General features: G+C 41.8%; 1 protein-coding gene across 1 annotated transcript; it reads left to right on the top strand.

Annotated features, from left to right (window-relative positions):
• Positions 1–22,466: 22,466 nt before the first annotated feature.
• TNFSF11 (TNF superfamily member 11) lies at positions 22,467–43,297 on the top strand (the record flags this gene model as incomplete). Its single annotated transcript, XM_084226673.1, has 5 exons — positions 22,467–22,685; positions 30,870–31,037; positions 37,535–37,580; positions 37,663–37,761; positions 42,876–43,297. The coding sequence occupies 5 exons, from the start codon at positions 22,467–22,469 to the stop codon at positions 43,295–43,297; spliced, it is 954 nt and encodes a 317-aa protein (XP_084082799.1).
• Between the last annotated feature and the right edge of the window lie 28,792 nt (positions 43,298–72,089).

Genomic DNA, 72,089 nt, shown 5'->3' on the forward strand with positions numbered 1-72,089 from the left:
TGCCCTCAGCTCCATCCTTGCAGGGTGCAAATGCTCCCTCTGACTGTAGCAGCCTCTTCGCAGTGCCAGAACAGAGTTTGGTCAGATGTTGAGCCAGCATCCTAGCAGAGATTTCTCAAATTATTTAACTTCTGTGCTACCTGGCTTTGCAGTAAATCCCAGCTCTTCACAGGTGCAGGAAGAGGCCAGAAATGTGCTGTTCCCCTTTGCTGCACAATGGTTTGGAACCAGGAGTAGACAGATACCCTGAGAGCTGCATTGAGATCCAAAACCTTGCATCTTTGAGTGATTAATTCTTTTTTATGCTGGAGCAGACAAATGGTGCATCTGAAATAACATGAAAATATTTGTTTGTCCTTTCTATTTTTGCTGTGCTAAAAACAATGGTTAAAATAGCTCCTGAAACAAAAATATATTGTTTAAAACTCCTACCAGACCTTCAACTCTTTTGTTAAGTTCTATTAAATACATTTTTCTCACAGCATATTTATTGTTTATTTAGATTTATTCAAAATTATCATGCTATTTCAATTTGCCAAAAAGAATTACTAAAAAAAGGGGAATTGAGTCACCTGGCATACCTACATTGGCAAAGTAGTAACAGATTCTAAAAGAGAAAAGACAACTGTTCCAAAGTCAGCACCTGCTGCTGTGAGTTTGGTATTATTGTTTTTGCTGATACTTCTATTTATCATGGTTTGTCGAAGCAGATGTTGCCATTTGGGAAGGTCTCTAGTTAACAAGACCACTCTTAATCAATCACAGCATTTTTCCACCAGATTTATTCCTTATGGCAAGGTGTGCAGTTGCACAGAATGTTCACTATATGCAGGATGAGAGCTGAATGAATATAACAGTTCCCCAGCCCTCCAAGCAATAATACCAAATGACACCGTTAATGCGGCTCCTCATTAAGAAAATGCAATGACTGATTAACTCTTCACTCCTCCACATCTGAGATCACCCACATTCCCACAGGACATCTGAGCATTTCCTTTTATCCTTGTCAGAACTGTACAGTGGGAAGGGAATGAGGCTGTCTCCCACAGGCTGCTCAGGGATGTTGGCAGTGTTTTAACACGAGAGGCCGTGCCACGGTGGCTCATGCTGCAGTACTGCTCTGCTCAGATGGTGGGATTAGGAGGCTCATTTTTGCATGGACAAATGAACCTGAGGACCACTCACTGCTTAGAAACGACACAGCAAATCACTGCTGGGATAAATGGAAGCTGAACGTGAGGGAGCACACAGTGTCAATCTCTGTTGTGGGGTTTTAGTACTGCTTCATTGGGCTGCACAGAAAGGTGCTGAGCTTGTCTGGAAAATCCATGACCACACAGAGGACATGAAACCTAGAGAGTAATTTGTGGTTCTTACCATTGTAGGTGAGTGTGGCATGAAATGAATTGTTTAAAAATCGCACCTTGCCCTAAGAGTGGTTATTCAGGTATGACATTCATCACTAGATTCACGGCCAGATGATGTACTTGGAGATGGTGGTTCAGGCACGTGCCTTGCTATAAGCCTTCTCCCACAGACACAGCTCTTACACTGTGCTTGTGTAATAGCTGGAGCTCATGTGAGGTGAAGATGATGTGGTTCAGCTCCCCTTCCTCTGCCCTTGACTGACCTTTCCCACATATTTCCAGTGCTGGTACCACTGAGCGGGAACAGTGGCAAGTCAATGCAGGAAGCTGATATAACCAAAATCTGACCTGACACTGCTGTGTGGAAACTTCTGCTGGTGAGAAACCCTCTATAAGTCACTATTTTATGGCTTGTTTCTCTTAAGCAGCAGCACAAGCCACAAACATGGCTTTGCAAGACTTGCCCCTCCTCTGTCCCTTCTGCACCAGTCCTTCTTTGCCTTGGGCTGGCTGAACGTCATGACACCGGCCAGATCCTAGGTTTAGCCTTACTGTCAGCTTCCAATCCCCAAACTCATTTTCTCCCTACTCAGCTGAAATACCTAAGCTGATATTGAAGACAATCTGTGGAAATCCTAAAAGGAGCATAAAAAGAAGAAAATGAAGATCTTAATGAATGCAGGGAAATGTGACTCAGTAGTAAGTTACTTGTCTAGAGATGTGCTAACATTTTATATCAAATTAGTTTCTTTTTACTGAACCAATCCTTTTCAAATTACTGTTCTCTGTATGGTGGCAGGAAATCTCCACTCCTCTCATTGATCTTCACTATTCACAACCACACTTCTATTCTTTCCCTTCTTAAGAAGTTTTTTATTCAAGGCAACACTGCTCCTCCTAAACCTAAATGTTCAGAGCATCATCACCCAGTTTGCTACTTTTGGCCACGCTTCAGCAGAAATCAGTATGGCCAAATTGTGGGGCCAGGAATAACTCTTCACTGAGGAGGTGGTCAGTCTCTGGAATAGGCTCTCCAGGGAAGTGGTCACAACACTGAGCCTGTCTGAGTTCAGGGAGTGTCTGGATGATGCTCTGAGTTGTATGGTTTAGTTTTAGGTTGTCCTAACTACCAGCAGAGAGCTGGGCTTGATGATCCTTAGGGGTGCCTTCTAACTCAAGATATTCTATGAACTCTGGTTCAGGCTTTTGTGGACAAACCAACCTGGAAAGCATAAAATACCAGCATAAAAACCTAGTTTTAAATAACTAAAGAATAGCCTGATATTATACTGATGGGAAAAAATAGTCTCCATGGCTGGAGACAGACCAAGAAACAATACTCTGTCAAACTGCATTGACAGGACTTCTGGGCTGGATCAACTCTTTGGTATTGAAATGATGCATTCACCCCCTCTCCTCTTATTTTGTTGCCGAATAACTTTGCAGCTCCAGGCCTGGATAAAAGAAGTCAGACTTTATGCTTTTGTAGCTTATGTATTTCCATCAAGACTGAAGATTGCATGCCTGGGACTTGGCAATAACAGTACAGAGCAAGAGGAGAAGCAATAAACTTATTATGTGTGTCAATAAAGTTAGCAAGTAAGTTTGGAACACACACATGGAGGGAAACTGCTGAGTAAGGAAGAGAGACTTTCCCAATTATAACACCACATTAACACCCATGTCAGAGGTTGAAATATTAAAAAGCAGTTAACAGGTCTCTTGAGAAGCCCTGGTAATGCACAGCAGCTCTGCATACTTGCAGACAATGTAAAAAGCCACAACATTTTCACTTAATACCGCACACTTAATGTGCAGAGCTCAATTAGTGAAAGCTGTTCAGGAACTGAAATGTTAGTTCTGCTGGGAGATGCCCTGCCTGCAAACAGAAGTAACAGCACCGTGCACCCCAGGACCCAAATGTGCACTGCCAGGCTGGGACACTGCTGAGGGGTGTCTGAAAGCCAGCAGCTGGAGAAAAAATAATGGTGCTGCTGCCTTTTTACACAGACAAATGTCCTTTCTCATGACTGGTTTTGGGTTGTCTATTGCCACCCACCTCACTTGATGTGGCAACACTTTGGTTCTAACAATCTTGAATGCAGTTTCAAGCATGCCACACACCTCCAACTAGAACTAGATTTTTTTTTTTTAATAGAAAGGTCTACCCCAGTTAGTTATTAAAACTCTGTATCTCTTATGGCTCTTATGCAATTCATTACTGTCAACCTACAGACTTTTACTGAGAATCATTGGGAAACCTGGCACGTGTCCTTTCCAACCTCTAGCTGAAATGTTCCTATCAAATATATTTTCCAGCGTGGATGGCTTAGTGTAAGGGGTGCTAGAGCTGTCAAAAGTACCCTAGGCTCCATGCACACTCCCCTGAGTCCCACCTATCTCAGAGTCCCATGCTACTGTGAGCACATTGTCTGCTTCTCTGCCCTACAGTGTTCTATGATCTTCACATCTGGCCTATGGGACGCACATTGATGGACTAAGGTCAGTATGGAAGTCCATGATTGTTTCCAGCTTATCTGCTGAATTTGAATCACTGTTGTACTGCATCCATGCAGGGCCTGCCATCGGGCACACATGTAAAGTGACTGTGCTCCTAGCTATTCACTGGTTTAGGGGAGAAACTAACTCCTTGTAAACAATATTTGCTTGCTTAGTATTGTACTATAATTGCATCTAAGTCACTGGAGAAGAGGCTTTAGTTTGTCTGAAAACTCCATGGCTTTTGTGGTTTTGTTGCAATGATTTCATACCCTGAATTTAAATAAATTGGGAAATAAGAGACTGTTGTAGAGCCCACCCAAAAGATTGGTGGTCTTCCCAGTGCACTGATCAGGCAATAAGAAGGGAATGTAAAACCTACATCTGACCAAAACAATATGAAACCAAAGTTTCTGCGTGCACCACGCCAAACAAACAAATGCTGAAACTTGCGATTTTTGCAGTCAATATGCTCCATCATCTACAAGATAACTTAGGAGATGCAGTCAGATCAAAGGTTTCCTTTCAGTCCCAAAGCAGAGGATGTTTGACAGTGAAATCAGGACAGTTGCTTCTGCTACGCAAAGCAGCGCCTGGCTCTGCCTGAGATAAAGCTCTGCCTGTTGGGAGGAAAATCTCAGTCACTGTGGCAATGTCATCCTCACTCTGGGTGGAAGCTGCTTTTATGGGTAACAGCTGTTATTTTCATTGAAATCTGAAAGACCTGTCTACATGTGTTGGTGTTGGTTTTTTCCCCTCAGTATAGGATGTGAGGGAGGGAAAAATAACTAAATTGACCTTTCCATTGACAGAGATGCAGTGTAAAAAGAACTCCAAGAAATGAATATCCTTACAATTATGCATAGTAAGGCATTCTTACTCAGTTTTTCTCATGTAAAGAAAACCAAGAAAAACAGAGCTATTATGACTTTACCCACCTACAGACAAAGATCTTCTGAGAAGATCCTATTTCTCAGACCTTTCTCAAATTTTCAGTCTATCTAGTGGGAATTCTTTTTCCTCCCTTAAAAGATAAATATGTTAAGTATTCTCAAAGGACAACAGCTTTTCATCTGAGAAAACAAATGTCATCACTGTTTCTCATTCTCAACCTTGTCTTCCTTTCCCTGCTCCATCTTTTATCCCTATCCCTCTAGCCACAGAGATACATATTCTCTTTTGCCATTAAACCCTTTTCCTGAGATCTTAAAACATTTGGGGATGATATACACTGAGACAAAAGTTTCACTTTAGGAAAATAGCCTTTCTATTTAGTTTTAAGTTAAAAGTAGTAGAAAAACATTAAAAGAATGAGAGTCTGGTGGCAAGAGGAGGCAAGACGAGACAAGGAAAAGGAAAGGGAAAAGACCTCTAGGAGTCATAGCTAGGAGATATTCAGAGGTCTCCCCTCTCACTCTGAAATAGGCTGTGTGCACAGTTGAGGCCTAGAGGACTGAAAAAAATTGTGGAGGTATATTTCTGCCCACTTCCTTGGGGTCACACAACACATTTTAAATGGGGGAGCTGGTCTGGAATTGCTTGGGACTCTAGAGAGAGAGTTTGGCCAGTTCTGTACAACACTCCGTCTTTTGATGCCTTGCCCAAAATATTTATATCTCCAAATAAGGCTTGCCAGAAAATAATAACTAAATACTCTAGCGATGAAATTTGTGTATGATTCTGATATATACAAACATACTATAGTGTATATATGTTTCCTAACTTGTTTCCTAACTTCCTTTGCTTTCTTTTTTTTGTTCTTAACAGATCTCCCTCCTAGATCTTTAAAGACAGAAAATGAAAGGATAGGAGTCCTCAGCAGCATTGTGCAATGTGCATTTGAAGGACTGGAACATTTCAATCTAGTACATGGGCTTCTGCCATTTGAACTAAGGAAAACACTGTGTTTGTGGGTAGTCTAACATAATTGCAGGGAAAAACCTTTTAAAGCCAGATACTGAAACATCTGTAGTGCAAAATGACTTATTGTCTGCCAGCTGATATCTCACTAACCACGTCCAAAATAAATGGTTTTGACTTTGTTTTTTTTTTTTAAAACTTACTCTTGTCATATCCAGCATCAACAATTTCAACCTGGACAATGAAAGATCTACTGACTGATAAAAAGTTAAATTAGATCTGAATGTTATAACAGAGCATTGAGTGAGACTAGACATAGACAACTTTGGCACCTTTGGCATCTACCTGGATGAGGAAACAAGCCCAAATGCACTTCTAAATTTGGTGTAAAGTCACAAGGATGCTGTTTTGTGCAAGAATCTCAATGATCCTGTTTACTTATTCTCTCTTGACCTCTCTCACTTCTGTTCTCTTGAATTCTTTGATAATCATTGCAACATATCTAAAACCGGATTACAAAGGTGGTGTTGGCGAGTCTGGCTCACATTCAGATTTCTTGGTATAGCTGCCTTATTTTGGTGTAGCAGTGACCAGAGTTTATGAGCTCAAGAGGTACAACTTAGGCTGTTACCTAAGATGGCCAAACTATGACTTCAGTCAAGAAACAGAAAGGTGTCAATGATGGACGGACACCGACTGCAGGTACCTGACTTGGCATTCTGGCTCTCACACTGAGAGCCAGAAAATTGCAGCCTAGACTTCAAATATTTGTATCTTTGTGGTGCTGCAGACAAAGCTGATTTCTTCCTGCAGCTTTTTGAACCAGCAAGCTCAGGGTGACACCTAGAAAGACAGGTATGGCCCTTTTAGGCTATCAGCTGTCTTCCCACCGCCCCTTCCTTTCCTTCTGGCTTGTGCTTGGAGAATGGGAACTTTCCTCCACGCAATTCCTCCCGGCTGTCAGCTGTCTTTGAGCTGACTGCTGCAGCTGTGCTGAGAGACGTGCTGGGCTGCAGGCTCATCGATACTATGCAAATTCACCCCGCAAGTGGATTACCTGCTACTGTGGGAACCGGCTAACCTGCATCTGCCAATTCGCTTTCGCTTTTACTGGACAAGGTTAATGATGGAAATAAGCTCAATCTTGTAAGAGGTTAAGCAATTTATTGCAGAACAGGAAACTGAGTTACAAAGAACTACAAGAATAAAGCAGCGGTGCTGCTGTCTTTACTTGGTTCCTTCTGGGTTTCTTTTCAGCATTTTGAATTTGGTTACTACTTGGGAAAGAAATATTTCCTCATTTTGGCAGATGGATATTCTTCATATTGCCAGGGAGATATTCTATGCTAGTAAAAACCAGATCTAGTTAATTTCTTTGATAATTGCTGCTAGTTTGAAATGTATCAGGGAAAATTAATTGCCCACTCCATCTTGTTTGTTGGTTTTCTGGATTGGTTTTTTTTTCCCAGTGTGTTGACTGTACTTTGCAGAACAACTTTCAGGTTAATTTTAAGCTTAATCCACCTGTCATCCCCCCACATTCAACCAATACCGACTCCCATACAGACCGTATCATTCATATAAAATGAATTTTTTATAATTGTTTATAATTCATATAAAAACCGAACCTGAAACTTAAATTTTAACACATTTTTAGAGTGAACAACTCTCAGCCTTTGGGAAACTCTTACTAGAATGGAGACATATGCTTGTTTTGTGATAACTAACTCCCCAGGTATTGAGGTCTAATACTGAAAATGGTGTATTGCGAGCAAATGAAAAGAGCAAATGGAAACTGCACAAGCCAATTTGCACTTTTCACTTATGCTTCAGAGCTCTGAATGTCATCTTGGGTTGAAAATGTCTTAGCAGTTTTCTCTAGCCATCTGAAACCATTCTAATATATTGAAAAATGGCAGTGACATTTCCCCAAGATACTTTTATGTGCGGTACTTGGTCAATCCTAAGTGAGAAGTGTTATAAACAACAGAAACAGTGTCCACAGTAGAACAGCTTTCATCCCCCCACAATATATAGATGTTGTTTCAGTTTTTTTTCTAGAAGAATAATTTTAAAATATTAAAAAAACTGTACTAAAAGTATTGTATTTTTAATTCAGAAACATAATTGAAGTAATAAACACCCTCCTCTCCTCTATTCTTTTTTTTTTCTCTCCTTTATGTAGACAAAACAATTGCAGTTACACTTCATTCACTTGCTATTCTCTGGTCAGACTGAACAGAGCCTCTGAGTGCAACCTCCTCAATATCAGTAAAGGCATTTGGACTGGCATACAAAAGGCCTAATTAAATGGATATTTCCTTTCTCCCCACATGATGGGGACTGAGCTTCAAACAAGCCAGTGAACTTCAGGTGAACTATAAACTTTAGGTGCATATAGAAAAGGGAAATAGATCCAAACCAGCTCTGGAGTAGTCATTTACACATATGCCAGGTTTTACAGTGTCTTGAGGTGCTGCCTTGTGTAGAAGAATGCTTTTCCCAGCACCAGTCTGACTAGGGAAAGGTCATTTTCATGCTTTAGTTTCTCTTGGAGTACCTGGAATAATGCTGGGTGTATGAAGATTTGCTGTTCACGTTGTCATAGCTGAGCAGGCAACAGGTAATGTTGTACAGTATTTACAGCAACATAGGGTGCTAGAAATATATTTTTAGCCACAAAGATCCACACACATCCCCTAGAATCAAGATGGATTTAGAGCAAAACATGCCCTGGAAAAGCTGAATGCTTACATGCTCCTTTTCTGGTAGAGCAAGATAACTCCACAGTCCCATAAGCATCTGGTGCCAACTCTGCTATCTTTGAAGGTAGAAATGATTTAAGATGAGACCATGACCTGCTCTCTCTACCTCTGAGGTGATGTAGGCTAAAATATTCCTTGCTGAATTAAGCTACATTCCTTATGCTTGCTTTTGTGAATATATAATAAGAAAATAAAGGAGTAATTTCTGCTGTCAAAAAGAGTGGTAAATTAATATATTCCAAGTGATGTTTTATTTTGGAATGAGACCAAATAGGAGTTTTATTTCTGTATTTCTCCCATAAAATCAGAGATAGGTTTCCATGTCTAACGAACAAGAGGGAAGATATTACACAGAGAGGGAAGTCTATGACCCAGGACCAGAGGTACTGTTCATGGATGCATGATTTTTCACATATGTGTATGAGCTTCACTCTGTAAAGAGCAGAAAAGCAGCTGCAAGAGGAGAGGGAAGAGGACAAAGCTTCTGTATATCACTTCAGAGGGTGAAGCTGAGAAATGGGCACCAGCATCTTCAGTGCTGTTGCAACCTTGTATACAAAATATCCTTCATGTCAGCAGTGTAAACAGCCCATGGATACAAAGTAAGGTTGGCAGGTAGGAGAATGCATCCACACCTGTAAAAAAACAACCAGGTAAAGCACAAAAGTGTCTCAATGGAAGTGATGTGCAGCCTTGTCTGAAGGTAGCAGTGAGAGCTGGAAGGCCAAATAGCTCACTTTGAAACTCTCAGATGAGAGGTTGTCCCTTATTTGTTGTTTGGGTTTGGTTTTTGGTTTTGTTTTGATTTTGGTTGGGTTGGCTGGTTTTTTTTGCCTTTTTTTTCTTTTCTCTTCAAGGATGTACACAATTGGCATTCATTTAGATACTCAGCTTCACAGACAAGATTGGGAGCATAAGCTGGATTTTCATCCTGGCTACAATATTATTTGAGAGAATCTCTAAAGTGATTGTAAGAAGGCACTGGAAACACAATTCCTGGAAGTAATACCCAGCTGTCATGTTGAATTATGAGAGACTTAGAGCTGCTAAGTTTTCTATGTCTCTGTTTAATCCCCTGTAAAGTGAGCAAAGTAAAACATATCTCGGAAGGATGTAGTAAGCTACCAAAATGATGTTGTGAAAGATTTCCTGTCTCTTTGGAAGAGGTGAGCTGTCTAGTGTGAGGTATAAGTGTTCATCTGTGATGAAGCAATCTCTCTCCTAGATAAAACAAGGCAAAATCCTGTAATTTGGTGCTTCACTACTGATGACTGACAGCTCACTTTCAATTCATAATTATAGTCAAAACCCACATCCATTTCTTCATAATAAGTGTTTGGATTTGTGAAATTGTGATGTAAGAAGAAAATGTTTAGACCACTTCTTTAATTTCTGTAAAGAGGAATAAGGGAATAGCATGAGATAATGCACCAGTTTCAAAGAAAAACCATCAAAAACATGCGTTCATTTTGCTTTCCTATATTCTACACATTTTCCAGGTTATGTTAGAAACACATATTCACTTCATATGTAACGTATTTGCTATTTTCTGGTCTTCTTCCAAGACATTTTGCCATTATCCTGCCAGGACTGTATGTTGTCTGACCACTTCCCCATTGCAATTAAGGATTGAAACCACTTGCTTACGCACAACGGAGACCATCATACCTAACCCCAAAGGAGGCCAGAAACTCCTAGCACACTGCATTTCCCAGACCAACCAGGAGGCCCAGGGCACAGAAGGACAGCATGCTATTTGCAACAAGGGCTGGCACACTGACAATCCACATGAGTGCAGCTATTCAAAATAAATTTAAAAAACCCCAAAACTTGTGTATGTGGGGATTTAACACATCTCATAAAGAGATACTGCCTGAACTTTCATAATAAAAGGAGATAAACTGCTTCAAATCAGTTGTAAAGAAGGCACTATCAAAGAACCAGCCTCAAAGAATGATGTTTAACCAGAGGTTTTTCTTCAAATCATGCAGTATATGTTTAGTAGACAATGTGCAGGATTGCAGGCTTGATTTGAACAGGCATCAGAACATGAAGCTTGCACAAGAAACACAGCCATTAGGAATTTCACGTTGTCCCCCTACCCCTTTTCCTCCTTTCTTTCTCCAGTGCCAAAGCCAAAAAGGAGAGATGATGCCTTGGGGTGCTGGAGGTGGGAGGTAAAAGAGAAGGAGGCAGTCTCTGACTGTGAATGGAAATATTTCATTGACTTCAGTGTGAAGATGAAAGCGATTGCTGAGTCCAGACTGCAGTTTTCACATGTGCCTGTGTGTGTTTGTGTGTGTGTGCATGTGTTTGGTGCTGGGGATGGTGCTAATAAATCATGTTTATCAACCCACTGGATGATCTTTAGTTTTCATAAGGCAAAGCTTGTCATATTACAGAGCAACAGTGAAGTGTGTGTGAATCTGGCAATCTGTGCTTAAAATAATCTTTGCAGGATCTCTGCTTCAAGCCTAATATTTAAGGGCTTAAAGTGAAAATTGAGAAGGAAAAAATTGTGTTTGATATCTAAGTCCACGTGGCAACATTTCTGAAATGCTCTTGCACAGCTAAAACGTGAGGACATGGTGTTTTCTTAGGATTAGGAAACATTGGGAAAGGAAGAACCCTCTCAAATGACATACTGGCACAGACATGCACACATACAGACAGAGACCTTAGGTGGGGGCAGTGCTCTGTCTGTGTGCACAGTTTGAAAGTGGTTCTGTAAGAAAGCTCAAATTCAACAGTTAAGAGGAAAGATCTTTTTTACCCTTTAAAATTTCCTATTAGTTTGGAGCAAGCCACAGATAGAAAATAAGAAGCTGTTTGGATTTAGTGTGTTCTGGAGCCATTAATTACAGTGAGTCCTGTTTCTGTTTATTTGTCTTAGTTCTTCTTGGTGTTGAAACACTGACCCTCATGGACATAAAAAAGATTATCTAGCTTCATCTGTCTCACCATCCTCTGCGGCTCAAGTCCTTGTGGTAGAGCACTTCCCCAGACTACATGACACAGCCAGATGTAGCAACCAGATACCAGGCTATGAAACAGCACTAATTTCAAATGTCAGCCTTCACACTCCATAAAACAGGGAGCATATTACAGTGCACATTAAATTCCAGAGCAAATAATACTTAACATCTATGAGGATGCATTGTAGATTTGAATAATCTGGCAGACTGTATTTGGAAATATTCTCTAAATTTCCTCTGTCCCTGCCCTGAGACTGTGGTAAGTAGCACAGAGACCAGCTGTCCAGCCTTGTTTTTCTAAGCCATTGACTAAACAGTGAGTTCATGTTCAAGATAACTGTGGGGAACCAGTTCATGAACTTCTTGAACTCTGCTGTCCATAAGTGTGGTGATGGGATAGAAAAGCTGCCATTTAATTAATCATGAGTTTTGTAGGTAGAAATGAACCTTGGGGCAAGTATTGTGGGGTTTTCTGTTTGTTGTTTGTTTTTTGGTTGGTTTTTTTTTTTGGTTTGTTTGTTTGTTTGTTTGTTTGTTTTTAAATTACAAGATATCTAGAGAGCAAAAATAAGTAAAATCCATTGACTTGTTGCCAGGGAAAGGCATTGCTCCATAAACCAGGAAGGTAAAACCATCACCTGCATAAACAGTTCAAGGACTTGCAGTGCATGTTGGCTGCAATGCTAGAGCATTAACATGGAGCAGAATATGTGCTCCTTTTCAGATTCACTTCCCAATTTGCAAAATTGTTATCATGGAGGTCTTTCTACCAGTGACATCTATTCTATTGCAAGAGTTTGAAACTTTCCCTATCCTTTATGGGATTCAGTTTTCTGCTCATTACAGGCACAATAGGTATTGGTCTCCAAGAGGAGAAAGCTGCACTTAAAACTGAATCTTGCATTGCAGTTTCATTCTCTAAACCACTCTGTTCATGTTGATAACAATATCCAGATATTAAGCCTTTATCCCATAAAACTATTCACTAATATAATTTTAAAACTGCATGAGAAACAGCCTTATTTTATAAATCTAAGGTAGAAACCACTAAATTCCTCTGTGCTTCAAGGTACATGCACCTTGCACAAGCATAGGATCATCTTCTGCTTTGTATTCAAAAGCTCTTGATATCCAGAAGGAGAAGTCACCACAGGAGGAGGATTGGAAAAGACTTTTCAAGATAAATACCTGCTATTGCAAGACTTATAAAACACTTTACTCCTTTCACAGATAAAGTCTATCCAGTGAAGTTCCTGGAGAAACTCCTTGCTCCATTTACTCTAACTGATAGGCTACTCCATTACTCCTTAAATGGGTAAAAAAGGAGATTTGAAGCTGGTGAAAGATCTGGAGCACGTGTCTTATGAGGAGCAGCTGAGGGAGCTGGGGTTTACCCTGGAGAAGAGGGGTCTCAGGGGGACCTTATGACTCTCTACAATTGCCTGAAAGGAGAGTGTAGTGAGGTGGGGGACAGGCTCTTCTCTCAAGCAACTAGCAACAGGACAAGAGGAAACGGCCTCAAATGAAGAGGAGAGGTTTAGATTAGGTATTAGGAAAAATTTCTTCAGCAAAAGGATTGTCAAGGGTTGGAACAGGCTGCCCAGGAAAGTGCTGCAGTCATCACTCCTGTAGGTAATACAAGACAACTGCACGTAGTGCTTCGGGATAAGGCTTAGAGGTGGAATTGGCAGTGCTAGGTTAATGGTTGGACCCAATGATCTCAGTGGTCTTTTCAAACCTGAAGTGTTCTATGATTCTTTGAAAGCCTTCCTCTGATTTCCTGCTTAAATAATCATTGACAATTTATATTGATTTGTTTGTCTGTAAACCTTTAGTTTAAATAAGATCATTTTCCACTTTCATATACCTAATTTATTTGTGACAAGTAATGATACCGCTTTAGCCTTGGCTGAAAGCTTTTCACTCCTCTGATATTCTGATAGCACTTCTTTTTTCTGCTTCCTGTTGCTTCCTGTTTGAAATTTTTCTTCAGTGTGGGTACCAGATTGAGACAGATTGTGAGCTTTCACCAGGGCTTTAACCCTATCCCTGTGTGTAAATAGATCTGGAACAAGAGCACTGTATTTGGAGTCTCACCTAAATTCACCAGCTTGCTGGTAATTGCCTTTGAGGAGATAAAGCAAATGCAAACATTTCAAACTATAATTAGTAGGAAGTTCTCAACAAGCAAAGTATTATTTTCACACTTTGCTTTTATATGAGGCATCAAAGTATTTTATGATATGTAATTAGAACAGAGATCTTCAAAAATGTGGCAGAATAAACAGCATTGTTCCTGTTTCAGTTCATTCTTTCATTGTGCTTTTGTATGACAAAGCAGAATATGGTGTAATTGTCTGCAAGTAGTTATTCATGAAGAAACTATCCTATTTGTTCAGGCTCCAAGCAATGCTGAGGGAGTTGCTGCTTTCTACTTCAATATTTCCTGAAACCATTGCTGTTCCTGTGCAGTTCTGATGCATTCATTGAAGGGTTTATACAAGTTTTAGCACTACAGCCCTACTGATAACTGATCAACACAAAACAAGATAGCAAGTCCAAGTGCATTTCTTTGCTATTGACTATGTTACAGTGGCTCTGCTATGTTAGGTGGCCTCAGACTGTGAAACCTGCCTCTGCTTCATAATGCTCCTAGGCAGCTTTTACTACATTCTTTATTTGAATTGTTAAGTGGTACTGGCTGCTGGATCAAATGAGGCGATAAAGGAGGAAAAAATTAGTGAATGCGTGTTTCAGCAGGTTACTTCAGCTACTGTGCAGGCTTTGGTCATCTGGGCTGGAATGTTGGGCACTGTGACACCAGACTTCATGTTGTCCTTAACAAAGCATTGGGACACTGTCCTGAGCTGAGTCTGCAGTCAGTTTATCCACAACAGGTACTTGAAACTCATAAGGCACAGTTCTGAGTGCCAAACTCCTCAGACCTGCGTCCCTGCTCTCAGGATATATGTTCAACATAACACCATAATTACATGAGATCCTTCTCTAATTCCTGCCATCTCCTTTCTGCATTGAGCATCCTACTAAGTTGGAAAATCCTTATTTGTTTTTCCTTCTAATCATTCCAAGCAACGTGGAACAGTTCTGGCAGGTGGGCTTATGCAAATGCATTTGCTCCCGCGTCAGAAGAAGAGATGATTGTACCTCTTTTTGGGGATGTGGGATATGCTTCTGTGCCTTGATGGAGGCAGAATTGAAACCAGATGCTCTAGCCCATGCTTTAACCACTGAAATACATGGAGAAAAGAGGAAGTGTGAGATGAAGACAGACGTTCCAGATAGACAGATATTATCTCTAAGGCAAGCATTGCTTTCTATGGGAACACACCTATACACCACCTCCCTCCCTCCCTCATATTATTCTTGTCCCCATTTCCTTCCTCTTCAAAATCCCTAAAACTGTGCAAACTGGGAGAGCAAATCCTTCAGCCAGCACACAGATATGTGGTTAGGATTTCTTCCTGGGGATCCTGGAATATTTGTGGGCTCAAATCCCACTGGAAAAAAAGAAATGTAAAGGCAAGTCTCCCACATCCTGTGGAGTGACTGTGGGAGTGCCCAGCATCTCCTCCTCAATGGCTGTTCTGTGCCAAGCCCAGAGAGCACCTACAGACATGACCACCCCCAACGAGATGAGTGGGAATAAAGCAGTTTGTGAAATTTGATGGGATTTGATGAGAGCACTGTCAAAACTTTAATGGGGAGGGTAAAGGCATTGCCCTTCCTCTTCCAAAAGGAGATCCTCTTTCATGCTCCCATATGGCCTGGAATAGCATATCCGTTTTGTAAGATGAAGGTTTGTCTACACCAAGTGGACACTTAATTTATCTCAATCAACTTCCTTTCCAATATCACTTTGTGCTTAGCACTAGATGATCTTAAAGGGCCTTTCCAAACCAAGCTTTTCTATAACTTAGTTAAATTTTAAGAAACGGGGTTTTTTTGTGCTGACCTTCAAGTGTTTCATCTGGATCTTTTCCCATGGGTCATCATCCAGTACTTCATGTTTCCAGCCTCCTTTTTTCAATATCCTCTCTAAGGGATCTTTGCTACATCATCTGGTACTCTCTGTCCCCTCTTGTGAGCTACAAGCCCTGCTGGGCATGTCTGACAGCTTCTGACTCATATTCCTCGTTGTGATCACTGCTGTGTTCTGTCTTTTCTTTTTGTGTCACATTTTTTTGTCCCTGCCCCATCCAAGACTCAGCTCCCACCAAGGCTCCATCACATGTTCACACACCATCAGAATCCTCAGGCAGCTTCAGGCACAAACTTGAACACAGAAAAAATACCACCACCGACTTAGGGCAGCTCTGAGCCACAAGCTGCTGGAGTGTACTGAGAAGTCTAATTACATGCTTTCCCTGTTCTTTTATTTCTTTCCTGGGCATAAACTGTTGGCCACTCCCATTCTGCAATCAGAACATTATTCTCTCGTCTTAGATGGGTTTACTCACTATTGATTTTGCGGCCATTGGTTTCTTGGCCAGCAAGAGCCTGGATATTGAATGAGCATGAAACTGTTCTGCTCCCTGTCACTGTGGGGAGTATTTTTTTTTTTTTTTTGCCTGAACCAGACAAATAGTTCAATAGTCTCAATAGTTTTTTTGCCTGAACCAGTTCAATAGTCTCAGATCCAGAAATTCCATTATGGTGGCTGGAGCTCCAGACTCCACTTGATTAACAAAACCATCCCTGTGAAGGACAGGCTCCAGGCAACTGCAGTCTGGTTTCCAAAGAGCAGGGCTCAGGCTAGCCACACTGCCCTCCACAGCTGGACATGGCTGCTCCAAATCTACAGCAGCTGCCACCCACACAGGCCAGCGTGAGTCGATGGATCTCCGTCTGACTCAGTAGTGCTCTTGTCCTCCTGGGTGAGAGAGCAGTCCTGCGGCACAGCTGCTGCCAGCAAGTGATTTGTTTTCCATTGCTTATACCTGCAGCAACAGGCTCTTCCTTGGCATCAGAGCAATCCACCATTTCTAGGCGGTGCTGAAAGCGGTAGATGTTTAGTAGCAGCTTGGAAGACAGTTGTAAGAAGGTAAAGTTATAGAGTTATAAAGTTATACAGTTCCTAGCTGCAATGTAAATTGAAATATTTAAATTTGGGCAGATGGGCCTAATAAAAACTTAGGGTTGTGTGTATTTCAACATAAAATTATGGGGAAGGAAAGGCTGCTCAGTGAAACAAGGTAGAAAGTGTTCCTCTAATTCTGACAGCATAATTTAATGAAAAATACTTTTCTGAAATACTTTATTATATTCAGCTTATTGTATTGCATGATGTTTTGATTTATTCGGAAAATAAAATTGAAACACTTTTAATGTGTACTTTGACCAGAGTGGCCTTGTCCAATATCAAACTCTTTTCACCAAAGTGCCTCACTGTCTGTGCTCCTGGTATGGATCATAATCACTGGAATGGACTTTCATCTGTCTTTTGACTCCATCTTAGGAGTTTCACAGCTCCACATGTCACCTGTAACTTGGACATGGACAGGGATACTTGAAACTCAGACAACACAAAGAGATGAGCCATGACAGTCAAGCGACACTACGGAAACCTTTTATATTAAAAAACCTTTCAGCATATCTGGCTTAAAAAACATCCAGAAAATCTCTCTTCTGCAAAAGAGGCCTTGAGGTGCTGCAGTCCTAATGCATGAAACCTGTACAATACAAAAACAAATTGTGCAAATCCATATAAGGTGACCTTCAGCCTTCTTACTGGAGAAAACTGGTCCAAAACATATTGAAGTCCTGGAAAATATGTTCAACAACTTCTCTGACCTTTTTAACAAACTCTGAGGACTTTACCTAACGACAAGTACTGTGGGTTTTCTCTAGGTTTTACCAAACCTAGAACTCTTCTCCCAATATTTTCCCCTACACCCCGTTGCTGTCTTCTGCTCTAAAATAATGTAAGAATGTTCCTAGAATTCCCTTTCAGTGAATTCTTCTTGAACAGGGACAAAGTTACGACTATTACCTTAATTTAAGTGGTTTTACATAAACATAAAAGACTAATACACTAATTATTTCTGTTGATATTTCAAAATCAGTTTCATTGTTTTGACCTTTGTCATACCCACTAGACTATAAGGAAGCAGAATGGCAATTTACTGGAAAACTTAAATGACATTTTAATGCATTTTTCCACTCTTTTAAAATATAGAAATTATTTTCCAGTGTATCAATTGCTGTTTCCCAGACTTTTCTAGGATAATATTTTAAATAAAAGCCTAAGCTTTTATTAAGGCATTCTGTGCTATTGGTCATATTTTGTCATCCTTCTCTTTACTTATTAAAAAGTGCCTATTTACTTATATTAACCACTGTACAGCATGTTGAGAAATGAAAAAAAAAAGGGTGAAGTTCATTTCATGACAATTTTGGAAGTTGCAAAATTTAATTCCCTCCCAACATACATGGAACTTCTGACTATTTTCACTACTTTCATCAAAACATCCCTGTTCACACTGAGTAGATCAGAGTTTCAGTACAGGATTCTCTTTACATCCCCTAAAGAGTCTGTGCTGTTCCTTGGAGCCCTCACTGTCCAAAACATGCTCAAAATTCATACAACTCAGTTAAACATTTGTGTCAGTCAAAAACAACCTTTGGCTGAAGAAATAATTTCACTAACAATATTCCAACCAATAGTAATACCAGAAACTTTAGTAACAAACATATGTCCACAGGAAAAAAAATCTTTCTGGTGTAAGAATATAATACTTGTTTAACTGCTTTACTAAAATGGACTATTTCAGCTGCATAATCTCTCTTGAGGTAAAAAACACTGTATTATTTGAAGTGTAGGTCAGGACCAGAATGTTTTTTGATTCCCTGTGTTTTGAAAGAGAATAAACTAAAATTAAAAGCCTAAATTTCCCCCCCACACCTCAATGTTTTATTTTGACCTGCAAGCTTGTTGCTATTTGACATTTTCAGATTTTTTAAGACTTTCAACTTTGCAATGAGCATCAGCCTCACAATGAGAACTACTTTCAACACAGCTTTTTTATGTAAACACAGTTTCCTGTTTTGCTTCAAAGCAAAATGATGAAAAAAAGTCCTAGCAGCTATGCAGTCTTATCACAACAGGTACTAGATTTGTGATCATCTCTTGCAACACAAGTATTTTGTAGACAATAGGAAAGAGCTGTGTTCCGCTCAGGGGCCAAGAGTTCATATTACAGAGCCAGGACTTTGTTTAAGGGAACTTTTGTGTATGTCATTAGTCCTCACACAACCCAAAGAATTACACATATTTTACTTTGTTTAAGGGAACTTTTGTGTATGTCATTAGTCCTCACACAACCCAAAGAATTACACATATTTTAAGAAGAAAGTACTTTTATTAGGCCCACAGAGACCATTGTTTAATGAGATATTAGATAAAGCACATTATTTTTCATGCTGATGAACTAATCTTTGAGCCCAAAGTATAGAGAAAATATGAAAGTAATTGTAGCTCATTACTTTGAATTCTATTTGATTATCTTAATCAGTCAGACGTTTGCAAGAAAAGTGTTTTCTATTTTGGGACCAGAGGGTGATCTGACCCTATTAGGTGACAGAAGTGGAATGATCAGAGCAAACAGTAATCGAAGCTCAGCAAGACTTGAGAAATAAGGAAACCCAGAAGTCTTTGTCAAATTCATCTGATATGAAATCTGGTATCTGATAGAGCTGCACATTTTGATTCTCTGGTCCATCTTTGGTCTTGCAGTGTCAGGACTGCAAGATTAGAGATGGAATAGATGTTTTGGGAATATAATTTTCCAACTGGTAACTGGGTGTCATTATTCTTTCCTAATGAGATATCCTATGCTGGATGTTTGGTTTCACTCACAGAGCTCCCTAAGAGCAGTGAATGCATCTGGTGCTGCCCATGGCATTTCAGAATGCTTATGTGTAGGATCTATATATGTTGGTGGTTCTGCTGGAGCAGGTGTTTACCATGAGGGCTATGGCAATATTTGGATATGATTTTCCTGAGCCATCTGGCTCTAGCCAGCATATACTAGTCTGTCAAAACTTGCTTTCAGTGATGGAGCTAATGATAATGAGTGTGGTTTGAAGGGAAGGATGGGTGTTTCTAGGAAAAATAATTTCAAGGTATTATTTTCTTCCAATATAAGCTACAACTCGTTGACATTTTCCAGTATACATTTCTTGCATATTGTGGTATATGATACCCAGTAGGGGATTTCCTCTCTGTATTGTAGTAAGTTTGGAAAAGGTTTAGGTGGCTTCTTCAAATATGCAACCCTGGTGGAGTGTCAGTGTTGGATGAGCATCGCCTGTAGCTTTGTGAGGGCGTGTCAGGAGTGCTTTCCTCAGAGCAAATGAGGTGATGTCTGTGGGCTATATCAGTTTTTCTAGTGTGTTTTGGATAGCTGATGGTTTGTGGAAGGAGGTGTGTTGGTCTGTGGATTTTCTGCATATGGTATTTTGACGGTTGCTATTTTTTATGTTGACCTTGGTGTCTAGAAAGTTGGTGCTGATGTAAGTTTTCCAAAGAGTTTAATGGGCAATTCTGGTTGCTGGATTTGTGGTAGAAATCAATGAGGGAATCTAAGTTTTCAGCACAAATGTCATTTATGTACCCCTAGCACACCCTAGGAACCTGTGTTGGTTTGGTGGGAAGGTTTACGTGGGGTGACTCCTTACTGATGTCCTGGATGAAGGTACCTGGGTGCTTGTAGTTGCATCTGAGATTTTGTGAGGGTGAAATGGTTGTGGATGAACATGAAACAGATGGGCTTGATTATTCAGTGTCAAGAGACAAGACACTTAGTCTTAGGGTCAGCAGTAATGGTTCCCTGGTGTAGTATACGATGGCAACACTAAAGATGGTAGAGAAGATAGTTAATAAAGCCAGTAGAGAAAATAGTTAATGAGAAGATAGTTAATGAAGCCAGTAGAGAAGATAGTTAATGAGAAGATAGTTAATGAAGCCAGTAGAGAAGATAGTTAATGAAGCAGTGATCCTGGAGGAAGCATGTTTGTCGGGAGAAAGTTGCTTTCATACGTGACAAAGTATTTAAAGATGGTGTCTGCAGATCTTCATAGCTCTTCACTGAAAGTCTCCTGCTTTCTTCTGCAAGAATCTAGAAGAGTACCTTGAGGTGGCAAGAGCTGACATAAATTTTTCCCATCTTCATTAGGAAGAAATTTGAAGTCTAGAGTGAAAAAAGCCGAGGTCTTTCTAGAGTTCCTTCTCATAGGAAAGCATAAAAAAATCATGTGATGGCATCACTGATACTATCCTAACTTCTCCTTTATCAATTGTTTAATAACTAATTGGTGACTGGCTTCTAAAAACTATATAGACCCCTAAAAACCCCCATTTGTACCTTTTAAAAAATTCTTTCTGAAAGAATTGTTTTTGTAGACCACTGTAAATTTGATTTAGGAGGGTGCAGCTCACTCTAATGTGAGATCATTTTCATGGTAATTTTTTACAGGTGGTGATGGCTATTTTGCCTTTTTCTTTTTTCTGCTAGAAAAGTTGAGACACAGTGACAGGAACACTTTCTCCAATCGGACTACAGACCACAATGCTCCCAACGTTTCCGAGAATAAAAGTAAGCATTTACAAAGAAGAAATAGTGACAGATACTCAAGCGTGGGGTATTCTTCCCAATGACTTTGTGGTGGGTGATGTTGAGACGCAAGTTTCCTCGTCATTATTTCTCACGTGTTGTCTTGCTGGTGAAGGAATTGCCATTGCACTCTCTGGGTTCAGTGTTAAACATCAGTTCCTTCTGGTAGCGATTTGTTGCATGGTGGTTTGGTGAGTTCCAGCTTCCTCTACTTTGTTGGAGCTCATAATTACATCAGGTTCTGTCAACCTCTCAGAAAGGTAAAATTTTCTCAGTTTCTTGGATAAGAGAGACCTAAACAGGATATTGTGTCACCTATTTGAGTTGAAATACAAACTTTTTTCTACAGACAAGATGACGTGCAAGATGGATCTGTGGCATTCTCGCATGTTCCTCAAAGCCTGAGCTGGACTTCAACTCACTTTTATATCTGGCCTGAACAGGACCCCAAGAGGACCACGAGGAAGAAAATGGCTACAAACTGTAGCATGGCTTTATGAAGAAGAGGTTTTGGTATTGAATGTAAGCTGAGACATGGAGAACGCCAGAAGGTGTTCCTAACTAAGGGCTCAGAGATGTGTCTCCAGCAGCCTGGCTGCATGCGGGAGATGAGGAGACTGAACTGGTTTCACTGGCAGCCAGGTGCCAGCACATCTCTGCCATGTCTTTAACCCCTTCCTTTTACACGATTGTGAACTGCGTTGCTGCTTTGGACGGTGCAAGTCAACAGCACTTGCGCTCATTTTAGCCTGGCTGGAGTGAGGAGCGAGTGAGACTGGGAAGGGTTAGCAGGGCTTTGGTCCCCTGACTCACCAAAGGGGCCAGGGGATGCGCCCCCGAGGTGCACGCTGACTTCAGACACCGGGAATTTAGGGGAAAAGGGACCCCGCGGATGCAACCAGGGGCTCAGGGAAGCGTCGGCTTACGGGGCCGCCTGCGTGGAGCGCAAACCTGAGTGGGGCAAGGGTGCGGAGGGGGCAGGAGGCGGCGGAGGCAGGGCTGCCCGCGGAGCTCACCCGGTGGCGCGGAGGCGCAGCGCTCCGCTGCGCGGGGCGGAGCAGCGCCGACCGCCATCCGCGGGCGACCTGCCCAGCGGCGGATGCCGGGGCACCGGGGGCAGGGGCGGGCCCGACCCGGGCCGGCGGGGGCCGGTCTGTGCTCGGAGAGGCGAGGCGAGGAGGGGGCGGCGGTGGTGCGTGTGCCGGCGGGCGGGCGGGAGGAGGAGGAGGGCGGCAGGGGCGCGCCGCCCGGGGCTGATTGGCCGCCCCGTTTATAAGAGGTGCCCGGCTGGGGCGGCGAGGTTGTTTGCCGGTGCTGCGGAGCTCGGCGGAGCCGCGTGTGGAGCCGTCGGAGCGGAGCGGAGCTGCGATGCGTCGCGCCAGCCGAGACTACACCAAATACTTGCGCGGCTCCGAGGAGCTGGGCAGCGGCGCCGCCCACGAGAGCGCCCCGGCGCCGCCGCCACCCCCGCCGCCCGCGCACCCGCACCCACCGGCCGCGTCCCGCTCCCTCCTGGCCGCCCTCGTCCTCCTGGGGCTGGGGCAGGTGGTCTGCAGCGTCGCCCTCTTCCTCTACTTCCGAGCTCAGGTAAGCGGGAACTGGCGCGGGCGCTTCCCGCTGAGGCAAGTGCGGCCGCCTCGCACCCTGCAGAAGAGGGCAAGGCCCTCGTGTCGGTGCGATCGAGGGGATAAATTAAAGAAAAGCAAACCAAAAAGTTTTAGAAGACACTTATCTGTCTCTCAAGTTGATCCAGTTCTGAGAGGGGCCGATGGGCTGGCTCCCAGTGCCCTGCCCAGCGTGTGCTATGCCCTGATCACTGGAGCTGCTCAGTAGGAGGGGTTCCAGGTATCGGGCATCGGGTGCATTTTGGGGTACCGGGTATCGCCGCGAGGTTGGATATGAGGGGTTTCCTGACTCCAAAAGCAGTTTAGTCATGATCCTTCATCTCAAGTTTTGCAGGGCTTTGGTTTTTAATGATCAGCTTTCAGTTATCCACTGGAGAGAATTTTGGCATTGGGTATTAGACAAAGGTTTTTCACCCAGAGGGTGGTTGGGAGCTGGAACAGGCTCTCCAGGGAAGTGGTTACGGCACCAAGTTTGACAGAGTTCTAGAAGTGTTTGGACAATGCTCTCAGGCACATGCTGGGATTTTTGGGGATGGTGCTCTGTGGGATCAGGAGTTCGACTCGATGAGTCTTGAGGGTCCCTTCCAACTCTGCATTATCAGTGATTCTGTGACATGGCTGAGGTCTTTTGCTGCCTTAAATATTTCACCAGCAGGAGAAATGACTTTAAGGACAAAAAAGATCGTCGTGCAGCACCACTCGCGATGGTTTGTCACTCGGGCTGCGCAGGGGCGCTGCAGAGGAGCTGGGTCTGTGTGCACGTGGGCATCGGCCAGAGGTGCCTGCCGCGGCTCAGGAGGGTTTTCTGGGATTCTGGGGATTTCTGGGACAGCCGCACCTCACCTGCCAGGCCTCAAGTGTGCCGGGATGCCTCAGCAGAGGCAGCGGTGCGTGCCGAGAGGAGCGCGGGGAGGTATCGCTGCGGGGGCAGATAAGGTGATGAGCGGTTGGGCTTTCGGAGAGCAGAGGAATCAGCTTCTTGGAAATGGCTCGGCTGCCTGGATTCCCTCGCTGCTGCATCTCTTACCCTGCAAAGCTGAGCCCTCTCGGAGGAAGTGGGGAGCTGCCAGCTCGTTGGTTCTCAGGGCTAGGTGTTAGATTTCTGCTTGGCTTCATTGTCGGATGCTAGCTAGTTCTGTTGATGTGGGTCTGACTGCCGTCATGGAAGTGGTGCTTCTGTTGTGTGTACTTTTCATTTGAAGTCGGCAGAGACTGGAAACCTTTTTCTTTCGGTTTACTTTCTAGGTAGAGGCACTTGATCTTGAGGTAGCAGGCTGGATTTCTTAACTAAGTGCACTCTGAAAGCAGGTGTTGCACAAGTGTATACCCACTTAATCAGATGAGTGACTGTCAAATACACAGTAATGCTGCTGATAATTTATTATGCACACTAATTCGTATTTTCTTACTGACAATGGCTTCGTGTTTTCCATTTTTCGAAAAATAAAATGTAACGGCAGTACAGCACTTAGTTAATCATAGCTCGTATATTTCAGGAGAGTGACATCTAATTTCTGGGACTCATTGTAAAGTAGCTTAAAGCTACTTGTTTGCTTGACAGTGAAATAAATTAATGCCTGCTTCAACTTGTGACAGGGGAATGTTTTTCACTCCAGATGTTCATGAACCTGAAAAGACATTCTTGTCAAAACACAGCTCAGAGATGCACAGCTCTGTGTGTTCATTAGGGGGCTCGAGAGCCATTGCAATCAAAACAACTAATCAAAGTGTGCCCCCTTATAAAAGACTCTTCCTGATAGGCACACATGAAACCCTGACATGAACCTAACAAAGGGTAAAAAGAACCATAATGGCTATTTTTCTTCTCCTTCCTTGATTTTAAAAAATGGCATGGTTCAGGTGTAACTCTGCATTTGACAGCTTAATTCTCTTGCTAGCTTCTTGTTCCTGTAGATTTGGAGTAGTGCTATTGAATGGAGTCTTTCATAAATTTGAATTTCCCAAACATCTAAAGAGGTGATATAACTCAATGTAGGCTTGACTGAAGTCATTGCCTAAAAAGTTTTAATGGAGAAAATGTCATCAATGGAAAATAGAGCAATAAATATACCTATGAATTAAGTACCTAATTCAGTATAAGAAGATATATGATAATTCATATTTGTTCACCATTTCTAATTGTGGAATAAGATAGATGGAAAAACACAGTAGGTCTACAGCATCTAATTCTATTTCACACTCTCTGAGATTTATTTTATTTAAATGGGACATGATCAGGCCTCTTTCTTTTGGAAAGATTTCTGTGCTGTTTGATTTTATTAAGCTACTTGCTACTTCAATTTGGCCTTTTCAGTGTAAATTTCAGCTATCTACATTTGTACTTTGATAACAGAACTTACTTATTTTTAATTAATTTTGTTGAAATAATGAGGCATTAGTAGATAGAAGCTGTGCATGAAAAGATTTGAATTGTTTGCTTGGTAAATTAAGCAACTGTGAATTAGAAAGATTTGACTGTATAGATATTAAGAAATTTTATGTCTTAGAAGCTGTTTAAACCTTATCTAAGAGTCTGAGTAAACTCTGACTCAGTTTTACCACTCACATTTTGTCTGTATTCGCATAAAATCATTTGGGCTGGATCATGACATCGTATAAGCTGAGACAATAGTTGAGGTTTTGGTTTTTCCTTAATTTTGTTTATTTTGTGGCTTGAGCATTTGGAATTTCACAAGACACATAACTAAGACTGACACTAGGTTTTCACGGGTAAACACATGTTTGTGGCCAAGAAATAATGCAGTGCCATGCAAGTGAGACAATGAGCTGGTATGGCAAAAAAGAAAGAAAAAAGTAAGCAACAAGTTTGAATTTTACCAGTATTCTCATAACAGTTTACTGAAATGTAAGAACATTAGCATGTTTTATCTTTGCTTTTTGGTCTATACTGTGCAGTGTACAGAATCCAAGCAATTAAACAATAAAGCAGTGTATTGGACTTAAGCATTTATTTTGCCTATACTTTGAGGAATTCTTTATTATCTACAAAAATGCCATGAAAATTTAAGGATACTCAGAGCAGCTGGAGGTCATCACTCAATAGAGACTCATGCGCAGCACAAGGTGAGAGAGGTATTTTCTTTAACTTTGACTAATCAGTGCTGAGGTATAGTCTCCAAAAGCTTAGCTTTTAAGCTTTTCTTTCTGGCCCATTTCCTTAGTGCACTTAGATTTCAAAAGAGTAGGAAGCTGGTCTAACACTGAGCTGGAGGGCAGTGAAGCAAATTGAAAGTGCTCAAAATGAAATGTGGTGGCTGTGTGTCTAATGCCCACAGTTTAAGCTAGACCTCCCAGAGTGTGCACTTTTTCCATTAAAAGAAAGTCTGTACAAATTTTAAGTATTCTACCAGATTGAAGAGTTCACAATGGATAACTGGTGACCTGGAAGCCCAGTTTTTGTTGTCATTTCTTGCTTATGTGGAATTCTTGCGGTATGTTTTCAAACTATTACCTTTCAGACTTCAGATGGAGTTTTGTGAGCATTGTGGCTAACAGAAAAAACAGCTTGCTGGGGATTGTTAACAACTTTCAGAAGCTGGAAAGAACCCCTTCTTGGTGCTTAAGAAAGGTCATGGAGTGCAAAGTGATATTTGATAGTCTGGAAAGTGGTTTAAGTTTGAAAAATATTACAAGTATAGATTTTAAACATTTATTGTAAGGAGGAAGTATTTAATGCAATATTGTAACAGTGCATAATTGATGTGTGTGGAATGTATTGTGTCTCTTAAAACCAAACTGTGTCTTCCTTAAATCAGAAAATTGGTTCTTAATTTTGTAAGTTAGTCTAACCCATGATGCTGGAGTTCCTTTTTGCAGCCCTGAAGTGGCTGAATAGACTCTAAAAATGCAACTAGAATGATGAGAGATGCTGAAAGCTGGGGGCACTGTCTGACCTGATTTCAAGGTCAGGCAAAGCAGATATTAAAAATAAGCTAGGCCCTCCTCTCTTTAGTTTAATTCCTCTAGGGTATTTAGGATACTTCACACTTTATAAAACTTTCTACTTTATTTGTGTTTGCATCTTGATATTTCTTCCAGATATTAAATCTTTAAGACTTTTTGCTGGAGGTGCCCTGCCCTGCAAGTTAGCAAGCTGCTTCTGGTATTTCATCATGATTTTCTAATTCTTTAGAAGTTCTTCTCAAAACTCTCTTGGAAATTTTTCTGTGCATGACTACTTCCCCAGTTTTGATCTCAGTGCTTGGTAGTGCTTGTTTACAGCCATGGCAGTTCAGTGCCTGTTCTTTGTAAAGACTTACGATGCAGGATTTCTGAGAAGCCCTTTTCAGGCAAGTGAGCTGATTTTCATAGTTAAATGTGGTGAAGACTATTCTTGAAGGTATTCTTTGAAAAAGGTGCGGGCAACAAGTGGGTTAGCTAGTCCCAAGATCAGAGTTTCCCCTTATCAAGCAGTAACTCTGGAGACTTGCAGTTTTTGTCAGGGTGGGCTGCACAGCTCCAAGTTGCTGAAACCATCAGCTGCAGTGTTTCCATTAAGCCTTCAGTCTTTCACCTGTAGGTGCAGAGATGCTGGATTTCTGTCTTAAGCTTTGAGTAGATGAACTGTAAACTGAGCCAGGGATTCTGTGCAATCTGCTGTCACTGTTGTGATACAGTATTGTGTGACACATTTGTATGATCACTGATAGCGATTCGTCTGTGCTGGCGTGATTTGTCATGCTGGACACTCAGGCCTTTACAAATGTCATTATTTTTGTGCTGTAAAGCCTAGTGTTCTTGCCTGTAATTCACAAGATGTGTTTTAATAAATCCAAAACTGGGACAGTAGTCTCTGTCTAGTAGAATTATTGATACAAATCAGTATTTATTGGCAGTTATTTGCTGTAACTTTCTATGTTCTATTCTGTGAATTGTGTAGAGGGGAGAAGACTCGGATATCCAGATCCTGTTGAGAGGCATTAGTTCAGCCAGGTGTCTAATGATCCCAGCGTGAGAGGTTACATTTGAAATAAAGGGTCCTATTTTGGGACCCTCGGTACCAGAAGTGTATCAACAAACTGGAAGGTGTCCAGCAGAAAACCACTGTGACAGGTAGGGGCCATAATGTATAAAACAATGGAGAGCTGGATTCTTTGACAAAGAACAGACTGAGATAAGGGAAGCTAATCACTGTTTTTAGCTACCTGAAGACAGGCTTTTCAGAAATGTGCAGCAAAAACAAGAGGCACAGTCATAAATTGCACCAAAGATAAAAAACCCAATGGTTTTTTACGCACTAGAAGTAGTGAAGCTTTAGGACAGTTTGTCCAGAGAAGCTGAAAGTCTTCCTTGATGGACATTCCCCAAAGCTTGTCTAGAAAAGGCTTTAACCCACCTGGCTTGAATTACAAGTTCGCCCTGCTTCAAGCAGGGGGCTGGGATAGAGACGTCCAATTTACCTTCCAACCTGTGTCATTCTGCATTAACTGCCTTTTAGCAGCTGTTGGTAAACATTTTGTGCTTCTCTTTTTTTTATTATTTCTTTATATTTTATTTCTTTTTAAATTATGTTTAGTTTATTTTAGTTGATATTCTGGGCTCTGAATGCAAGTGGAACAGAGTGTGAGAGATGCTTGGAGTGTGCAGTTTTACAGTCAGTTAAAGCTAGTGCTGCCTTCCTGATATTTCATTCTTATGCCTATCCCTGTACTGACTCCAGTGCTTATTTGAGATATCTGGAGTGACTTGGTTTTGGGTAGCTAATCTTAAAAGAAATTAGGCCAACAAAAATTCCTCCCTTGTTACTGATTTAGAAGAGGAGACTGAAATCCAGGAATTTTGTGGTGAAGGGGATGAGAGCAGAGAGGTGCTGGTTTAGATCTCCTTATGCAGTTAATGAGGCTGCACGGCACTAGCTGACTTCAGAAGGCATTAGTGTAGGTTTTTAGCACTTAATTCATAGAGCTGCAATGGCTGTACACAGATTTTCTATGGGGATTCAGCTGTGTCAGACCATCACAGGAAGATGTTACTGCCTCCAAGCCATTCTGTAACTCATCACTACCCCTCTGGTCGAAGCTGTGGCATCTTGTGATCTTCAGGTGAACCTTCTGTGACCTGTTTCATTCCAGATCTGCAGGGATGACTGAGACAGCTAAACCAGGCGACAGGATCTGACACTGGTCTGGATTAATTGGGCAAAGAGCTTTCCATCTGGAGACTTGAGCAGAGGGGTGGTGATGGGTGAGGCAGCATTTGGTACTGCTGTCTGTGCAGCAAATGTCTCTCTGCTGTGTGCTACTGTAGGGCGGCTGCCTGGCTGGTGTAGACTTTAATTCAGCTCTGTAATCCTAACCTTACACTTCTAAGTAAACTAATTTCTTTTTTTGTGGGGTCAGGGAGTTGAATTTATGTTCCTGTGAACAAATAATATGCTTGATTCACTCTGGCTGTTCTGTATTGTGAAAAACTTCCTTTTGATATGGTGTTTTGTTCAGCTCTGTGTTAAAGGAAACTGAACACTAGGCACCATTCATAATGTCTTGGTATTTCTGCATTGCAGTTCCAAATAACCTTTTGTAATTCTCAGGTAAAAGTGTTCTTTCCATCTAGAGAAAGACAGAAAGTCAGTGTTCTTAAATAGGCCAGCTGATACAGTTAGGGAGCCTAGACTAAGAGTTTGGGTGCAAAACCCCTTCTTTAAGCCTGAAATAAAAGCAGAATAAATGAGAGTTGAAAACAATTTCTGGGAGTCCTAGGCCATCTCTGAAAGATAGTTGTTAATCTCTTCAGTGTAATGGATTTGGAGTATATGGAAAAAAAAGGGTGGAATGGTTTAAATAGTTTTTGTGCAATAAAATGCTGTCAAGGTACAATCCCAATCCTTGGATTATCTTCCAGTTTATCTAAGCGATAGAACACAGGATTTAAAAATATACTTGATTCAGTCACAAAGACCAATTGATAAAAATGTATTGCAGATACTTTAAACTTACCATGCCTTGTCCAATGGTGCAGAGGTGTCTTGTGGTGCAGTTTAGTCATCTTTTGGTCTTTAACTTTTGCTGTTTTACTGTCTTTGGGACTATTTCACACAGCAATATCTCTTGCACTGTCATGGCTTAATCCCAGCTGGCAACTAAGTCTCAGACAGCTGCTCACTCCCTGATGGCATACTGGAGAAAATTGGAAGAGTAAAAGTGAGAACTCTTGGGTTAAGATGAAAATTTGAAAGGTAAAGAAAAAGCTGTACACGCAAAGAAAGCAGAATATGAAGGCAGGTGTTTAGCCATCCCTAGGACAGCAGGGCTCCACTGCACATGAAGTGACTTGGGAAGACAAATGCCATCATTCCAAATGTCTCCCCTTTTCTCTTTCCCCCACCTTTATAATCTGAGCATGAGGCCATATGGTCTGGGGTATCCCTTTGGCCAGTTCTGGTCAACTGTCCAGGCTGTGTCCTGTCCCAGCTCCTTCTGCTCCCCCAGCCCTCTCTCTGATGGGCTGGGGTGGGGTGAGAGGCAGAAAAGGCCCTGACTCAGTGTCAGCCCTGCTCAGCTGTAATAAACACATCCCTGTGTTACCAGCACTGTTTTGGTCACAATGCAAAAGACAGCCCCATACCACCCCCTGTAAAGGAAATGAACTCTATCCACAGTGAGCACATCCATAAAACAGTTTCAGGGATAGCTGACTGACAGCTTCAGTGATGTAATTTCAGTGGTGAAATGATTTCAGTGATAACTTCTGTGTCTTCTCTTGAAAATTATGTGCTATGCACACACATACATACTTTCCCCAAGTTTCTCTACTTGACATTCATGTGTCACCTTGCAAGCAATAGCCTTTGAGGTAGGATAACTGTGTATGTTTCCTGCTAAAATAACTGTGGTACTGCCCTGAGTGGTTGAAATACAGAATTCAAAATTATTGACTTTACCATAAGAATGGGATTTATCTTTAACTTTTGAAAGTCCTGTACCTAGTCTAAGCTAATGAAATAGGCAGCACCAGGAGATAATTCATTCTCCCATCTTGCATGTTTCTGGAATGTTGGGAACTTTTTCTCTCTACACTGTTTATAATGAGAATTTAGATAATAACTTAGCCAGGGGCTGAACTTTTAGGTGGTTGAAAAGTGTCTCTAACACTTAGAACTGTGGTTGTGCTTGTGTTTTTGTTTCAGATGGACCCTACTAGAATTTCAAAAGAGCATGCACACTGTGTCAGAACACTTTTTGGGCACCAAGAAAGTACAGATTTGCATGATACCTCCTTTGAAAGTCAAGAAGCGAAGTTAATGCCAGAATCCTGTAGAAGTGTGAAACAGGCTCTCCAAAGGGCTGTGCAGAGGGTAAGTGGCACAGACAATGTGTTTCTTTATTTCATGCTCCTGTTGAAATTAAAACATTTTTTCTGAAATCTGTATTCAGAGGTAAGTTCTGTAAATTATTTCCTGGTGTTTGAGTAACACCTGGTGTTTTATCCAGGATTGTATTGTATATGCTGATGAATCTGGCAGTGGCTAACCAATTCCGTATTCAAGCACATTTTATTTACTTTATTTTTCTTTTAATAAAGGAAGACTTGAAGTTGTACTAAGAAAACTGATTGAAGTTAGGTGATTAGCCATTCTGACATTTGGATGGGCCTGAACAGTAGTCATTTATGCTAATATGTGTGTAGGTTTTCCAGATGCTCATAACAGGTGTCAGTTCCAGATTGTTTTCAAGGGAATCTTCCAAATAAGATTCTCTTAAGTCAAGATCATCAGCAAGCAAAATACTGCCTGAAGGAAAAGGAGATAGCATTTGCTCTCATTTGCTTTTGTTTCTTACTCTGGAGTCCAAAATGAGGGTCAGTTCCTGCTTTGGTTTTGCTCACTTTGCCAGTTCTGTGCTCTGTGCAGGCCATTCTCACTTTGGCAGAAGAACTTCTTGGCCATAGTGTGATAACTGGGTGGTCTTTGTCCAGGAATTGAAAATGACAGGTTATTCCCAAACACAAATGACAAAAGAAGTCAGCCCTAATGAAGAAGCCTAGCAAGCTAGAAAATATGCCACAATCCCCTTTTATTACAGTTACTGCCTTTGATCTCTTTTTGTGTTCATGATAGTGTTTAGTGCTAATTATGGGCTGTGTAACAGATGGATGTCTGCTATGGTATTTGGTTTTTCTGGCTTATCAGACCCATTACAACTTTACTGCCTCATATCTTCATAGGACTGGCGGTTTTTCATTAAGGGTACTACATTAGATTTGAGCTGAACTCACATATGCTTTAGCATGAACTGTACTTGAGTTAAATTTACAGCATTGTGCTAATGGGATGTTTGGTTTTAACAGAGAACTCTTAAGTGACAGATCTCTTTGTAAACAAAACACAGAGAGACATAGGTGTCCATGCCTTGCCCCTTTTGCTAGCCAACTCCTTCAAGAACTTAAGGGGGAAACAAAGGGTTATTTCTGTAGGATTTGTTCTTTTCTCCTGCATTTTTTAGAGCCTTTCACACTGCACCTACATATGTGCTGTGTGCTGGGCTGCTCCTTCACTCATGACAGAGGAAGGAGCTTGTTACAGTAAGTAATGGGGAGCCCTGTGTTCTGGTTATTTGCTGCTGGTTACTCAACAAAGGCACTGGCTTTAGCTGAGGCTTTATATCCTGCCAGTCTGGATGGAGGTTAAATGCTGCAATGTCCGTGGCCAGGATAAGTAGTGAGTAGGGATAACTTTCTTGGCTTATCACCATTAGTTTGAGAACAATAAAATTTCCCTTGCCAAAGTAATTAGACTCTGAATTTCCTTTGAATGCAATGGAGTTTATTAAGCAGCTGCACCAGTGGTCTGGATGCTTTGTCATCTTGTATCAGTGACAAAGAAAGAAATAGATAGAAAGGTGGTGACATGAGGCTTTTTACATCTTGTCGCTACATCAGAGAAGTGAAAGTAACAGTGTCAGGGCAGAATTATATTTTATCATCATCTGTAAATTCTGCCTTTCAGTCACCCTGCAACAATGAAGAGCGGAGATGCAGCTATAACTTACTTGCAGTTGCACACACTCCTCTGTGTGTGCATCCAGCTAATGTGACTTAAAGGAGGTTTCCTGTTGTCTGTGCTTTCTTCACTTTTCTTAAGGAGAATAAAGAATCTAACTTATGTGTGTTTTAAGAGCCAGTATCCTTATTTGAACTGGCAGAATGCTAAGTGACTAAAATGGAGCATTTCAAAATACCGTTTATGTTTTTCAATTTGTCAATATATAGTCTTTTGCAATTCGAGCTGTTCAGGAAATGAAAATAGACAAATTTCTTTTGCTCAGGTTTATGGTCTGGTTACAGCTTCTAGCTTCCTGTGCCAGTTCTCATCGGTTTTCTTTGCACACCTGTAGACAGAGTGCTTAAATGTAAAGCAGAGATTGATGTTGAAAGTGGAAGTGCTCTTATGAAAACCAGTGTAGTAAAGCTGCAAGGTCCAGTCTAGAAATACTTGTCTCCTGATAAAGTAATAGTTTTTTTCTTTTAATCAGAAGCTAATGATTGATTCCCTAACATATCCTGCAATAAAAATTCTGTTTAAGGAGCAGCTCACTAAGTAGAGAGAATATTTTCAATATTGCATGTAAACTTTCAAGCAGACAAATAATATACTTTCATAGCCAGTCTGTTTGCTTAATTTTTTTGCATGTAACCCTAAAAAGCTTTTGGCAGTCCAGATGCTCTAACCACAGTCCTTGTGAAGTCTGTTATGAGCCTGAAGTAGAAAGGACTACAAACATATCTTGGGTCAATCCATAAGTAACTTTGCTTGGCAGTGCTCCCAGGTTCTAGCTGCTTGTGGAGTTCAGGCATAAGCTGTTCTCCCACATGGCAACAGAGTGCTTTGCTAGACCTCCAGGGCAGCATTTATAAAGAGATCTATATACTTAGCAGACATTTAAAGAGCACATAGTTATGGACCAAGTAAAGGTTTCACAAGTGATTGCTGTAAGTTGTTAAAATATCACCTGCAATTTTGTAGGTTTCCATCCTACAGCCTTGCATGCCTTTTTTTTTTTTTTTCTGCAAGCAGTAGACTACTCATTTGGAGAGAGGTTTTATTGCTGGTCTCTGAACTACAGTCTGATGAATATAGGTTCATGTACTTTTTATTTTACTTCCTTCCTGATTAGCATTCTTCAAATTGCCGAATTTCCGGCAAGAGAATCAGATGCTTCTTCCTGGTATCAGCTGTACTTAAAGCACTTAGTAATAAAAAAGTCAAGTGCTTTAAAGAAGCTTTAAGATCACATCTGAAGCAATGAGTGTCCAGAAGTTCTCTTCATTGTTCTCTAAAGGCTACTTAGAGCTGCTCAAAGTAGATACCGAGATATTTAGATAAAAGCTAAAGGAGACTAAAAGCCTTTTGCAAATGTCATCTCTTCAGGTGTAGCCTTGTCTCTGCATCCTCAGCATTGGACATAAGTTCAAGAGCAACAGATATTTTTGCAGCCTGCTGTGGATGAGGTAGAGAGCAGTTCCCAACTTTCCAGGCACTTAAAACATGATTTTTAGCTTTAAAACAAGAAGGTTTTGGAGCTTCTTAATGGCCTTTTTTTTTTTTTTTTGGATGAAGGGAAGACATGTTTTTAATTTTTGTGACTAACTCTTTGTCTGTTGTTTAAACAGTGAGTATGTGGAGGAGGTTGGAATGTGGGAAGCAGGCCAGCAGAGTTGACTTGGTGGGCAGTGAGCAAATGACAAAGGTGTATAAGTGCAGCTTGTCATAAGATTAAGAGTGGGGTGATTTTTGTGTACAGTTCTGCTAAAAATAACTGAACAGCTTGGTATCACACACGCTTCTGTGGATGGCAGTCCTAAGAGAAGTTGCTGGTTATGTTTTGTCAGCAGTTTTCATGCCATTATAGCAGTGTCTTAGTCACGGGTTCTGCTGAGTTGTTTCTGCCTCCTTAATGAGCCTCTACATTGTGAGTAAGTATGAGACACCTAAGAACATTCAGCAGCTAAAAAACACAGTTGATACTTGGGTGATTTGAGAAATCACAGCTCTTAATTCCTTGCAGTAAGAATACCAGGGGGTTTTATAATCCCCTTAAGAGGCTACCTTCAAACATCCACTGAAAAATGTCCTTCAGGGTCAGAAGCAAATATGTAGTTAGTTGCTTTATTAAGGTAGGCGGTGTATCAGCATCTTGGAGCTGTATGAACATCAATTTAAAAAAAAAATCAAGAAGTGTTTAACTGCTTCATCTTTAGGAGGAAACCTACAACTCTATATCTGTTTTCTTGGGACTAATTAATGTGTTTTGTCTTCATTTTGGAAGCTGGGGCAACATAACAGAAAGAATATCAAACTTTGATGGGGCTGGTCAGAATCAAGTAAAGAACTTGACACTAGTCCGGAGCTTAGAGAGCTGCTGGAGGATTTTGTTTTCTGGCCACAGTCTTGCCACTTGTGATCCAGTGATAGGCTCACAGAAGAGTTAATGAACAATTGGCTCAAACCCCCCAGCCTTGGTGCTGTTAATGCCATGATCCAACCAGTTGAGCTAATCGTGAATTCCAGACAAGGAGAGTTGTGGACCCAAGTCCTCCTGGGTGGCTGTCCTGCTTACTGAGTGGTGAAGCTGCAGGTGAACAGCACCACCACCAGTTAGAAGGAGAGCAGCTCAGGCTGATTTCATGAGGACCAGAGCCATTCTGTGTGGAAGATGGAGCTGAGTCAGGCTGATGGGTTTCAGAAGATGAGATATTCACCTGCTTAAGCTAGAGCATCTTTGGAAATGTGCAGAAGCAGAACTGAATGCTCCTAAGAAAAATGTAAGTTAAAACTAGATAGAATAGCAGTCCACCAATCAGGGCTTTCAAGGGTGGATCAATTATCAATCATGGGATTTTTCTTTTTTTTTTCCTTAGTACTAAGTCTAGATAATAGGAGATTTAAATGTGCGTGGTTCTTTTTGGATCTGCTCAGTAGGCTTTCCAGGCAAGGACACTCACATCCTCCCAAAGGAAGGGAAATTGAAACAAACTCCACATCTGAAGAGTTTCCACTCAGAAAGCAAGACGACAAATATGTCTCTCCTTCAAGGGAAAAAGGGCTGGGATAGGTGTGCTGCAATAATCTCTGAGAGTGTGGTCTGTTTCCCAGGCTCTTCTTGCCTTACATCCTGTTCTCTTCAGAGGCTTTTGTCATTTTTCACAGTACCTGCTACTTGCATTCTCTTGTCATCTTCCTATTTCCTACTCAAGTGTGGCTAGTGGCTGATGCTGATATGCAGCTCCTAGAATTGAATTTCATTTTTGTGCTCCTAGAATTGGCATTGAAGTAGGAAGATCAGAGAAGCAAAGTGAATGTAATGCGGGAAGTGGATGTGAGTTTTGCTGCTTTTGAAGTTGTGATTCTTCTGCTTTTCTTCTCGTTTTTACAGCAAAAAGCATCTTCATGATTCTTATCTATGAAATCAGCATATCTCAGCTGAAGCATTCTGCTTTGATAGTCATACTACAACTTCCACACTGCTGTGGCTTTTCATTTTGGTTTAACATTTAAACACCTACTGAAAGGGGAAAGTGAGAGTAATAAATGCACCAGCCAAGGCACTACATATTTCACTGCGGTTGCAGAACTACATAGAAGCGGGACTTCAGGTGTTTTCAGAGCAGGATTTCAAATTCTGAAACACCCCAGTGATTGAGAGCACAGTGGGGCTTTGCTGATCTGGCCAAATCTGAGATGTATTTCATATATGTGGACTGAAACAGGCAAGCATCAGTGTGCGTGGCACAAAGATGAAATGAAGGATCAACTCCTAGGTTCAAAGAGGGCTAGCTATCCTTCAGCAAAATGTTTCCTTCTGCAAAGCACCTTCTGACAGCTCCGTGGTATGAGGTATTCAGAATAACAAACATATTACCCCTGTCTTTTAGAAAACAGTCATGGGGAAAAGGGAGACAGAACTGAGGGTGGAGCTTAATACTAAGACTCAGTCTAGGCTTGTAACAAGAACAGGCTGCTTCAATTTTGAAATCTGCTGTTTGTATCTTTTTCTCAAGAGGAGTAGAGGTGTGAATGATTAAAAGCAAAGCTTTTTGTGGTGCCTGATGTCAGCATTTTGTGCTGTTCTTGGGTCTGGGTAGCATAGTTCTTTATTATGTCAATTTATCAATTATGTTAAAATTTATCTGCAGCTAAGAATTACATACTTCTGAAGTCTGGCACCCAGTCCCTTTGGTCCAGTGTGGATGATACTTAATCCTTCAGTTCCTGCATACCCTGTTAGAAGTGAGCCTTGATTGTAAAGCCTTTTAGCCTTCCCTTGTAGCCTTGGTGGCCAGTGGTGAGGCGTGGAGGTTTTCATTCACATCATCCCAAATGAAATTCAGAGTTTAGCTATACTTAGTTGCTAGCATGATTGCACACTAGTTCCTGTGTAGAAATGCCTCTTTCTTTGCCTTTAGAAACCAAGTAATTAAATCAGTTCATAAATTCCACTGTTTGATGTGATGCCTTCTTATCAATCATTGTTCCATTATGCTTACAGAAATATTCCAAGTACAGTAAGTAGAAAAGGTTTTAAATGTGCTGTCACCACAAGAGTAAATCATGCAGTGATCATACATACTAGCATTTCTATCCTTTATTAGAATTACCAAATTACTAGATGTAATTTGATTGTGCCTGCCTGTTACATAAATTATCATATTTACATGATTCATATCCCAGACATCTGAATGTGCTGCAGGTGGAACAGGGTCCCCAGATACATGCACAGACTATTGTAAGTGTGCAAACTAAATATTGTTACCAAACCAAGAAAGCATCAAAGCAATGTCTCCTTTTCATTTTAGGAAGTCCAGCGTGCTATGGGAAGAACGCCACCGAGACCAGAAAAAGGTAGGTATTGGTTTATGATTAAGCAATATTTTAGTTCCAATAAACTTGTCTTTTTGGGATAATGCTATTCTTTTATCTCTAGCTGCAATGGAGGCCTTAGGACTTGAACTGTACAGGAGGAACAAACCTGAGAAGCAGCCATTTGCCCATCTCATTATTGATGATAAGAATATTCCATCTGGTAAGTTTGATTTTTAAGTGAATACTTCCAATACTAATATAAATGTATCAAAATTGAGGTATATGAAGATATTTCAGCAAAACAGCAACAGACTGAGACTTCAGAGATGGCTTTTGATAGTGAGAATAAATTGGATGCTTTAAAGGATTTCAGAGGCAGCAGGAGTAGTGGTAAAAGGAGGATGGCTCCCCTTTGTGTCAGTCTTGTGCTGATTTGAAATGGCCTCCATTTCAAATTGCCCTTTTTCTTGCCCAACCTCTTGAGGGGCAAATCCTGCCCCTTTGTGCTGTCTTCAGGTGAGGAAGAAGATCTACATTGAATGCTCTCCTCTAAGGTTTCCCATTTTCCTTTGGGCCCATCAGGAGTTTTTCACTTCCCCTGGACACCAGCTGTGAGGATGCATGCATACATACAAGCATCTACCAGCACAAACATTGCCCAAGCTACTGAGCAGGGGGAAAAATTGTTCTTGTGGCTTTTATCTCCCCCTGTGGTAAGAGGATGGCATTCTTTTATCTGGCCAGAGCTCTTATTTTCTGCACACAAGTATTCAGATGGCTTTGTGAATATCCTTGCTAGTACAATATCAGGGAACAAGACATAAGTCTGCCTTGGAACACTTTCCAGAGGAAAAGATTCATTCCTAACATTTTAAGATAGTGTTAGAACAGTTTTAGTTTTTGCCCTGGGGCACTGTCAGTTGGGATTTTTTGCCGTATTCTCAATGCTGTATTCTCAACAGTTGGTGTGGTAGAAATAAACCAGAGTTTTTTCTGAAGCTGTTAGGTAGAGGATCTTAAGAAGAGGTGCATTGATCACCACTGTCTTCTTTCTCTGAAGATTTGTAAGTTCTGCAGGGCTGAACTCATTGTTAATTGAGCTATGCACATTGATTTTCTGTTTTATATAACGAAACCAAAGGGGAATGGTATGTTGAGACTTGAAATCTGAGATTTTAGCAGCCTGCATAGTAATACCTTGCTCTTGCTCTATTTAAAGACAAAGCACTTCTGTACAGCTTCTTGCCTGGAGGGGTAGGATTCTTTCAAGTGCATTGGCATTGCCACAATCCAGAGCTTTATAGCAGAGAGCTTAAACAGCTTGTCAGATGCCAGTCAGAACTTCCACGGGCTTTCTTGTTAGCTCAAATGCCTCCTGACAGTCTTCTATTTTAGTCAGAGTTTGGCTTTGACCTACTTTTCAGTAGGTCAATAGTCGAGGATTCAGCATCAGTAAACTTGCCTTAGCATTTTATCTTTGGAAGGTTTCAATTAATGTGCTAGTCATAGAAACAGATCACTGATCTGCAGAAGTGGAGTGTGTGTCAGTCTGTGAAATCCACCTTTTTCTGTGGGGAATTTATTTGCTGCTCACCTGGATATTGTTGCAGACTGTAATTTTACAACTGTAATTTACAGCAGCTGATAGTTTTTACAGTTGTGCTTTGCTGCATTAACCTTCAAGGGTGTGGCACAGCACATCTATGGGTGGTGGCCAGGGAGACATTGTTCTTTTTTTCTGCAGATCAGCTCCTTGCCGATGTGATGAGCTGTGTGTCTACTCCCCTCTGATCTGGCTTTTGCCTCTTTCAGAAGGGTGTTGCCAGGAGTTAATCCATGAGCACAGCTTCTGCAGCCCTTGTGGGCATTGCAGAGAGGGGCTGCATCCTTAGGGATGAACCTGCTGGTTGTGAGGCACTTGAATATCATGCTCACTGGCATGAGGCAGTACCCACTTGTCTGAGTAGCACAGAGATTAGTGACAGGCATAAAGAAAGAAAAATTTGCCTGAGGGGGTCACCAAGAGTTTTTTTTCTCCCATCTTGTTTTCTCTTGCAAGTGGCAATTTCTATCTTCTTCCTTTGATTCTTTACCCTGCATGTCTGGAAATCCATCTGAATTGTTTTCTGCCATCCCTGAGTGGACAGATCTGTTCTCAGTATTTTAAGGTTCTCTGCTGTCATCAAACTCATCCCAAATAAAAAGTGCCAGGGGAAAAAAAAAGTATTCATCACTGTCAAACAGGATTTTAAGCAGTTTTCTGCTGAACACCCTTCATGGAGGGGCACGGAGCAGGGTGTGTGAGAGAACATTCTGCTTTGACCTGGTTCACAATAATGTCAGGCCTCAAGTGGACTTTTGCAGCTTGGGAGATAGTGCCAGGGAGGGGGGAAGATGACCCTTCTCAGATCATGGTGTCCCCACCCACCCTTTGGCACTGAAGCTGTGGTGGTTTGGCTTGCTGTGTGTATTTAAGTTTGCTGCCTTAGGTTAGAGCTGGATGCTTGCTGGTTGGTTTTTACCAGAGTTCACTATAAATGCTACCTAGGTTTTAAATGAAAACAGGGAATTTTGGTTTATAAATTGATTACAGAAATTAGTCACAGCTGAAAGGGGAACATTGCAAACAGAAATAAATATAAATGTTAAATATATCATTTGGGGTGTGAATTGATACCTTTAGCTGTCTAAGGAAATGCTGTAGTGTTCTGAGCTATTTACAGTTGCAGGTTTGACTTAGCTGCCCTTTGCCTCCAAAAGACTTTTCAGAGCAAACAGTACTTTGGTCCTTTTTTCAGGCTTTATTTATACCTAAAAGCTACTAGGATGGAAACAAATTATCAAAACAGGGCTCCTTTCTCTTCTCTTCCCCTCACATCATCTTCCTTCTTGCTAGTTAATTTTATTTAACTCCTTTGTATTAGTCTTAATTTAAGCTCACAAAAAAGCAAGACATTGTTTATTTATCCTCAGTTTTGAGAAGAAGCGTGCATTATCTTGAATTCTTAAATAAAGCTTTTTGCCCTGTCTGGAAGGCTATTTTGTTCATTATCCCCCAGCCCCTTCCTTCTCTGTCAACAGGACTTGCCTTGTGCTGTTTTTTTCATGGTTCCAAAGTAAATTATTTACCAGAAGATACTGTATTGCAGCACTTTTTACTGTCCCATGGCTTGGGTTATGTGTCAGAGTTTCTGATACACAACATTGATGGACAGCAGATCTGGCACAGCAGATGCTTCAGTTTCCTACACTTCCTGTGTTTCAGGGTACTGCTTGTTTTGCTGTCTCCAAATGTAGGTGTGTTACCACCAGAAGTGCCAAGAACCTGCTTGCCTCCTTCCATTACAGGTTGCATGGCATAATCCCTGCCAGAGCATCTCTGTGCTGTGCTGCTAGCTGTGGCACACCTCTTCTGGAGCTCTAGATTTTGGCAAAATGCCCATCTGCTTCAGCACACATGATCACAGCATTATAATATAGCTTGGAAGGGACTTCCAGAAGCTATCTGGACAAATCCTTTGCTCGAAACAGAGAGGGTCATCTCCCATCATCTCTTGGCCTGTTCCCCAAATAGTGTAACCAAAATTCACCCAGAGCCCCTCTCTCAGTTACAAGTGCCTGTGGCACCTATTTGCTCTCTTTTCCCTTCTTCAGCAGAACATCTTCCCACTGAGGATTTCTTCAAAATTGCAGCTTGACTGGCAACTAAAAAGTTGACTTGTCAGGTAAATAGAACCTGCCTAGCAACTACCCAGTGTGCCACCAGGCAGTCATGGCATGCCTTTCTGTTCTGTCATAGGTGTGCATTGCTGTCCTGTATCTAACGTGCCTCTCCTCTGATTCAGGCAGTGATTTCTTGCCTGTCCTCCTCATCTTGAAGGGAGCCCACCCTCCATGGGACAGTATTTCTCCCAGACTTAATGCTATGCAGATGAAGTTCTCAATTCCCTCAGCTGTTCCCGCTGCTTCAGGGGTGCACTTTGCTACCCCTAACTCAGTATATTTTGCAGGTGAATAACTGCAGGCTAATAGACTTAAGATCTTGCTGTCTTTTCCAGTTAATTGATGGATTTCAGATGGGTTTTTTTGAGGCACTGCAGAGAAGTTGGCTTCTCTGTCTGGTTTTGCTTTCATAATTTCTACCTGGCTGCACTAGACCCATAGGGGAGCAGCTACTTGTGATCTGCCTTTGACAGTGCTTTTGCTTACGTCTTTGTGGAAGAATGCCAGAAGGTTTTTGTTCTGGGCTGCTGTTAAAATATTCCTCTCACATGTAAAGCTGGTTGCCCTTGGCAGTTAGGGGAGATTCATCTTAAATCCCGCTATTCCTATGTCCCCTCCCTCTTTGCACAAACACGGTGGGGTCCTGGGGCATGCCTCTGCACATGCTTGGAGGAGAGCACACTGTGCCCTGCTGTGTGCCATGGAAAGTTTCCCAAGGATGGACTGTTTTTTGGTTCCATATTGGGAGAATAAAGTACTGAATATTTCAAGCAGGCATTTAGATGCACTGGGAGGCTGAGGTGTGAAGTCCTCTGGTAGCTACGTGAACCCGCTGCTGCGGGAGGGAGCAAGTGGAGTCAGTCGTGTGTGCTGAAAATCACTAGTGGTTAGGGGGACAGGTTGGCCACCTCCCATCTGTTGTGTTATGCCCTGGCTGTTACCCTGAATAACAGAGTGTTAGTGGCTTGTGCCTGTCAGGAAGTTTGTCATAAATACTTGAAGTGCTGTGTGAAGTCGAGGCAACTTAGTGTGTAGTACTAAAGATACACAACTACGCTGATTTTTCCCTATTTTTTTGGTGTTATCAAATGAAAAATATGTTTTCCTTTCTACCACTACAGTCATAAGAACATAAAATATGGAAGGTTTCATAATCTTTCTCTTTTGGGAATTGCCAGTTCAGCATTTTTTCTGAATTTTAGTTGCTCCTTGTCAAGACCTACATGTTAAAGACCAGTAACAAGTAACAAGTTTTTCACATTCCCCTCAACTATTTGTAACTTGAATAAAGTTTTAGGTGGAATGCAATGCCTGTGCAGAGCTTGTTGCATGGTTGCTTAGCATAATCAAGCTATAGGCCAAGAGCTGTTTTGTACCATAGTCCAGCAGGTGTTCTGCTGGGAGGGCACAGTTAGAAGTACCAAGCAAGATCTGGGAATGTATGGTGAAAAGACGAGATCTTTTTAGGAATTTTTATCATAATTGTTTCATATTCACTTTATCCTATAGAACTCTAGTTGCTATTGATTCTAAAAACATAGAGGTTGTTTTCTAAATGTTGGGATTTGTCAAATGTTTATAAATGATCCTTTTTTTTTTTTTTATCTCCAGGAACTCGCAAAGTGAACCTCACTTCTTGGCATCATGACAAAGGCCAGGCAAACTTATCAAATATGACATTCAATGATGGAAAGCTAATTGTTAATCAAGATGGATTTTACTATCTTTATGCCAATATTTGTTTTAGACATCATGAAACTTCAGGAAACTTGACTAAAAGAGGGCTTCAGTTGATGGTTTATGTCATTAAGACAAACCTTAAAATAAGGCGCTTTGATGTGTTGATGAAGGGAGGAAGCACCAAATACTGGTCAGGGAATTCAGAATTTCATTTTTATTCTGTAAATGTAGGGGGGTTTTTTAAATTAAAATCTGGGGAAATGATAAGTATCCAGGTATCAAACCCATTGCTACTGGATTCTTCGCAAGAAGCGACTTACTTTGGAGCATTTAAAGTTAGGGATTTAGATTGAATCTTCCTTATTGCACCAAAAATTTGAGTTTTTAGTTGTCCAAAAACAACTTGAAGAACTGAAACTCTTCTGCAACCCAATTACATCTGTATAAGACATATATCTCGTTTTTGTCCCATGCAAATTCCAGCGGGAGTGCTGCAGATATAGGGAAGGGCAGAATTACACAGTTCTCCTGATGCAGCCTTAAAGCAGTTTTACTTCATTTGTCCCTGCTGGCCTCACTAGAGTCATTGTGCCTTTTGCATTGGTGTAGTTGAAATCAAAACAATTAATATTATTGAGCTTCTGTTGCCAGGTTCTGCCCTGATTACCTTTACTAGTTTTGGTGCAAATGTAGAGCAGGACAGAACCTGGCTCCCAACTTGCTTTTAGGGCTCCATTTTGCTTGGGTTGAGTGTTCTGACCCTGAGGCAGCAAAGATTATGAAAGTGTGACTAATCCCATTGCATTTGATGTGGCTTTTCAGATGCTGAGTTAGGGCTGATTATGCTTTGCTGGATTAGGGTTGGAGAGTTCAGACCATGGCAGAAATGGCTTGGAGAACACTTAAACAGTCCAGTTTAACTGCTACCTGATTAATAGGGCCATTCCAGGAAGAAGAGAGATCATCTGGTCTTGCAGTTCTAAAAAGTTAATTACAGGTCATGTTGTTATTGTTGCACAGTTAATTACAAATATAGATTGCCAAAATATGATGTGCCTTTAAAATGTTACTTTGTGCCAGAACCTGCAAATACATTTTTTTAAACAAAAAGTATGTATTTTTATATTCTGTAATATCTAAAGTTATATTTCAGGTGTAATGTTTTGTGTAAAAAAAAATGTAAATTATATTGTCCTATAGTATTTGATACAAAATATTTAAAATCTCTTGCTGTTTGTATATTTAATGTTTTAAACTGTTTTTATGTACAGACATGTTAAACTCGTGCACTTTTTAATCCCAATGGGAAAAAATGCAGCTATAAGAGATTGTTTGCAATTAGCAAATGTAATATATATCTTTGTTCTTCTTAACTTAATAAATTTCTTTCAAACTTGTCAGTATTAAGGGAGACGAAACCACACCAATGCCATGAGTAATTATACCAGAATGCTGGTCACTGGGTGCCTTTCAAAACCTGGAGGGTAATTAAGCTGGCATTATGTAAAAATGAAATTTTAAAAAAAAGTTAATACGTAGTAAGCCCCAGAAACGTTTTAGGGGTATTTATAGTTGTTGAACAGCCGTATTTTCCTACAACAAAATCTGCCAGTGTTGAATTCTGCAATTGAGCAGTAATTTTTTAATCTTAGTTTCCTGAAAAAGTGAAGCTTATGTCATTGCATTGCCTGTTCTTGTCTCCCACTGTAGCTTTTAAAGCTCTGCACCCTTCTGCCAGCTTTGGCAGATGAACGGCAGAGTTAAGAGATAGTCTTGCAGGTTTCATGAGGACAGACAGCTGAGAACACCTCAGCCATTTATGCATTTGTCAGTGGCTGGCCACTGTTGATTTTAGCCAGGAGATTACCTGGGGAGACTCCTGCAGCATGGGTTGTGGCTTGTACAGTGCTTGGCCAAGAGAGGTGGGTGGATGGGATCTGGGGGGGGTACAGGGGCTGGGGGAGGGCTGCAAATACTGAGGTGGTTTTTAGAGCACATCTGGACAGGGACAGCAACTTGTTGGGTAGGGGGATGAGGGAGGGTTTTGAATGTTCGTCTGCTCTATGGATGATGTGGGGAAAGCCCACTATTTATTGCAGTAGGAATCAAATCTGTAGGAATTGGGGCTTCATACAAATCCTCAGGCTTTTTAATTTTTTTTTTTTGTTAAAGGAACAGAGTTGAATTTAAGCAATTATTTTATACTGTATAATAAACATTTCTTTTTAATGTTAATATTGTTTTCTTACAAAATATATTTCTAAGAAAAAAAAAAACTACTTTGTGATTTCTTTGTTTTCATGTGTACCCATATTTCTTGTGCAGCTTTGATAATTCTATTCAGATTTCAGAATGTACAGGCTGGGTATTGTAGAACTCACTCAAGAAAACTGAGGCATAAATCAACTATTTTGAGACAATTACAATGAATTTTATGGAGTTTTGATTTGGCTTCAGATCTACATACACCACTTTTAAGTTAGGTTATATTTTTAGGGCTTGGAAATTCTGGTGAAAATGAAGGCTTCCCATGATGTTTCACATCTAACAGTTGTCAGTTCAAATCCACAAATTACTCAGGAATCTGGGGCTCTTATTTTTTTATTTTCAGGGGCTACAGGTCACAATTACTGAGAAAAATGTCTGTTCTGTGTCCTGGGGGTTTAAGTCACCCTCTGGGGAGGTAGAGAGGGGGGTTCAAGGGGTTGAAAGTAAAGTTAGACTTAGTACTTGATTTTAGCAAATGCCCACAGAAGGTGTGATATGAAGGAGGGGAGCCACCAGCACTACATGTCACCTGAATGACAGTGGCTGTGGGCTGTGAGTGTGTTCTGGAGAAGGTCACAGGACCTTCTGTAGCATGTGCTGGACCTCTGAGCACAGACTTGTTGGTTGTCTGTGCATCCTAAGCCACCAGAGCTGAGACAATGGCTCCTAAGGCTCAGCTTAGCATGCATGTTCTCAATAGGAGGGCTGTAAGCATCTAAATTTCACAATATGAGGCTTTAAAATTCCCTTGTGAAACAACTTTGAAGCCTAAATGGTTTGAGGGTTATGCTGGTTTTTGGGTTTTTTCTTAGCATCTTCTGGCTGCAAGTTTTCCAGTAGTGTGATAAACTAGGTGGGAGGGTTGTGATAATGTCCTCATGGGGCTTTATAGGCTGCTGTGAGAGTAACAGAAGCCAAGCCCTTACTCTGCTCTCTACAAAATAGAAATCAAGTGAGAGATCTCATCATTCTGCCTGTCATGCCTTGGTCCCTTCTTAGCCTTTGTGCATGCAAAAGGAAGCTCCATGTAGACCTCTAGGTACAGTTTGACTTTGCTTTTTATATCAGAATAGCCACGGATTGAAAAGCTTCAGTGGTGTCATTTGAGGCAATCTGGGCACGTATTCCAGGAGGATGAAACCTGCCTGCACTACCACTGACCTTCCTAAAACCAAGTCCTCTCCCTGAAGTGTCTGTTCCTTGGTTTCTGCTTCATCAGAACACCATTAATGAAAAGAGCAGACTAATCAATTAATGGAGGGAGTTACCTTGAGAAGAGGGGGATGTGCTCTAGGCCAATAAAAGTACCTGTGACTCTTATTAAATAATCTTCAAAAGATTATTTTGGTCTGTGGATAGAGGGCTATTATTTGCTGAAAATTGAAGTTTAAAAAAATCTTACTTGGAAATAGTTTATTTGCAATTCAGGGTATTTGTGTGCATGTAAACATCTGTATATTCTTACCATGTTCTTGCTAAGTTAATTTTTATACATGGGGTTATGATTGCATATTTTGGCACCTGGGTACTCCTCCCCCCTCCTTCCCAAGCTTGCTCCAGCCAGTGGCTGTTTCTTTTTCTGTCTATCCCACTTCCTTTTCTCAGGCTCCTTCCAGCTGCCAGTGTGTTCTGCTCACCCCACTCTTACTGACTTACAGCTCCTTTTCCTTGTTGTAGCAACTGCCTTGGTTCACATCTAGGTATACTCCCCCTTTTTTGGCTTCCTTTCAGGTAGCTTTGCTGTGCCTTTTCACGGAAAATAACGAGAATTTTGTTTTTCAAAAAGATTTTTGAACCATTGGTGCAAGGACTGAGCTGAATAGGAATGAAGAAAAGTAGTTGGGGAATAAGGAACCAGCAGGTTGGACACACACGAAGCAGTCTGTGCTGTACTTTTGTTTCATATACCAGTTTTGGAGGGCTCCAGACAAAAACCACATATTTGTATTCTGCTGTTAAAAAAAGTAGTCTGCAGCAGAACTTAATATAGATGGCTGTGTGCAGCATTTTGCTGTGTTGATTGGAGAAAAATCACACCTAAACCAGAAAATGCTCTTATACATATACACAGGCAATTTCTTGTTCTTTCTCCCTCTCAGTATTGGTGTCTTGTCCAGTATTTCCTGGTGGCTGTATTTGGGATCACAACCTGCACACTTTGCCAACTGTTTATTTTTGTTTTAGCTTACTGGAGTCTGACCCTGTAGATCCCATACCATTGCCTAATTTCTCCATGTGTGACTAGCTCCAAAGTAAAGCTCAGTCTTGGAAAGCTAGAAACCTGTGTCAGCTTGAGGTTGTTTGAATCAGATTTCAAAAACTTCTTGGCAACTCCAAATGTTTTTTCCTGCTTTTTTTTTTTTTAGCCTTAAGTATGGATGTGCTGGGTTTCTAGGTGTGTTTCCAAGGAAATATTTGTGCTGGGGTGGAGGTGAGGGCTTGGGTATCTTTGATTTAGTGCTGTCTGTTCACAATCCATTTTATGAAGTTTAGGGAGGGCATATTTTCCTTCCATTTGTTCAGGGCTTGAGTCATGTGCTGTTTTACTGCCTGCTCTCTTGTGCCACGCTGCTTTTCCCCAGACTGCACATCACCAAATGCCAATCAATTTATGCTTGGCCGTGACAGAAAACAAGCAGGAACTCCAATTGCTTTCAGCTTCCTACCTGCTGCAAGTCACAAAGTGATAGGTTCATTTTCCCAGCCTTCTGGATGGGATCATGATGTGGCTGCTTCCTCATCCTGTAGCTTCCAAGCTCCCTACCTGTCTGTGTTATTAGGAGTGAGTAAGGATGCCTGGTGAGTGGCTTTGGGGACCCCAGCTCCTTAAGGAGAAGATTCACAAATAGGATCTCCTCCCCCTGTCCCCTCCACCACAGGTTGTAGATTTTGGAGGCACTGAAACATGATCCCATGGCAGATAAGTTTGTGGGAACTTCAGATACTCTTGTAGATAATTTTTTTACTTCATATCCCACCAGTTTGAAGGATTTTAACCTACTTTTTGCTGTTAATTGGGCTGGGTGTAGTGTTTGGAATTTTTTTTCCTTGCTGTGTCCCAAAAGAACAGCAGATGCTGCAATCACAGACTTCCATGGACATCATAGTTAAAATCAGTTCACCACAGATGCTGGCTATGAATGCAGAGTGGAGCAGACCTTCCTTGCTTACTTCCAGTTTACTGTTGTGCCTGTTCTGACCCCAGGGTGGGCTCTCCACCCTGCTGGCATCCCAGTGAATTGATGTACAGCAAGTGTTGTAACCTGTACATGCTGATTCTGCCCTCTGGGAACTAGTCACACATGGCACTGCTTTAGTTAGCAACCATTTGCACATTGGCTACTCTTTTTCTGTGTAAACATCTCCCAGATAAAAAGTTTTCTGTGTTACGTACAAGTTTGACCAGCTCCCTGCTTGACCTGTAGCATTTTGCAATGTTAGTGTCACTAAAAGTCGGGTTTTTTTGCAGGGCAGTATCACATGCAGTGACACATCTAAAGCAAAACATGGTCCATCTGGTTTAATGTTTTATCACTCATCACGGCTCCAGATCTTGCTCTGGGAAAACATCTGCAGTTCTGGAAATGAATAGTTAGGTTATTTCTGTCCTGCTAACTGGAAGAGGGCTGGAGTTACGAGGCACTGAGTGGCAGACAGCCTTGCAGCTTAAGCCAGCTTCCCTCTTAAGCAGAAGATCCTACCAAGCTGCAACCCACTAAGTTGTGTTTTCATCACATGAAACTGAGCATATGTGCTGCACAGCCCAGGGCTCGACAGAGAGGGCTCCTCCAAGCAGGTCAAGCAGGGCTGGCATGAGAGCTAAAATAAACCCATGTGGGCAGCAGAGGTCCAGGACTGAGCCTCTGCCTTTTCTTTTTACTTTTTTTTTTTTTTTTTTTTTACTCTATCACTGTCAATAGAGAATAATAAATTAAAGAATACTCTGGTAGAACAAAACATTTTTAATTTTTTTACTATTACCTGAGAGCAACTGTTGAATTTACTGCCTGTTGTCACCTGCCACCTGTAAATGTGGAATTGAATTAGTATTTATGAATCTGCTTTTTTCTCTCAAATCTGACAGACCTATCATACCACTATGTAAAAAGATAGTTTTATTTAAACCTCATTAATCTTATTGTATATTTTAAAAGTAGTATTATGATTACTTTTTTTCACTTACAAAGTACTGGACTGTAGTCCAGCATTCTGCTTCCTGTAGCACTTTATTCTATTCTTGTTTTGATATCTGGCTATTTTTTTTTTTTTTTAGTTTGGCTTAAAATTACATTAAAAAAACATTTTTTCCCCAAAATATGAGCCAATTAGAAATGCTCCATGATTTATTTGAAAATATCTAAACAAATTTCCTCAATTTTGCTCTTGTCCTCTGGTACATGCCATCTGCACACTTGCAGAATTGTGCTGATGTGTGAGATTGTGAAACAAAGCAGCTCACATAAAAAAGATAATTGAGAACGCTATTGGCCCAGCTGTGCTTTGAGACTTGCTGAATGTGAAAAATTCCTCCAAAATACATAAATTGCTTGTTACAATTCATTCAGTTTTATTAATCCTGGTTAATATTGCACTGGTAAGAAAGGGCTGAGCTTCCCAATTTTAAATCAGTGGATGTTTTCATGCTGACATCAATAACATTATCATAAATAGTTTTATATGAGACAGTTACTTTTTAAGCCTTTTTTGGCTGGTCACTATTTTAATATAGGCTATATATATAGTTAATATTTGTCACTGTGCAGCAAAAACTGCTTTAATACAAAGCAACAATGCAAATAATGTTTCTTCTATTGTATCTATTTCAAATATAGCATCTACAGTGTATGTGTAACTGAGGATAGTACAGCCCTGAGAATAATATTTGCTCATTGGTGACATACCTTGGTTTTGTACCTATTGTGAGGTCTGTCATGAATAAAGATGATTAACTTGTTTGGGCATTTTTGTGCCTGTGTGAAAAGGATGATATCAAATGTCTCCGACAACATCTACAACAAATGAATAGGTGGTGGAAATGTCTTTGCTCATAAAATGTTCAGAATGACCCATCTTTCGGCAGCATCCCATCCAGGAATAGGCCAGCAATAGGCACAAGGGCTTCTAGTTGCTCCATGCCAAGTTTTGAGGCTATAATCTAGTGAGGGAGAAGTAATGCGACACACCTGACTTGCCAGAGATTTTCACACTCCCATATCTAAGGCGCTTGCATTGTGTAAAATAAGACCCAGGCAGAAATTCTGCTGGTAATTCTCCTGGTCTGGAGGGGTTTTTTGTTCTGCTTGTGTTGTTTTTGCCAGGTATTGATGATGCTTACAAAACTGAAAGGAGGTTGCAGTCGGCATCCACTGCTCCTCTTGCGAGCCAAATGCCCGGGAGCGCAGATGGCCTTTATGACCATTATGGGCTGGAGACACATTCAATGAAAAGTAATTTAAGTTCTTACAGAAAAAGAAAAAGTATACGAGTGTGGGTTTGTTCCCAACACGAGACAGTCTGAATCAACAATGGGAATGGGCCAGTTACCAAAGAGTCTGCTGGAGCAAGTTCCCACTGCCAGGGCAGGATCTCCTCTCCCTCTTGGCCATTAGAGGGAGGAAAAAATAACAGACTATAAGAGCCACTAAAATAAGGACCAACACCAAGAATGCACCATGGGTTTAATACCAGCTCCTCCTCTCGAAGTAATTATAGTTGATGCTGCCCAATGGTTACCGATGAACTATCTTTCATCGTTGGCTTTTGTTTGGAGTCAGTAGTTTGGGTTGAGCATCAAGACCAGCACACCCTGGTCGGCTTCTCACAGAGAGTAAAACAGGACTGAAGGTGACAGGGAGCGTCATGCTGCTTCAGCCATGGAGACAGGCAGCTGAGTTTGGGCTAGACCAAAGCCCTTCCTGCGTGTTCGTCTCACATTATAAAACCCTTATCCCAAAGTCCACCACAGTACTGATACTGAAGTGAGAAAAGACCAGGCTAACCGAAATACTGGTATTTCTCACATTATCAACTCCTGTGTACTCGGAAATGTGGTATCTGCTAAAAATGTATTGGTAAACTCTGAAGTTTTCTTTGAATTTCATGATGTGACCTAGATTTAGGTGATGCAAGTAACCCTTGAAATACCATTTTCACCTAACTCATTCCTACTTATGTGCAAAGTAGATGACACATGACCATCCCTATGGCTCCCCCATACTCATGTTTGTAGGGCATTAATTTTGCTTAACAGGAAAATTAACTCAGTAAGTGCCTCTGAAGGCACAAATGCTGCATCCCTCCTAAATTGCAGTGCTGCACGTTTTGGTGCTTCGTCTGTTATGGAAGTGAGACGTTTGCTGGAAGTCTGGCTCATCACTCCAAAGCTACTGATGTGATGGATGTGATCATGCATAGCTTTCAAACATAAAGGAACCTCCATTTTAATTACAGCAGCACTCCCTTGGTTAAGTACCACAAACTTTTCTCTCTAGTGTTATTCCTCTTGTTCATCTCTTTGGATGTGGCAATGAGCACTGCTCTCAGGTATTTAGAGTGTCTAAGGCAGAACATTATTTAATGCACTGAAAAATTTGGTAAAGTAGTGGGAAACGACGTGGAGATCTCTGCAAATGGTCATCAGCAGTAGGACAAGCTCATGAAGGTTTTGATGCCTTTGCTAGAGTTCTGATGTGCTCTGCTAGAATCACAGCATTTAAGGGAAAAACTGCTTCCAGAAAAGCTGCCAGATCATTTCCATGTAGAAGACCCACCCTCACCATCTGTCTTTGCTTTCAAGGGTGCATATTTTGCTATTTTGGACATGCTTAGAACTGCCCCCATCTGGGCAACCTCCTAATCCAGGTAGAGATGCAGAGAAAGCATGCCGGTGCTCTGTGTCCCAGTGGTAATAGCCCAACTGCTGTGCTAACATCAAGCCACAAATTAGTCCAGGGTCTGTATAAAACAGGGTATTTGCTCAATGTTCAGAGGTGCTGAAATATTAGCCATGAAGTAGAGAGACCAGAAAAGCAAGGAAGCATTTTCCTCCCTCATTGCATATTGTTTGTGTGAGAAGGAAAAATTTGGCATCTGTGCCCTCCCCACACCACACCATATTTCTCCCAGGTTGTTCCCATGTCAGCAGTGCCAGCCACTATTTGTGCTCAAGCTTCCCAACCACAGGGCTACCCAGCTGTGCCTTCAGTGGTGAAAAAAAGGGGTCTTTAACTGGCCTTCAGATGCTCATCCTTTGAAGGGATCTACAGAAGATCCCTCAGGCCTTTTTTAATCATTGGGGCTAAATCTAGGATATCAAGTACCTCTAAATTTTTTTTTTGTCCTGAGATTTTTAAATTAAGCAATACTGTTAAGTTTTCAGGGGGCAGATTAAAAGGAGCAATGATCCAAGATGACAATCCAACTCACTTTTCGTGAAGAAAAGATTCCCAGATTTTACAATGCTGAGTTCAGTGCAGGCAGGCTACCTGTGAAACTAGGTCACATCTTCAAGCCGTAACTTAAACTAGGTCATACTTTCTGACTAGTGAAGAGGGGGAGTTTGAGTTTCAAAAGCTCGTAAATTATCATTTCCTGGAAAAGACCCAACGCGATGAAGTGCTATCCAAAAATCAACCAAGCCAGCTTGACACATAAGAGGAAGTTCATAAAACATCACTTTATCTTCCTCTGCTTCATGAAAATGGAAATGATTTCCTTTTCAAAATAATTGGTGGTGCAAACATTGATGCTGCTTATGGTTTTAGCTGAGTAATTTAAAGTTTTCTGAGCAGGAACATTCAACACAGACTTTTCTGGTTCCATTCCTATAAGTTGCATAAGTAAGGGGGAGGTTTGCTCTGGCAAGTTTGAAAGACTTGCAGGGGTTTGCAGGGGTCAGAGGAGAAATTCAGAGCTTTCTAAATTAACCACTGAAACATTTTGACATTAAGAATCCTCACAAATACCATGCAAAGTAGATGGCTCTCAGAAATTATACATGAAAACTAAAATACTCGGTGGCTTCTTTAGACTCACTAATGGGACGAGCAGCCTCAGATGCTCCCCACGTCTGTGGAATCAATTGACCAAAACTAACCCTTCTGACAATTTGACATATCTGTGCCATTTCTTGCAAGCATTGATTTCTGCACAAGAAAGGTTTGATATCTGCAGGTTCTTCTTAACATTCCCAGTGAGTCCTAACTCAGTGTCATAGCAAACAGTAATGGACAGTATTTAGGACCATAAATAATACACTTTGCCAGAAGTATCTGAATAAAGAACACCAACTGCAGGGACTGATCTGGCTGAGATTTTTGAAGCTGAATTCAAGGGTGTAGCTACTAATTTTCCAGAAAGTTGAGCACTGAAATTCTTTCACTGTCCTAGAAAAACCCAATACTCTGAATTTTCCTGTTTGCTGTGTGGAATGAGAAGTGTACATGCTATAAGGAGTGTGGGGAAGAGCAAGCAATGCTGGGATGGCTGTTGAAAAGAGATAAAACAGAACCATATTTTCCCCAAACAGGACCTTAGTCCAGCCCCAGTCTGGTGAGGGAAGACTCCACTCGAGTCTAATAGCTGTTAACTTGCACGACAATACATCTCTCCTCTGCTCAGGGGAAACCCTGCAGCGGGCAGGCTTGAGAATGCACACCAGGGACTTTTGCTGCCTTCATTTTCTCTCCTTGTGTTGACTGCTTGCTCACATCCTGCTCCTTGTGGCATCTCTGCAACTCACCTCTGCTCAGCTCAAGGTCCTCCTCTCCTCCATACCCTGTCCCTCTCCCTCTTTCTTGGCTTGCCCAGGGGTCCCACAGTAACCCATTTGCCACCCTTCAGAAGCCCTGCATCCATTTGGCACTGAACATCTTTGCCACAATGACTTATTTTTTGGTTTGCATCTGCTGTGAATCCTACCTGCCACCACCAATGCCCAGAGACTGCTTTCTGGTGCCTGTGTAACCCCTAGTCTGGTGAGCTCCTGGGTTAATCCTTTGGCTTTGCTGTAATCATTGTGATCAAAGCTAACAAAGTTTTGCATGGACCTGAAATAACTTGTCCCAGTGGGTCAGTCAATGAGACAAATGGAGTTGTTTTGACCCTTATTTGTACACATTGGAAAGTGTTCCCTCACATACAGGAGAGCACACATCCCTCTGAGGGAGGTGAGGATTATTCATCTTCCTCTCTTCTTCCCCAGCATTAGGGGAAGCACTGATTAAAATGACTAAGAACTTGTATCCTCTCAGGGTTCTTCTATCTCTAGTGTTTAAGGAGCTGTTAGTCCCACTTCTCCAGTGACTGACCCTGGAAAGACCTTCCCTCCTTACTTGTTTTGAATCTAGAATCTAAATACTCTAAGATCAAACCAGACTTCTATATCCTATCAGTTTTCTCCTCACCCCAAAACACTCAAGATCCCCAACTGAGATGTACCATAAAGGGACCAGATATAGGGACCTTTTAGGGACACATCTCATTGCTTCTTAGCAAGCAAGGGGGTAGATACTGAGATATTTGCAGTTTCTGATTTGGCCTCAGTTGCAGAGCCAAAGGAAGTATCTGCATTAACCTGGATCTGTGCCGCTTATCGCACTCTGAGCTGGCATCCACAGCCCTCAAACTGCACCAGAAATCAGCCACTGGCAGACTGCAGTGGTATAACACAGCAAGGCAGCTGCACTACCTAGAATTTCCTCTTCATTTGAAATACATCACAAAAAATCTGAAGCAGGAAATGGGTTATCTGGTAAATGATGCTGTTATCTGGTATAACCTCAGCACATGCTCGAATTCATCGCCTGCCTTCTAGTCCTGGAAATCAGTTCAATTGTGTCAAGCTGTCATTAATCTAATTTCTCCTAGTAAAGGTGCAGACATTCACACTCCACTCTACTTCGTTATCTGTGGGTTATTTCTCCAAAAGGCCACTTTCACCTAGGAGCTGAAATTCTCATGATGCCAATGCAAATTATGGAGTAGGGTTATGATCAAATACATATATACATACTTACACATATATATATGTTCCTGAATGTTTTTTAGATATACATTCACAAATGAAAATTCTCACTTCTAAACTAACTGTTAATTTTGTTTCCCTGGAACATCAGCAGCATGAATGGCTCCAAGAAAATTCTTGTGCTGGCTGATAAAACACATCCCTAATAAATGTTTAAGCATTATGATGTCAGAGAAACACTACAATTAACTGCCTGGCTAAGATGGACTGCCACTAGTAGGGCACAATGGTCCTTAGCCTTTGAAGTGCCGGTCGTATGAGGATTAGGTTTCTGAGACATTTTAAAATCCCATTTTAAATCTTTCTACCACCAGAGCGGTCCAGGCAGACCTGTTTGTTCCTGGTGAGTGCAGCTTTCAGTGGCAAATCCCGGGTTTCTGGGGTCACCCCACAGATGCCTTCCAGAAGCAGCTGCACAAGCTGTCAAGAGTAGGGGAAAACAGGTTACTCCTGTGTTCCCAGAAGATGAGACCCCACAGGAAGACTCTTCCAGTGTCAAAAGGGTAAGGAGGGCACAGAAGATGCTGTGAGTTCCCTGGTCAGTAGACACGTCTTGGAGTGGTCTGAAGAAGGTCCTGGTCTGTGCCAAAGGGTATGGCTGTGCTACTAAATAAAGAGGGGCAGAGAGAAAGTTTGAGCACAGGCTCCTGTGGGCTTAGTGGGTGTCAGGTGAAATCAGCTGGCAGTTTCCACGGTGCTTGGGAGTACAGAGACCAAGGACATGTCCCCATAGCGCCAGCAGCTGTAGCAGGGGCTGCCTACCCTTCCCTCCTGCCCTGTGCTGGAGATGTGCTGAGCAGGATCTAGCAAGGCAGAAGGATGAAGAACTTAGCTTTGCTTGCTGGGCATGTGAATGAGGAAGAAGAGTCGACTGGAAACCAAAGGAGATGAAGTGGCCTTTAGCTTCCCCCTTGGCAGGCTTTGGTTGATTTGACTTTTTGCCACCGTGAAACGCAGCTGAAGGAGCTTTCCAAGTTAGCAGCTGGGCTGCTGTCTGCTCAATTTGCTTGACAAAAAATCAAAATAGTTTTGAACAAAATTGAAAATTTTCTCATGCAAAATTGCCCTTTTTTTTTCTTGTGAGAACAATGTTATTTTCCCACTGAAATAATTCCATCCATCTCTGTGTTGTTGGTGCAGGGCTGGCATAATAAACTGTGAAGCAAGAACTCTGTGTGGGGTGAATCTCTCGAGGATGTGTAAGTCCAGAGAGTCATGACTATTCAAGATCTTTTGCTCCTTTTTGTCTTTCACACTGCTTTCAACCATACTTCCCTCTGTCATGTTCTCACCATGTCTTTATCCTCTTTCCTGACAGCCTGTCTGCTCCCTCCTTTCCCGTATCCCCTTTTGACATTTGAGTTTGGCATTTCCCTGTTCAACCAGGCCGGCCCCTCCTGCTGTATTGATGCCATGTGCTCTGTTCTGCCCATTGGGCTGGACTTTTATTGTGCTTCAAAGTGGTTTTTCAAAGCCATCTCTCCTGGGATCTCAGGACAACCTCCCACAAGATCCTGCCTACTGCTGCCCCGAAAAAAGTTGTCCACTCTCCTTCCATTCGTAATAAATTTTTGCAGCATTTGTCTTCTGCACTTCCCCAAGGGTCATAGGCTCTATCAACTCATGGTCCCAACAGCCAAAGGTGCTCTCAGTCATCACATCCTTGATTAGTCATTCATTGCCCAAAAGCAGCTGAACACCTCCCTAGATGTCCTGCCTGTTAAAATTGCTCTCAACTCATCCTAGAAATTTCCCAGCGTGCCTGAGCCCCACAGCAGATGCTGGAGTGGGTAAACCGCACCTTGAGAACCAGAGCATGAGACGAGAGAGTTCATCCAGTTGTTTAAAGAGGGCACCACCTCTTCTTTGATTCTTGGCATTTTTATTGTGACTTCCAGTCTGTAGCAGATGCCTAAGGCAGCATCCCCCTGGCTGACCCTGGGCCTTCAACATTACAGTAATGTAGAAAAGAACAATTTGCAAATGTTGTATCCATGCCAAACAGTGTCAAACAATGCATTCTTGTCACCAGAAAGCAACTGGATACAACATTTATTATTGAGAACTAATTCAAATAAAAGATTTTGCACACAGAAAAAATACATGCAAGCCACTGAAGAGTCTGCAGATGAGAAAGATAATGATTTGCTCTTGAGCGTACACCAGTTCTAATGAAATTTTGATTCCATTGACTACGAACTCAAGTCAGGTTGGCAAACACACATACCCTGAATTTAATCAGGCCTTTTACTGTTTGCAAAGCAGTAAATGATATGCTTGGTAAGCAGAGTAGGCAGATCTGTGTGCTGATCTCTCTGCAATGTGGCGATGTGTGCCATGCACAACTGGGCTGTGGCCACTGCTGCCAAACTCCTCTGAGTAAGAGAATGGAGCATATCAATTTACAGAAATAAAGGAGCACATCAGACCTCAAACTTTCTGTATCCTTGGGAAAATATTAAAAAATTCAGCATCTGGTGATGGTAAGAAGAAAAACGTAGAGCAGAACAATGTTAGCTGGAGAAAGCTAATCTGAAAAGAGAATCATCACCCAGAACATAGCTAAAGTAAAGAATTGGAGACCCCCAAATTAAATAGGTTTATTTTGAATCCCTGTCCACGTCATGGTGCTTTATAGTCTAATTCTCCTTTTCCCCAAAATATCACTTTCTCTGTAGGTCTTCCATAGAGAGACATTAAGGAGTAGTACCTTTATCTGGAAATCTAACAGAGTAAACTGCCTTCCCACCACACAGCTGTGCAGGAAAAAGAAAGGAGAGAGCACAGAGACAGGAGATGCACAGGAATGTGTCTGTCAAAGAAACCTTGGGGTTGTACAGCTGAACCTCAGAGGCAACGAACCTCCACTAATTTCTGAAGGTTTAAGAGTCTAAACATCATTAAAAATCTGTGCAAAATAAGAAATTGTTTTGTCTCACCCTCCAGCCTGAGCTCAGGCTTTGTGTACCTGTCTGTATTCTTCAGTTCCTGACTGCAACAGTAGTGGCTTCAAGTGTCAGCACTTCTATCTCTGAATATTCTGCCTTATTGTCCTTGCTTACTCGGGTGGATCCTGGGACAGGACTGCAGAGTCTGCACAGCACTCAAGGATTTAATGCCATGTCTCCAAGGAGGTCAGGGAAGGGGCTGCCAGGGCTTGACCTTCTGATCTCATAATGTACTGAAGTCATGCAGAATTACTGAATAATAAGCCTTGAGAGGTTATGTTAATCATGACTAAACACAGCCATGATCAATGACCACACTGCCCAATTCAGGTACAAATTATTATTTAACATTTACCTGGAAGCAGATGGACTGGTGTTCTGTCTCCTTATACAGTCCCTTCTTGGCCAGAGTGCTCCTGCATGTTTCAAGGACTGCCTAATCCCTTGTTAGGATCCAGAGAGTCGATTGCTTGCTTACCCCAGCCATGATGCAGCCGTAATGGTGATGACTGGAATGCACAAATATCACTGGTAAGGGCAGCACTTTCCTGTCACCCTGTAATTAGCCCTCAACCTTGTATGACTCTTTTTAAGGGTATCTTTTTAGAATGATCAAACATCCAATCTTCTTTCAAGGTTGGATCAGATTTTCAGAGGAGTTTTGAGTACTCAACTCTTAGCCAAATGGGCATATAATTACAGCTAAAAAGCTATGAAATTTGTTGGGGGATTCAGAAAATGTTAAGGCAGTGCCTGAGAGACAGAGGTGGTGGTGTTTAGGGTTTGGAAGGCTTGTTCTGGTGGGGCTGGAGCTCATTTTAGGCCCTCCTTCTCCTCACAGCTATGTGTTGAAATAATTAATCCCAGCAGCAGTGGAAGTGTGGATCACAGTGGTAAAGCCTGTATCCTTTGGGGGAAGGTTATTTATGGAGATTCCATTAGAAAACCTGTCCCAGAAGTTTGCAGTCTGATACTGCATGTCATCCATTTGGATGTCAAGTTGGTAAAATATGAAGCTCTTCCCTCTTACAGAAATGAAAACACTGCATTTCTACACTACTCTCACTTTCTGTGTGTTTCAAAACACAAAAATTCACAAGAAATATTCAGCCATCCATCTGTCTTGATAGGAATTACATCCAGCAGAGAGATGGCACAGGCAGTCTCAGAAACAGGCATTGTTCTGCGCCTCATGCTGCTGGAGCCTGGGATGCCACAGCAGAGAAGTGATCAGCTGCAGGAACCTGGATGGAGAATTTCAGGCTTTGAGTCCCTATCACTACCTCTCAAGAGACAGTAAAGCTGATACCCTAAAATCACCTGCCACATGGATACGTGTGCACACACATTCCTGTATAACATTCATTCCTTACTTGTATCTGGAATTTAACATATGTGGAGTTTAAGCGGTGCCCAAAAGATGGCACTGTTTATTTGTGCTTTTTTCATTCTTAATTGCATACCCTCTTCCAGGCTGGCATATCATCTGACAAAATTAAGACAGGACTTATGTTCTCTATAGAGAAAAGCAGTACAAATCAAACTGTTGCTGCAGCATGGCCTTTCCTATAACCTTTAATGTGCAATATTTGAATGGGAAGGGGCACATTGATGCTGTGTAGAACTATAACTAGAAAGCAGTTGCCCTTTTATTTCCATCTAGCATTTTCACCCTAGATGTTTCGAACTCATACGTTTCATTTAATGCCTGGTGAATGAAGAACCATTCAGTCTCTTCAAAAGAGAAAGAATTATTGACAAGTGGTGGATCAGAACCAGAGTGGTGCCTTGCAGGTCCCTGAAAGTCAGCCTATGCATCTCTGCCTGTGCAATAATCATTATCTGTATTCACTGAGAAAACCCAACTAATGCCAAATAGCATGACAGCCGAATTACAGTTGCCCACATTTTTGATGAAACAGCTAAATCCCAAGTCCTACCTTAACAGCTTGCTGCAGCCATAGAACAAGAGCAAATGTGGAAATACAGTTTACCTTGCAGCAATGAATTTAATGAAAGGTTTGCTGGTAATCATAGCAAATGACAACATTAATCCCCATATCAGCTGTCAGGTTTCTCCAGGCCTTTAAAACTAGAAGGTGTGCCAAACAAGCTGTAATAACAAAACTAGTATTACTAATACCTATGATAATGCCTTATTTTATTAAGTCAAAGCTCTTTGCTATCTCAGCATGAGAGTCACTTCACCTAGGGCTGACATCTGGCCATTTTCAAGGTAACAAACTTCAGGTGTCAGAATTCCTGAGAGATGGCTGGATGTGACATTTGCCCAATTCAGCTCAATCCAATCCAATCCAATCCAATCCAATCCAATCCAATCCAATCCAATCCAATCCAATCCATGTTACTTGTGGCTGCTGTATGAAACCAGAGGGTACCAACCAGTGATGCAATAGGAAGAAAAACTCCATTGCCTCCATCCCTTGCCAGAGCCTCCCTTAGTCCTGGTACCTCCTGCAGCAGATATAGCTGCTCAGTGGAGATCCAGACAGAGAAACTCTGCCTTGATGCTGCTCTCCAGGCTGCAGAGCACCAGTCCAGGTGTCAGCTGAACAAATACCCCTCAGACAGAAATCTCGAGGCTTGACAGGTACAAGTGGGTCATAGCTACAGCTGCACAAACATTTTCTGGTCTCTCAGACCTCTGTGGAGCTTCAATGGGAAGCAATCTCCCTGTCCAAAATACATTTCTTCACCATCTGGGTCCTCTTCTGCACTCCATGATATTTCCCACTTGCCCTTGCTTCTGACCCCACGCTTGCTCAATGGTGTGGGTATGTGGATTTTAAAGAAGCGTGCTGGGCTCAGATGTGCAGAGCTAAGACACTTGGCTGCTTGAAACCAGTGTATAAACAGATAGATGGCTTGTGCTCTGGTGATTGCCTCATTGGATGGGCCTTGCTTTCCAAGGTCAGGAGCCCATCAGCCTGCGTGGGAAGTAGAAGATGAAAGGCAGGAAACAGAGGCAGGTTATCTTAAACTCCACCTCTCTTTTGACTGGAGGGCTTGTGACCAGCTCTGAGGCAAGGAAATTGCCTGAGTAAAGCTTGCTTCTGATTCCCTCATCAGCATGAAGGAGTTTGAGGCCGTGATTCCTCAGGAAGGGTCCTGTCCATCAAGGAAGGCATTGGATGCAACTACCCAGCCGAAAAGCCTTTAAAAAAGAAGAGATATTCAAGCCTCAGGGTTTTAGCTCTCATCCACAGTGAACTGTGAGCTCACTCTGGCAGCTCAATGAACCCCAAAGCACCAAACTCTGGGTCCTAGAAGCCGCATCAGCAAACAGAAGACACAAGTCTGATTATTCAGGCTTCAGTTCCAAGGGTCCCTGCGTTGCATGTGTTTGGTTTTGGGCATCTGTTTTGCTTTGCTTGTTTGTTTTAACCAGGTTTTTCTAACCAGATGTTCCTGGTCTGTCCCACAATGCTTACAACCATTGAGGGGGTGCCTGGCTTTTGCAAAGAGCTGTTGATGCTTTGTTATTTGTACTTTCAATTAAATAAATAGATAATGCCAAAAGAGTTGACATTTGGGTTACATCTGGATGCTCAGTTACAATCATGGGTGGCAAAATTTGTGCTCATAATGATGACCATTGTTTTTGAGAATTTACTTCCACGTAGAGCTATAATAGAAATGATATATTAGCTAATTTATTCTTGTGTTGAGAAGATCATTTGCCATTCAGGAAAAATAGGTTCCTTTTTGGGGGGTTAGTGGGGACGGGTATTTTTTATTTCAATGACAGTTTCAAGAATCATATGGGTACCGGAAATAAAACCAAAAACTTTTATTTTCTTTTTTATTTTATTTCTTGCTCCTTATATCTTCACTGCAATAACAAGGCATCAGAACTCATAATTCAGCTAGCAATTTTGATGATGCTACAAGAGGTAGCTGCAGCTTGCTGTTCATCTATCCGGGCTCTGCAGAACTGAAAACGGCACGCATTTGATTGTGTCAGATAGATCTTGGAAGGTACATATGGGCAAATTTCCAAAGTAATGCAGAATTCAGTACTGATGGGAAGGGAATGTCAGTGCTGAAAGCTTCAGCCACAGACGGTAGATCCGTGCAGCAGCGTGGAGGCATTTTAAAATCTCCCAAATCGCCGCTATTTAAGGAGGTGATTTCTTGGAATGATTGTTTCCAGGGTTGCTGTACCGGGCAGCTTTGAGCGGACTGCGTACACAGCAGGATGTGTAAAGGTGGCTCTGGCACTGCTCCCATCCCTGTGCCTGCAAGGGGGTGAATTTCCCTGCCCAGAGGCAGCTTCCCCAAGGCAGACCTGGGAGCTCAGAATGGGGAAGGCTTGTGGAGGTGGCTGATTTTGGAGCTGGATACATGCACGGGCAGACTGGCTCGCTGGCGGTGGATAGCAGCAGAGGAAAAACAAGAAGGGATGTTTGCCTCAGGAAATGCAAGCCCCAGGAGCTGGCATCTGTCCGCTCCCGCCCCTGCAGCATGGCTTCCTCAGCTCTCCCAACTGCTGCCTTGTCCTCTTGGAGCCTCCTCTCATCACCCCAGAGCCTGGAGCTGGGAGCAGGGCTGGGACTGTGGTGGTGAGTCTTTGACCTTGCTGTTTTATGACCAGGGGCCTTGACTCCTGTTTAAACACCCCCCCACTGAGAAGCACTGTTGCTTGACAGGCTAAATTATATTTAAACACAGACTCTCAGCTGGTCTCTTTTCTTCACTCAAGTGACAAAGGCACACAGTGCAAATAGCTTGATATATTAGCTGAATCTAAGCTTAGATCTTCTCAGAGGCATTGCCAAGCCTGAAAGGAGGGTTGTCTCACTCTGGCTTAGGTTTGGTACATAGGCTGGACACAGGAACATGGCCAGCACACATGAATTTGAGGCAGGGCTGGTGTGTGGTTTGCCACATGTAGTCAGTTTTTACTGGGCACTGCCTTCTTTTAGAGTATGTGCTTCAGTGACTCACCTTGTAAATCAGCTGTGGTTATAAACTGCTTCCCGATGAAATCCATCTTTTTTTGGGGTTACCACGCCATGGGGGTATGTAAGGTGCCCACTGTCCAATCCATGCTTCATTTTCAGACAAGACTTCTCTGTTTCTTTCTTTTGAGAGTGTCCTTCTCCTCTGATACCAGATACTGAAAGGATTGTTTTATGTCATATGTACCCTCCCCAAATAAACAGTGGTACTCACAGGACTGCCCAGCTCCAGCTGGATGGCACAACATTCCCTCCTGCAAGCTCTGCCTCCCAGAGAAGGGGAGAGCAAGGTGTAAGACCTGTGCTGAGACCCCCACCAATGTCCTAGTGGCTGTCTGGCAGTAAGAAGTTACAAAACTCTCTCACCTGACCCCATCCTTCTTGAGGAAATTATTCTCATGAAAGTGCATTCAATTTTCACACACCAGGGCATCAGGCATCCAAAAATTGCTGCTAAATCTGGATTACAAAGATAAAGCAAAAGAAGAATAAAAAAGAAGAGGCATTAGACTGCCTTCTCTCTCTCTCTCTGCTATTTAACACTTTAATCCTCCTGAAGCTTTTTTTTTTTCTTTTTACTGTAATTCTTTAATATACTCTGCACTGTTTATAATCATTCTCCTTTGTCACAGGTTTAGGCTACCATTTAAGCTACTTTTTTTTACATTAATTACCTGGTTAACTGTAATCTCTCAGGAACCATAGACATGAAGCTGTCTTCTTGCCCAGGAAAAGCTACTCACAGCAGTCTATTTTTAAAAGCTTTATTCAGCAGGTGAGACTTAACTGCCTAAGTAAAAAAACTTCTACCATTTCCTTTCAGATATTAGACTGCAATAGAATGAAAATCAGTGTCAGGAAAATTTTCTCTGAAAATTTGCAAGATTGATGTTTTCTGTCTTCAGTGCATTTTCAACCAGCAAGTAGTCCCAGCTGCTTGGCCTGTATGTTTCTGTTCCTAGACCTGGAAGCAATCCTCATCTCCAGTAAGCACTTATGTGATCTTGTATCATCTCTTAGCTGAACAGCTGGGATAAATTTATCCAGGAAGGAAGAGACCAGACCATTGTCCTGGAAGCCTGGAGACAGAGAGGAGAACTGAGAGCAGTCAGCAGAACGGTGGTGAGGCTGCTAAGTGAATCCTCTGGCTCAGGTTCTAATAATTGGGTCTGGTCCTCTCAGGTGATAAAATCTCTGATTTGTGAGAGCTTTGGTGAACATTCACTGCAGTGATGTAAGGAAGAAGAATCCCAGCATGTACCAGGATAAGACACTATGTTCAGCATCTGAGAGAGCTATTACTGTTGTTTTGTTTATTGGCTTTCTTTAAATGATGCTTTGGAAAGTCTTCATGGGATGCAGCTGTGCCTATCATTGCAGAGTTCTGGGCAAGAGTAGGCAGTGCTTTTCTGCAGAAACAACAGAAATGAGCCTAATAACCACAAAATACCTCCTAGAGCAAATAACTCACAGAAATTTCCATTCCAGAATAATAATTTGAAGTAACTGGAGATCATTTCCTATAATGATCATCACCTTTTCTGGTGCTCAGAATGACTCAGAACCAGCTGCAAGGCTTCTGTGGTACTGCAAACGCTTGAAAACTTATCTTTTGCATGAGCAGCCACTACACAGTCACAAAATGACTTGTACACTCTCAGCATCTCTTTCTGTGATCCAGCCTTCACTGCTCAGAAGGTATTTGTTGCTAAGGTCTCAATGTCTGACAGTCCAGGACATGTAGGGCTTCTGTTGATGTGTTGCTAATGTTACCTCTAACACCCACATCCAGAAAGACACTCAGGTACTTCAGGTGCCACACAGGTCTAACTGAGGTATGAGCAATGCACCTAACCCCTCCTCAGAAGGGAAGACTCCAGTGCTTGCACTTTTGCCTGGCTTTGGCAGTCCTGTTTGTGTCCATTTTCAGAGCTGCTACATTTTGAGCTGCGTGGGATTAGTCTGAAGCTCCTGTGGGATCCACAAAGGCTTTCTAGGCTTAAACTCCCAAGCAGTCAGGTTTGGTATATTTGTTACTAGCACACTTAACTCACACTAGAAGAACTGGTTTCCGTTTAAAGCAGAGAAACCACTGCTGCATCTTTGTTTTTTGAGCTCACAGGATGGTGAGCCATCGAATAAGCTTTTGTTCAGGTGAAAGGGAAAGTGACATCCACCTTCTGGAACTGACTGAGGTGGTAAAATCATATTTCTGGTGTCTTCATAGAAAAAGGAGTTGTATGTTCTTTTCCCACAATCCAGGGTTCTATGAGAAGTTTGTGTTTGGAGCAAAACAGGAGAAAGATGAAAACTGGATCATTTTGAAACTGACTCTAAAAGAATTGTGGGGCCAGAGGGATCCTTTGCAAAACCACCTTATAATAAGGGCATTCACTGGCAACTGCTTCTTCCCTCATTCCCAAAATAGTTAATGTATTTTTATTGTAAGAGTATATAACATAAAATTCATGCTCAGGAACATGGCTATTCCCTCAGCAGGTGAACTCTGTGTACATTAGGCTTTAAAGTTTTTTCCCTTCTATGAATCTCCCATTCCTTTCTGGATGATGGTCAAGTTTCCCGGGAGGAGAGAGCAATGTTGTCAGTGTGGTGGTTATGGGCTCTCCCTGCAGCGGGTGTGAGCGGCTGTTGGATGCGATTCCCTGGTTTGTGACCCTCTTGGTGAACTCTGAGATGTTTCAGGCACACTGTGCCTGGCTGGCAGGGACGACTTCTCTGCTCAGGAGCAGCCACTAGGAATGCACGATGTTAATGCTCCAGGTCTGCTCTGCACCATTCATGGCCATTTAGGATTTTATCTTACATGAGTCTACCTAGTAGCCAGCTATTGCTTGGCATCCTCTTCTGTTGTCTTTGGTTAATGCGCTACATTTTTGGCCAGTTCATTTGTAGATTCCTTAATTCTTGTGAACTCCAGGGAGAACAACAACAACAACAAAAAAGGCCCTTCATTAGTAAATGTTTGTACAGTTTGTACAATGCCTTGAAAAATATAGAATGGTGCACAAATAATGAGTGCTATTTATTTCAGAGCTAATTTGTCAACATTTTCTTTATTTCGGTAGCCTTTGGGTTTAGCTGTTCATTTGCTTAATTGCATCTCAGGCTTCCAGTCAGAAATGCTACACACACAGCAGTTATACCATGCCTCGGGAAGAAATCATTAGAGATGATGTTATTGACTCACCAGCCACAATGCCTTCTCCTCTCAGGTTCTGTATCCCTCCTTCCATTTAGCCCCCTGTCCTCAGTTCTTCCCACCATGTCCCACAGGTATAGCTGATATAATCATTGGTATCACAGATTTACATCATAATAATATTAATACTTTCTTCTCTCACATGACTTATTCCTCTACCTACTCATTACATGTCTCCTTGGTGCTTTTTGTAAGTATCTCTGCCACATCCTTGAATCAGCTTTTGCCTCATTTAGAGTGTGCTGTAAATGATGTGGTTTTGATAAATTAAGCAATAATCAGAAAAAAAATTTCAATATTCTGTAGATTTGCATTAAGTTACAGTTATAGTGACACAATTTGCTGTGCTGCAGTTCACACTGAGTTAGTCTTGTTTTCATTAAAAACCTCATTATTTAGAGATTTATAACTCATCTATAGAAATTTGCCCTAGGGTGAAACTTGACTCTGCTTTTAGCTCAAAAAAAAAACTTAAAAAAAAGTAATTCAGTTTGTATTTTGTGACTTTTTAAAGAAAATAATTCCACCTGTGTCGTGTAACTAAAAATGGCCTCAATTTCAGAAATGTGCTATTAGTTACAGTAATAACAAGAATTGATGTTAATACAAATTCTACTTATGTAGAGAAGGTAGCACTATAGGGTGAAGACAAGAATGGAATTGGGGTATTTACTCCCTAGGGTGTACAACCCCTCCACATTTGGTAGGGAAATAAGATTAATTGTTCCTACTGCACTATGCTTCCCTCTGGAATATTGCAGGAAACACAGAAGGAATCAAGGCATGGTGGATCACACATTACTTGCCATGATGGTTTCTCATAGCTTTTCCTGGAGTTTTGGATCACTGTCTGCACTAATTAGTGCCTTTGCCACTCTTCATTCCTTTAGTCTTATTTGGATAATTGAAAAGGAGACAGAAGTTTTGAAACAGGACCAGCCAACTGTTAAGGAATGATCAGGCTCAGAGTGTCTGGGCTGCTCTGGTAGGCAGCTTACAAAGACAGAAACAGGCACAGTATGAAAATCAAGCTGTAAATGCCAGTTCAGAGTAAGTGTGATCCAAGTATATTTTTGGGATTGGGACTGAATTTATCAGTATTCTGTTCTGTCTGGTATAGAGTAGCTGGTTCACGGGGGTTTATAGACCTCCTTCATGCAGGGACTCAAGGCACTCCAGCAATGGAGTTCTAGATCCTGATATACTGAAGCAGTGATGAGATTGTGAGATCAAATATTAATATTCCTATTTAGTGCAGTTCATTGACACTGCAAATTCTTCTGAGTGCTCCAAGTCTCTTGGGAGAATCTGCACATGTTTGGGGATCTGAACTGGAGCCTATTTAGAAAAGTCTAAGTTTTCATTCTGGCCTTTTCCTAGCCTCACCTATGTTACACCAAAAATAGTTCAGCAGTGTTTCATATTCATTTGTTGGCTGTAGTTCCAGAGCCCACCATATTTAATATTATGTACGCAGCAGACTCAGAGTATGCCTGTTTGAGGACACACATTCAGCCAAATTGAGCTCACAAATAAGAGTTTTGTGTTCCCACTTGGGTGGGTAAGGTAATTTGTGCACAACAAAATGCGACCACTAATTATAGAGACTATCTTAAAATTTGGTAAAAGGCACGTTTTCCCCAGGTAAAAAACTCACTGGGCTCTGTGAGTTTTGAACGTTCAACCTGCAGGAGAAAGCTGATCCTACACAATGTAAGACCTTACTGCTTTTCCATATCAAGTATAAAATATAGGAGCTGCAGTTTTATCATCTACCATGTATTCCCAGGCCTACAAGAACAAAAATATAAAGATTTAACATTTTGCACAGATGCAGACTAATCCTAAGGGCGATGTCCTTGAGTTCCTAATACACTCTGGTCAGCTTTTTTGGGTCAGAATAGCTCAAAACAGACCTTGTCAGCAGAAACTGAGGAGGAACTAGTTACCTTAGCAAATAATGGGAATGTCTTGCCTCCATCTGTGTAGCAGATTAATGCTACCCAAGTGGAATAGACTTGGAGATTGTGAGGAGAAGTAATGCTGGAGACTGAAATTTCAGTAATGAAATTTTTAGGAATAGTAGTTCACCAGGACGTTTGTACTATGTACATGTGTGATATAAAAGAAACACTGATAGCATTGGGATATAAACTTGATTTCAGTGCTATATAAACAGTAGTAAAACAGCTTTTTCTGAAACCAGAGTAAGAAGTAGATTGCTTTTAAGTAGCGTTTGGGATTGATGCTAGGGAAAAGAAATACTCATATGAAAATTATTGATGCAATGAAGAGAAATTCGGGTATTATTTTCTATCTCAGCCTATTTTTTGGGCAAAGCTAGAAGACAACATTCTCTGGGCAAGTGAACACTAACTGTATATTTGGGGTTCAGTTTTCAAACAGGCATTTTCTGTCTCTACCCATTCCCACTGAAGTTAATGCCTTTGTTACACTGAATGCCATTGACTTAAGGGTAACACATACGTGATGTCAAATTCCCTCACAAATACTGCTTTTCAGGAATGAAAATTCAGTTTTTTGAAGGTGTGTAGGAACATAATTCACTCTAATCACCTGCATTTTTCTGAGGATCTGGACTAGACCTACCTACCTGCACATGTAAATTGTTACCTACAAATATTGTGCCCCCTGAAACAAGGAAGCAATGTCTACCTAGTTTTAAGGATTGTACTAAGGGGAGAAAAGAAGCAGCAATCTCTAAAATAGGCAGATATAAAGAAACTGTCTGAATATGGCTTCAATAGTCCTAGGGCCATTCAAAGCCCACTGAACTCACAGGAAGAAAATGCTGGATATTTAAGCAACAAAAAGAAAGCAAAGATAGAAAATGGTTTGGCTTCTTTCTGTGTTATCATTAAGATTTTCTAGTTAGCTATTTTTCAGAGCTGGATCTGCACTGTTTCAGTGAGCCTGTGGGGACTTGGACAACTGCATTAGTGACATATCTGACCTGTGGGCTTTGTAATGGAGTGACTCGGTTCCTGATCAGAAGGAAACAGTGAAGACTGTCACCTTTGTGATGGGAAGGCAGCTTTGGGAAGGCAAACCTCTGCAAGGCAAACACTGCAATTAAGATGGATGCACAGCAGCCCTCTGTTTCTGCAGGCAGAGGCGAGGAAGGACTAAAGAATTCCTCCCAACACCCACACTTCTCATGCAAAATAAATCAACAGTGCTAGGAAGCGAGGTTCCTGATGAATCCTCTGCACAAGAGTCTGCCTCACATGAACCAGGGGCCAGCTTTGTGCACAGCACAGAGCTAAAGCAGAGCTGCCTCCTCAGTAGGGTGGCCTGCCCCAGCAGCCTGCTCCTCTCCGAGGTCTCACAGCCACAGATGGGAAATAATTACACTTGCAGAGGCTGCTGCAAGTCTTCCTAATGTGTACAAACCCGTCTGTGGATACACTGTAATCTCCATACACACCAACAAATCTCGTATGCGGGAATTTCCGTAGTTGTGTTCCCAACAGCCTGTTTTTAGGAAGAGAAGACGAGAGTATTGCAGAATCCCTGAATCCCCCTGCTCGTACAGCTGCTTCAAGCACACACCAGAGGGCAGCTGCGGTTTTGGCATCTTCTTTCCTTCCAGTGGGAGCCGTATCAATCACACAGGCCTGGGATGTGTCTGGCTCTTAGGGGCAGAGGGGGGAGCGATGCAATTTGGATGCGCTCCTCGCACTGAGGATGGTGGGAGCCCTCCCTGAGGCAGCAGTGCTGCCCTCCTTGCACTCCCTGTGCTCCGTGGGGCTGGCTCACCATCCAGGTTGGACAGCTCCACCTGGCAGCCAGGGCCAGCTGGAATTCTCTTCACTTTTCCAAGCAGAGAAAGTGCCCTCCCATGCCACCCACTGCTCAGGGCGGCTCTGCTCACCCAAAGGAGCATAACACAAGAGGGAGGTGACAGTGGAAGAATTGATGCATCTGAGAGTCAGACAATACAGGACTGAAGATGGGTTGTATTTTTTTCTGAGTAGGCAGGAAATTGATGATTTTTTTAAAGATTATTTTCAGTTGTAGGTGTGGATGAGGAAACGGGGTAAGATAGAGTATCAGGCAGATGTTGCATGATTTGCTGACAAAAAAGGATGTTTTCTGATAGAGCCCTAATTAAAGACTTGGCAGCAAATTGGTTATTAGATGAGAAATGAGATGCTTCAGATGGAAGGCAAAACACCTTGTCATATTTCTCTGAAGTGTCAAAATACAGATCGGTGACTGAGTGTTTAAGCTCTGTTGTGCAGCTGATCAGTTTGTTCTAAAGAGACAATATTTTCCTTGTCATGGGAGAACTCTTTCAAAGACTGTGCCACAAAACTTTCTAACTGATAGGACACACAGAGGATCTCCTTGTAGCACACGCATTGCAATGACTCAGCTGTGGAGGGAATCTCCTGCCTAAGAAGATGACATCGTGTCCATCTGCCACATGGGACTTGTGATAGCAACAGTGATGTGTAATATTTTTTGCCTGGGTATGTCTTAATGTCCTCTCACCCAACACAAGAGGGCAGATTCCAGTAGAATTAAGTAAAAAAAAAAAAAAAAAAGATGGAAAGGAAAATGTATGAGAAAGGTTTTGAATGGAATCGTGGAATTGCAGATCAGTTAAGAGTAACTAAGCAAAGTATTGTTCTGTTAAATTATTGTGACAGCCTGAAAGCTGAGTCAGGAGGATTATAACAGCCAAATATTGCAGAACAATTAGTATGATAGACAAAAAATCAAATGTATATGGGATAACAAGAACAAGCCTGCTTGGAGTTGCTGGGGCAACAAATGATAGCCTGGGGGAATGATATGGGGTCCTGGACCCTGGGACTAGCCCTCAAGGGATGGGCAGGGATAGTCAGGTCCCCAGGGTCCAGGCTGGGATTTAAAGCTGGCTGTGAGCACAGCAGAGACATGAAAATGCAGTTGTTCTTGTAGCTCTCCCTGTCAGCACCCACATATATGCTTTATCCTCATGTGTGTAAATATTTGGGAAACAGCAATGTTGTTATGGTTAAGGCTATTTTGGTCTGAGCCTGTCACAAGGAGACTGTTCAACCCATAACATACAATTTCCATACAATTGGAAAAACCAGGTGAAGCTGTTGATCAGCCTCTCTTAGGTGTCACTGAGCCAAGCTGTACCATCTGCATTTAGTCCTGCTGACTTGTCCTACAAATCTTTCTCTTCAGACCACTCCTCATCCTGGCACTTTTTGCCTGTATGCTTACTGGTTGTTGACATTTTTGGCAGTGATAGACATCTGTGTTGCAGGGATTTGCTGTTTACTAGACAAGTTCATTCAGTGTGAATGTGAGCTCCAGAAATGCCTTGCTGAGTTACCGCTCTTCAGCTACAGCCTGGCGGAGGTGTCTTGCTCTCTACTCCTACTTGATGAACTTGCTCCCCAGTGAGCGGTGATCTAATGGAGAATTTCTGCTTGTATAACATAATACACAGCAATATTCACTAAATATTCATGTCTGTTTTCAAAATGGGAAATTGCTTCCTGAGGTCTCTTCCACCCATCAGTTGAAGAAATGGTAAGATACATGGTTGGAAATTAAAACTCGCCCAGCTTAAGAAATTAACAAGCAATTTGTCAAGACCTGTGATGAGTTTACTGATGGTGGCTTTTTGGGGGTGAAGATTGGTTTGGGTTTTTAAATTTATTTTAAAAATTGTATTTT

This window comes from Fringilla coelebs (genome assembly GCF_963513975.1).
Source record: "Fringilla coelebs genome assembly, chromosome: 2".
NCBI classification, from domain to species: Eukaryota; Metazoa; Chordata; class Aves; order Passeriformes; family Fringillidae; genus Fringilla; species Fringilla coelebs.